This window comes from Arvicola amphibius, chromosome 9 (assembly GCF_903992535.2).
Source record: "Arvicola amphibius chromosome 9, mArvAmp1.2, whole genome shotgun sequence".
Lineage (NCBI taxonomy): Eukaryota > Metazoa > Chordata > Mammalia > Rodentia > Cricetidae > Arvicola > Arvicola amphibius.
The window spans coordinates 95,832,621-95,896,661 of NC_052055.2; the positions used below are offsets into that span (position 1 = coordinate 95,832,621).

At 42.8% G+C, this 64,041-nt stretch overlaps 2 protein-coding genes across 2 annotated transcripts; both read left to right on the forward strand.

Annotated features, from left to right (window-relative positions):
* Window positions 1-8,105: 8,105 nt before the first annotated feature.
* Il1rl1 (interleukin 1 receptor like 1) lies at window positions 8,106-13,929 on the forward strand. The gene is made up of 7 exons (XM_038343620.1): window positions 8,106-8,208; window positions 8,729-8,939; window positions 9,912-10,086; window positions 10,199-10,361; window positions 11,877-11,945; window positions 13,234-13,375; window positions 13,761-13,929. Exons 1-7 carry the CDS (start codon window positions 8,148-8,150, stop codon window positions 13,927-13,929), a joined length of 990 nt encoding a protein of 329 aa, XP_038199548.1. The 5' UTR covers window positions 8,106-8,147.
* Window positions 13,930-24,989: 11,060 nt separating this feature from the next.
* Il18r1 (interleukin 18 receptor 1) lies at window positions 24,990-59,563 on the forward strand. Its single transcript, XM_038342891.1, has 12 exons — window positions 24,990-25,122; window positions 30,535-30,620; window positions 33,421-33,667; window positions 37,556-37,721; window positions 40,581-40,725; window positions 45,813-45,875; window positions 48,574-48,694; window positions 50,244-50,369; window positions 51,873-51,883; window positions 52,395-52,553; window positions 56,341-56,499; window positions 57,462-59,563. The coding sequence occupies exons 2-12, from the start codon at window positions 30,563-30,565 to the stop codon at window positions 57,815-57,817; spliced, it is 1,611 nt and encodes a 536-aa protein (XP_038198819.1). The 5' UTR covers window positions 24,990-25,122; window positions 30,535-30,562; the 3' UTR covers window positions 57,818-59,563.
* The last annotated feature ends 4,478 nt before the right edge of the window (window positions 59,564-64,041 follow it).

The window sequence follows — 64,041 nt, forward strand, 5'->3', positions numbered from 1 at the left end:
ATGCACCGGTTCATCATGTCTTTATACCAGCAATTCCTTCCTCTTCTCACTGCCTACTTATCCTTTTTCTTTACCAATTCTGTCGATAGACTTCTGAGTCATTTTCAGACTTGGCATTATGGATAGGGCTCATTTGTGGACACGTGATTCAATTTTCTAGGAATTCAAATGCTGAGAAACAAGGCAGATTTTTCCCAGCCACATTATCTTGTTCATCTTAGCTCATCTAGTATGCAAAATATATATACTTTACACTTGAAGTCTGATAAGTTTCCACAAATGTGTAAACTAGGAACCTCACATCGATTAAGAAGTCACCCCATGTATTCCCACATCCTCCCCTGTAGATAACTATCCTCTCTTATCTCCTGCACCACCAAATCCTTTGTAGCTTTTGAAACACCGTATCTGTGGGTGACGCAGCATAGGCGTGCTTTCTTTCATTCAGTACAATGCTTCTCGGATTATTTCGTGTTGCACAAATTGGCGATTTATTCTTTCTTATTGCTAAGCAATGTTCTGCGAACACTAATGGTTGTCCGTGTACGTATTGGTGGACGTTGCTGCATGCTCAGTGTTTGTTATATGATCAAGCCACTGTGGACACCAGTGGAGCAGTCCTTTTGTATGTATGCATTTTTATTTCTCTTAGGTTACTACACGAGGGAATTCCTGGACTCTGTAGCCAATGTGTATTCAGAAATGACTGAACTGTGTTGCAGTCACTGTGTGACTCTACAGTAGACATGCCATGCCTGAGAGCTACGGCTGCATATAGCCTTGCCAACACTTGGGACTGCTAATGGTTTTTTAAATATTGCATGTGAAATAGAGTTCTATAGTGTTTTGCTTATATTACATCTGTAACAACGGACAGCTCGGATTTGTCTTCATGAGTTTAATTGTCAAATGATGAGGTTTTTCTTTTGTTAAATTTGCCTTAGACCTTTTTCTCTCTTTTGAATTGACCGCTTCCGTTTCTTCATATTGGTTTAAAAGAGAATTTTATGAATTATAGGGTAGACAAGTCATTCTTCAGATGTGTGGGTTTCATTTATCAGAAACTCTAGGTTAGCATATTTACATTTCTGTCTTTTTTGAAGAACAGACAATCTAACCTTGGTGAAGCCCATGCTACTCATTTTTCTTTCATGATTAATGAAATCATTGTGTGTGTCTGGTTTAAGTTTTTTTTTTCTGTACTAAGTTATGGAGATTTTATGTCTTGAGTCTATTTCGAGGTGATCCCTCTGGTCCCTACGTCACTATGTCTAACTCTAGGCCAACACCACACTGCTACGGTTATTTCAGCTCTGTATAAAATCTTAATGTCAGGTTGTTTATGTTCTCAAACCATGTTCCCTTTCTTTTGAAATAGGGTTTTAGACATTCTAAATACCTAGACTTTTCATGCAAATGAATTCCCCTAAATATGGCAAAAAAAAAAAAAAATCAGTTCGCATGCTGGAAAAAGTCAAAGCCACAGTGACCTTTACACAAAGGGAGAGGCACCTGGACTCAATTAAGGTGTGACAAATTCATATCCCAGTGACCGATGGTGAGGGGTATGTGGGGCATGGGCTATCCTGAGGTCCAAAAGGTTCTTAGTTATGGCTGAGTCACTTCACACATGCAAACACTTAAGGTTGCTAATAGTTTCTCACAGGACTGCCATCCCGACTCTGGCTACAGGGAACTTTTTTTGCTAATGATTCTTCCCTTGGTCAGGATTTCCCAATGGATCTTTCCAGCATGGCTCAGGCCTGACCTAACATGAGAGAGGACAGAAAATACAGTGTTCCAGGAGAGCTGAGATTGCTGGGCAGAGGTACCACTCTCCTGCTGGGATCTGTCTACTACGGCTTGAGTCTTCAGACCCCAGACTCTCCCTCCTTAGCTATCTTGGTTCATTTGACCAACATATTTTTTTGGAGGGGCAAGCCCTTTTCTTTCTTTCTCTCTCTCTCTCTCTCTCTCTCTCTCTCTCACACACACACACACACACCCCATGCAGTAATAAACATACCAAAGTGATTTTGCCTACTAGAGCTTGTCCCGTGGGGAGATGATCAAAAAAATGAATGAATACAGCTCCTAAGTGGGTTTTTAGAAAGTGACAAATACCACAGAGAACCTCTAAAGTGAATCAGGAGATAGGAAATATGAAGGGACTATTACAATTTAAAGTTGATGGGCCAGGTACTCAAAGAGGACACCACGACACTAATTTCAGAGTTTTCACGATGCAGAAGCAGTTCAAATGTCATAACTGGATATATAGGTGATCCAATCATGTTAGACATGCCCCGTTGAATGCCATCTAGCCATGAAAAGAAATGACTACTAATCCATGCTCATCTTGGAGGAATATTGAAACAACCATGTTAAGTGAAAAACGTCAGACACAGGAGGCTACACTATATCACTGTGTTGATATGCAATATTCAGACCGGGCAAATATACACAGGCACCTACAGGGCTAATGCTTGTCTTGGAGGATGAGGAGAGTGGGGCGGAGAACGACAGTGACAGGGCCATGGTTTACTTTGCAGGTGACGAAAGGGCATTGCAGTTAGATGGTATTGATCCTGTGCTACAACACTGCCAAGGCACTGTCGGGCGTGGTGCATTTTCAACTGCTTAGTTTCGTGTTATGCGATCTACCTTAGAATCAGGAGCAACAAAAGAAGGAGAGAAGATCGAAGAGTTGAAAATATCAGGAGGATTGGTGAGGGAGGCTCAGCAGGGAAAGGCTCTTGCTGCCATGCCTGGCAACCTGAGTGTGATCCCAAGGATCCACACATTGGAATGAAAGTACTGACTTCCGGGAGAGGTTCTGTGACTGCCACAAGCATTCATGCTTCCTTGCACATAACAATCACACCGCACACATACTAAATAAATAAACTAAATAACTAAATAAATGCACAAGAAAACCAGAAGCAAAGAAAGGAAGGAAGAGCAGAAAAGAAAAGAGAAGGGAAGACAATGGTGTCTCCAGGTATACTGGTTTGTTTTATTAGCTTGATACACTAGGGTCACCTGGGAAGAAAGAACCTTAATTTATAACGTTGCCTCCATCAGGCTGGTCTGTGGGGGTATTTTAATTGTCGTTTGATGCACGAGGGTCCCTTGTTATCCGGGGCAGGTAGGTCTGGACTGTATGAGAAAGGTAATGGAATCAGCCAGGAAAAGCAAGCCAGTAAGCAGCACCCTTCCACAGCCTCTGCTTCTGTTCCTACTTTCAGGTTCCGGCCTTGAGCTCTTTCTGTGGCTTCCCTCAGTGACGGATGGAAACCTGTGAGTCAGTTTGCTTTTGGTGTGAATGTTTCATCGCAGCAGCAGGAAGCTGTTGACCAGTTCTATCTTAGACGTAGGTTGGAGGAGGAGAGCTAGGCTCTGGGAAGCTGCAATGGGATGCCCAGGGAAAAGAAGTAATGGGGACAGCAGAGTCTGCTTTATACCTTTAATGAATAGTAAGAAGGGTCAAAAGACACCGAGCTTGAGAGGAGACAGGTAGCATCCTATCAATGAGTCTACATGGCCACTGTAGGATAGTGGATTTTCCTCTTTTCAAACTAAAAGGGTACAGAGAGCCTGCATGATTTGACTTGGGTTCTCCATGGTTCTCTGGGATCTGTACATTCAGAATAGACTGAGGAGGTGCCTCCAACTAAGCTACCAATAAAACCCCAGTCCAAGCTGATGCTGTGGAAGGGGATGAGAATGGCCAGAGTGGAGGTTGGGGAGCGTTGCAGGCAGGATAAAGTTCACAGGTGAAATAAATGACTCACTCACAGGAGCTGACTGTCTGCCAGATATGTGGAAAAGGTGGATCACACATGAAGAATTTTGTGTGAGTCAATGATAGTGTGCTCCTTGTTGATAGAGGAAAAGTCATGGAGAAGCCAGCTTTCATGGGGGCAGGAGACAAGATTGGTGGACACAGGGTATTAGGTTCTACAGATAGGAAGACTTTACTCTTCCTGTTTGTTCTTCTGACTATTGAAGCAGAGTGCCAGCTACAGCAGGAAGAAGAATGGCAGAAAGCAATGGAGACTGAGTGGTCCTGGGGTAGGTGAACCAAGGGATCCGGGAGAGAATGATCACTGCCTATGACGACAGTTGACCAAGCCAGCCCAGGCTATATAGGATCCATGGCTGGCTGCTGACAGCGCCACACACAGTTTCATTAGGAAAAGAAAAAAATGAAAAGGTTTAAGTGTGTGTGTTTTGAATGTGACATAAACATCCCCAGCTCCTACAGTGGATTTATAATAATTGAGGGGTACACGGAGCTGGCTCAGGAGGGTGACAACATTTGTACTTTAAGCTGCACTGTGGCCAGGTCAAATGAATAAGCTTTGCATAATATCCCATCATGAAACATGCCCCTGCCACAGTCCGAGTGGAAGGGACTGACTGCTCCTCCAGTAAAGCATGATTAATAAAAACTCAGAGAGAGAAATGGGGGTTCAACTTGAAGATCTGAAAAGCAAAACAGCCAGCCACTGGCTCTGACCTAACTCCAGTCTAAAATGGCGATCCTGCCTCCCGGAATCTCAGAATGAGACTGTGTCTGAGAGCTGTCTTCCCCTGTCTTATATTCCTCTCTAGGGGCTGGGATTAAAGGCAGACACCACCTGATTTCTATGGCAACTAGTATGGCTACTGAAGTGAAGGGTGCATGTCATTTTGGCTAAAGAGATTAAAGGTGTGTGTTACCATAACCTGGTCGGTAAGGCTGAGCAGTGGGACTGTTTTACTCTCAGATCTTCAGGCAGTCTTTATTAAAATACAACAGAAATGCCACGACACCCGCCCCCAAGCAAGATCAGATGATTTGTTTTAGTTTACTTCCTAGAACTTCAGGAAACCAGATGATAAATAGTTTCAAAATAGACGGTTTCAAAACTGTAACCCCCAAATTGAGGCAGTTAGAGCAAAATTACATTAGATTTTTATTAGGTTGAATTTTGAAAGCAAACTAATTTGAAGACTTTGTCAGAGGGATTTTCTAGAAATTTTGGCAGGTGCTGGACTGTTTCTGACGGAGTTGGCTACTTTACCTCTCCTGTTGGGTTTTTCCCTCCGTGCTCACACGTGCCTTACGCTGCTGCGGTTTACGTATTGACAAACAGCTGTCTGCCATATGTGTGAGCTTGAACTGAGCCTGAAATGTCTTGGTGCTTCCTAAAGAGCCTGGTTAAGGAGAATACCTGACTTTAATAACTCAAGTGCTGGTGATAAGAAAAGAGGTTTTGTCCACCACAGTCTATCTGTCCCTGTCTCTGTCTCTGTCTCTGTCTCTGTCTCTGTCTGTCTCTCTTTCTCTCTCTCTAAGTCTCTCTCTGTGCGTCTGTCTCTGTCCGTCTCTCTCTCTCTCCTCTCTCTCTGTCTCTGTCTCTGTCTCTCTCTCTCTCTCTCTCTCTCTCTCGTTGACCTGAGGAAATAGAAAAGTGCCTTTTTTTCTTTTTTGCTTCAACAACGTGGGCTTTAATTCCAGCCACAACTGAGTGAGTTTGGTTAAATCATTGAATCAGTCTAGTCTGTGCTTTTATTTTAATCTGTAAAATTCGAATGATGCTGATGATAGTACCAAATAATACAGTCTTGGATTTTGCCTGGACTCATGATGCGATCCTGATAATAAGAATCATTAGTAGCAAGGAGCAGACGAGACTCAAGGACGATCTTCCAGCCAGCCAAAGACCTGGGATCTATGCCTTGTGGAGTTGTATCTCCCAAGTGTGCCAGCCTAAGAGCTGGCTAAGCCTCTGGGCAGAGATGTTGTGGGCAGTTCCAGCACCATAAGGAGCCACAGGGGACTGGCTCAAGCTACCTTCGTGCTAGCGGCACCTCCATGCTCCGCCCCTGGCTCAGCTTGATTTGGGGGTGAGTCTTAAGAGCCAGCCTGCTTGGGCTCTAATTCTCTTGGCACTGTGTTGTTTGAACCCCTGACTTCCTCTCCGTGCCTCAGTGTCGCCGTCTGTATTGTAGTGAGAATGGCAGTGTGGCCTTGGCTGAGCTGGGGAATGAGGAGCTGATAGAGGCAAGCCACAGAAAGCCGCGTAAAGCATCAAGGAGAGTCTACATAACGACGGGAATTCTTTCTCTGTTGTTGCTGTTGGTCTGGGGATGTTCCTCTAATCTTTCCTCTGTGTGACGACTTCAAAAGAAGCCTCCTAATAGAGCCACGGCAATGATATAGTAAAAATCAAAATCAACTATTAATATTTGCTTTGTGTGAAGCCTCAAAAGGTGATGACCTAGCCCGGCGGTGGTGGCGCACCCCTTTAATCCCAGCACTCAGGAGGCAGAGGCAGGTGGATCTCTGAGTTCGAGGCCAGCCTGGTCTACAAGAGCTAGATCCAGGGAAACCCTGTCTCGAAAAACCAAAAAAAAAAAAAAAAAAAAAAAAAAGGTGATGACCTTCTTGAAGCTTGGTTATTTTCATCCCAGCTGAGAAACATAAACTGAAATCTGAGGTCCTAGACTATGCTTTGGGCTGAGCCGGAGGCACTCTTTCCATTATAGAAAATCTTCCTTCCTTCCTTCCTTCCTTCCTTCCTTCCTTTTATTTTTATTTTTCTTTTTGTTTTTTTAAGACAGGATTTCTCTGTGTTAACAACCTTTGTTGTCCTGGAACTCACTATGTAGACCAGGCTGGCCTCGAACTTACAGAGATCCACTTGCCTCTGCCTCCCAAGTACTGGGTTTAAAGACTTGGCTCTTATAGAACATTTCTGAGCAACGTAGCGTGAAGTCCTCTTGCATCTCAGGGCTCACCTCCCTGACCCCTGCCCTCCTTTACCTACCATCCGTGGTAGTTTGTGAAATTACCCACACCACAAAGGCTGACTGTGCCCCTTGACTGGTGTCAGCCAGATGCCCTGCCAGGGAGTTGCTGAAGGACATTCTGATGTGTGTGTGTGTGTCATTTGGAACCGAATGTTGAGACACCAAGGAAATAAACAGCATTGTTTACCTCAGCCAGAGCGATCCTGCTAAAACAGGGGGAAGTGATTTAAGCAGTTCTCCCGAAATGTCTTTTAACATTGTCCTTATGATTAAATATTTATGTGGTAAGTTTAAAAATTCTTAGTAAGTGATACAGCAGTGTTTTTGAACAAGTCATGGGTTTTGGCTACAACTCAAATTTCATGGTGGGTGGGGTAGAAAAATTCCAAGACGTCTGTGTGTTTAAAATAAAAGAAGGAGCATGTCCACACGGGTAGTTCACAGAAACCTGACAGAGAGCTCCAAGGGCTCGAAGCAGGCTCAGTGCCCTGAGTTTATTCTTTCCAGCCCTTCATTTGGGGTAAGAATCGAGGGCTATCTGAAATTTGTAAAAGAAAAATTATCTGCAATTGGAAGAAATGTCCTCTCTTGAAACGAATGAGGATTTTTGCATTTATTCCTACCTGTGCCCCTTCGCTGGTGGCTGAAGGGAAAGGCCACAGCAATTAATTCTTCTGTCAGAAAGTCAACGTTTCTTGTTTCCAGACCTCCAGCGATCCCCTGTGGCTCCTGAGAACAAGCAGAGGCAGTGGCAATTCTTTGGAAGTTTGGGCAGCAGTGCTGGGTGGCTTTTGGGCTGAAGTTTTAGTTCAAATTTTCCTTCCTTAGTGCTTCTGTGGCGGTTATCTCTGTGTAGCAGAGTGTAAAGCAGCAGACTGTTTGGCATGATACTGTGTTGTCTAGCATCTGCTCGACTTTATGCTTCTGATTTTTTTCAAATATAAAAAAAAATTGTTTTCTTTCCTCTTAATTTAGCTTCTTTATGGGAATGCTCAAGAGACGGGTGAGAAACGACTTTGAAATAATCTAATCATTGTGAGAGCCGCTCTCTAGTTCCAGGTTCAGTTGGAACAAATGCGACACTGGACACCTGAGACCCTACTCTTGAGTGAATTTAATAAATGCGAGTTCAATGACTGATTCTATTTTACAATATTTAGTAAGTAAAAAGCAGGGCAAGATAAATATTTTACTTGTGGTTTTATATGATTTATTTTTCAGTGGCTACAGTGACTTCTCTTCTGGACCCTAAGTCAGACAGCACTCATCAAACACCTAGTGAGCCCATCGTAGCCATTCCGTGTCTCGGATCGATCAATCACCAGCAAGAGATTGACAAACGGAGAATGGGGCTTTGGGTTTTGGCAGTTCTGACAGTCTCCATGTATTCTTCAGTAACCAAGAGCAGTAAGTATTGGTGCTCAGCTAAGTTGTATGTTTTTTTTAACTTAAGTAATTCTGGCAACATTTGTTGCATCTCAGTTGCTTGCTTCCAGTTGCTCTGGGCTGAATTGTGTACAGCAAAATTAATTCCTCTTCACACATTCTTTATCACAAATCTCTCAGGAGGACTTCCCTATTATGAGTGGATCATAATTTTTGAGTTACATATATCAAGTTTGAACACAGTACCTGCATGTGGGAGGCATTATGGGGATTTATTGACTGACAAAGTGTTCGGGTGAATATAGGTGTTTTCCCCTAGGAGCAAAGGAGAACATTACTTCAAATTGATTCCTTAATTTATTGCACCATGTAGCACATTTAGTAAAGGCTTTTAACTGTTGACTTAATATTTTTCAAAGCATCACAATATATGATCTCTTTAAAAATCTAATCAAGAATGGAAACATTGAGTTATATGAAAAGAACTGTGATTTTTTTTTCATATGGTCACTTCAGAGTCATGTTCATACTTTATTTGTAGGTAAAGCAATCTGGGGTCTGGAAGATGAGGCTTTAATTGTGAGATGCCCCCAAGGCGGAGGCCCGCTTGATCATGTGGAATGGTATAACTCAAGAACAAATGAGAGCATTTCTACTCAGAAAAGCAATGGGATCGTTGTCTCCAGAGACCGCCTGAAGTTTCTACCAGCCAGAATGGCTCACTCTGGGATCTATGCTTGTGTGGTCACAAGGTACTGTGCAGGAATCCATTGTAAGCCTTGTGCCTGCTCCCTTCTCATTAATGATTGGTGCTCCAGCTGTCCTTGCTTCCTCTCTGCTCTGCCCCTCAGAGAAATGGTTAAACTTGTGAAGTGATTTGAACCAGAAAGAACTCCTTGGAAGACCAGCAGCCTGACTGGTGACGGGCTATTGAACATACCACAGCAAAGCCATATACATGCATATATATTCTAAATAGAAAAATGCCCAGCTTTTCTAGTGACCCAAGAACAATGAGTTATCACTAACTGTGGTCTGAGAGTAAGAAAAACTAACCAGACATTTGGCATCCCAAAGTTCTGTGTTGGGCGAAAAGGTGTAGATGCCAGAACCTGAGACAAAAAGACTGCAGAGACCCAGGGTCTGTGTCTGTAAATCCTCAGTCTGAACTGCAATGGACTTGTGTTTAAATCTCACAGCATCTCTGGTACTCACAGAGTCTCATGTTAGCCTAAATATAGCTTGATGCCTAGGTTTGGAGATGACCGTTCCAACCCAGCTCTTCAACTAGTTAGGTGTGCAGTGCTACCACGTGACTTCTCTGTCTCTCAGTTCCTCGTGTGTAAAATTCATATGGTAGCATCATGTTCCAAAACAACAACAACAACAACAACAAAAAAAAACCCATCGCTGTGAGAATAACATGATGTCAAAGTGTGCTTAGCTCTGTGTCTGGCTCAACAAACACTAACAGATATTTTAGTTAGGATCCTAGTATGACAGTGGGTGATAAGGACCTGGGGAAGCCATTTTCAAGGATTTGTTTTATCTCCAGCGTAGCAAATGAAGTCTTTAAAAGCTCAAGATTTTGATGATTATTTTGTAATAAGAGAAGAACTGTATACATCGTTTTTGCAAGAGCGATACTGCCCAACGGACGGAGTTGGATTAAGCTATCTTGTGGTAGCAGGTAACACTTTTAAATGCTTGCCTTCTTTCCATAGCCCCGACTTGAATATGACTGAATTCATGAATGTGACCATACATAGAAAGACAACAGGCTGCAACGTTCCCGATCATTTGATGTACAAAACGGTAAATGGATCAGCAAAGAACCCCAAGATAACTTGTCCAACAATCTTCTACTATAATTGGACAGCGCCTGTTCAGTGGTTTAAGGTAAACGTTTGAAATTTGGGGGAGAAACAGACAAAAGTAGCACAAATGATGTAGCAGAAAGTGAAAACCTCAGAGGCAGAGGAATGGGATGTTTTTCTGGTCGTTGCTGCAGAACTGCAAAGCTCTTCAAGGACCAAAGTACAGGGCTCATAGAGCGTACTTGTTCATTAATAACGTGGGGCAAGACGATGAAGGGGATTACACGTGTAAATTCACGCACACTGAGAACGGGACCAGTTACATCGTGACCGCAACCAGGTCATTCGCAGTGGAAGGTAAGCTCCTGGCTTCAGCAAGCTGCGGGAGCCAAACCAAAACGAGAAGGGAGAAGTGAATATTTCCTGTTGAATTTTCTATCCTCTGTCTATGCTCTAGTCTCTTCTGATTCCCATCCACACACTCTACTGTGACAGGAAGTTGCTGTTGTACAACACAAGGTTTAGGCATTTCGGGGGAAAGATATATTATTGAACCAAAGCCATAGATAGCTATTCCCCACCCCACCCCCATTTGGAGATTGATTTTCAAGGATAAGGCAGTCTGAATTTACTTTTTCCCCCCTGTTTTTGACTGATTTCCAAAATGCTCATCCACATCAATCCTGGATGCTCCTGTTTCATATATTTCCTCAGAAGTTCTTGCCTCCTCCCTTAAGTTGGTACCTCACCCCTAGATTGCCTGTAGTAACCAGTGTGAAGTTGTACAGACAAGCGTACTGCCTGCTACGAGTAATGACAGGATGAAAGTTTGTACTACATTTAGCAAAGACGCGACTGATGTCCCTGCATAATGGGTTGAGTTTATGGATGTGGAAACCGCAGATGGAGAGGCCTGAGTGTCACAGGGCACCGTGACCTTTATACACACTGCTGAGTGGTTTTCAGTCATGGGTTATGTGCTTTTGGCATCATCGGCATCTTCAAAGCAGGCTATTTGCTTAGAAAAGAACTTTTTCCAAATACGTTTTCAATATTGTAGAAGCCACTCGAGGGCAAGATTTTCTAATCATATCTGATGACGTTTACAGAATTGAGGTCTTCTGGGCACAGTTGCCTCTGTAGAGGAGACTGAGGGGAGGGTCTCACCATCCAAGTGGCGGTGAACAAGAAAAGGACTAATCAATACTGAAGAAAATGTTTTGTTTAGAGCCTCTTCAGTCCTCCATTGCTGGAGAATAAACGCCATCAGACCACAACTGTGTCTGTGTCTCTCCTTGTCTAATGTCAACTCCTGTAACGTTTCCTAATTGCAACACCCTGAAATTAATGACCACCTAGAAGGGTTCATCTGTGCTCCAAGAGACCTCCTGCTTCCCTGTGCCTCAGCCTCAGAGGCCAAAGGAAGGAGCCCTCTGGAGGATAAGCACGGCGGAGGGGGGTGAGCAGCACCCCTCTGCGCTCATGGCTGCGTCATTTTCACGAGTCTCTTGACTTCCTCTTCTCTGTACCTTTATGCCTATCCTACAGAATTATGCTTTTCAAATAATTGTAGGTCATACAACTAATGGGTTAGACCAGCATTTGTGTTTAATAATATAGAAGAGAATAGAAAAGAAGATGTCACAAAAGGTATCATAGTAGTCAGAAAAAGTGTTGTTTAAAATATTTGTTTCATTTGTGTATGTGGTGTGTGTGTGTGTGTGTGTGTGTGTGTGTGAATTGCCAAAGGTTACTTTCAAAACAGTTGGCACATTACTGTGAAATAAAATAGAAATATGAAAAGATTAGCTTATACTGATGACTAATCAGTGCAGTAATACTTACATTCTATTTCTGTTTTTTAATTTCAAGAAAAAGGCTTTTCTGTGTTTCCAGTAATTAAATTCCCTGCAAACAACACAACCATGGAAGTGGAAATAGGTAAGAAATTTTAAACAACTCCCTGTTAACCTGGAAAACATTTCCTTCTGATTCTGGTCTGGTTTCCTATAGAAGGGTCATGCAATTGGTAGACGGGAACTTGGGGATCATGTGAGGTGGCAGTATGGAAATACCTGTCCCTGTCACAACACTGTATTTCTATAGAGCCTTAGAGTTCATGGCCCTCATTTAAGCATCTCTTTTTGCGGTCACTTCTACCCAATGGGCAGATGTCCTCACTTTACTTTTGAGGAACTTAGGTTCAGAGATGCTCAAAGGCATGCCCCCAGGTCATAGATGAGTGATAGCAGAAGAATAAGAATAGATTTATGAATCTCTACATCTCTTCTCTTGTTGAGTTCCATTAGAAGCTGGATATGATGAAAAAGACTTGGTGTCTGAAACACCATGATGAGTCAGTCACATCTCTCTCCTCTCCCATCTGTAATCTGAGTCCATCCCACTCCTGGCCTTATGTATCTCTCTCTGATGAGCAATGGGTTTTGCATTCTTTCCTATTTTGCCCACACTGATATTCCTGCATTTCTGGAGAGTAAGATCATATATAACTCCCTGTTCGTAATCCTACCTGCCACCCTCTTTCTTGCCAAAGAACAGCATTTGATTTTGTCTCAACTCAAGTCTTGGTCACTACCATTTCTGTCTGTAGTGTGGTAGCCTCTAATCCTTACTTCATAGCGTTGCTATTCCAGAGACTCACCAGTCCCCATGTTAACTATGTGCCTTATTTCAGGGAAGCTCCTGGCGGGAGCCTGTAGTTCTGGAAGCAGGGGCTTGAATGTACAACTGTGGCCAAAATCAGTTCTGATGTTTTCACTTCTGAAAGAAAATCTCGAGTCAAAGGGAGTGGGATGGAGCACCGGAGCCTATTCTTTGTGAATGTTTTACATCCAGAATAATAGTCGGGCTGGGCAAAGCAGTTTTATCTCCAATGACAGTTCATGGAGTGACAAGGGGGATTCTGTGGGAAGGGAAAGATGTGGAAGGAACCAGGGAAAAAGAAACTCACATTTCAGCTATCAGCAACTCCTTCATGATAGTGGAAGCTGTGAGGCTAGGGCAAGTAGTGTTTCTTGAGGCGGGAGGGTGGTGTGTCAGTGAGGGAAAGTGGAGACACTGGCAGGGGTGGGATAGAGAGCAAAGAAGGCACAGGAAGGAGATGAGGAAGGAAAGTGGGCCGGACTGCAGAAGGTTTACTACACTGGGTGAAACTCATGCCACTTGCAGAATTTAATTTTCCTCGTGAATTTCTTCACTTCCTGTCTAGGAAAACCAGTGAATATCACCTGCTTAGCTTGCCTTGGCAAAGGCTCTCAGTTTTTGACTGAAGTCCTGTGGCAGATTAATGAAACGAATGTTGAAAAGTTTGGCAAAGCAAGAATTCAAGAGGAGAAAGAACAAAATCAAAGGTATTTCATCTATCATCTATCTATCTATCTATCATCTATCTATCTATCTATCTATCAATCATCTATCTATCTATCTATCTATCAATCATCTATCTATCTATCTATCTATCTATCTATCTATCTATCTATCTATCTATCTATCTATCTATCATCTATTTATTGAGACAAAGTCTTACTATGTCATCTTGGTTAGCCTGGAGCCTACTTTGTAGACCAGGCTAGGCTCAAACTCACAGAGACCCTCCTGGCTTCTTGAATGTTGGGTTTAGAGGCGTGTATCACCATGCCCAGCTATTTTTATATTAGAGTTGAAACAGCCCCCTCTCCCACCTCCCAGCTGGCACTTGCCAGAAAAACATTATCAGTAACCTGTTGCTTTTTTCAGTTCCAGCAGTGGCATGGATTGTTTAACCTCAGTATTAAGGATAACTAATGTGACAGACAAGGATTTGTCCCAGAAATATGACTGTCTGGCCCTGAACCATCGTGGCGTGATAAGGCACACCTTGCAACTGAGAGAAAAACAGCCAAGTAAGGCATGTCCCTCCCACTAAGCTTGACTAAACTGGCAGAATCAACTGTAAAGTGCAGCCATTTTCTCAGAGGACTATGCGCTGCAGTTTGGTTTCAGGGAATCCATCATGATCATGGGGACTAGTTGGCTAGTCTCATGAAATGGGTTTCTCCTCTTGGGGATGCTCTTTAAATCTGCTCTTCCTCGAATGTTTCCGTTCCCCACGAGGACTCTGTGCTGCTCTATTCCTCCTCTCTGTCTTCCCCTCCCTCCCTTTTCTCCCCACAATATCTTCCCACTCTTCATCTTCTTTTGCCTGTTCTTGCTCCCTCTTTCCTTCCTTTTCATCTGTCCATGGCTTTCTCCTCAGTCATCCGTTGCACAGTCAACAAGGGACTTTGGTGTTTATATTGGGTTCAAAGCAGGACTAGCCCTGTGGTGTCTCTTTGTGTAATCTTGTCACAGAAAACAATTCACAAACTCTCCATTCAGAGCACTTATTAGTGTTCTTGCTTGGTCTTTGAGTTTACAGCTACAGTCACCCTGCTAGGTCAATGACCAGTTTGACTTCATTTCCAAAGAGTGCAGAGGAAAACATTTGTACCCTTATCACCCTCTTTTATGATAACTTATAACTCCCCAGATGGCAATACAATTCATGTAAGCAAAAAGCTTCTTTTAAATATTGAGAGGGTAGAGGAGGGAGAGAGATACTGACTCTAAAAGCTCATAGCAACGTGTGGAGCATTGATTTGGATGAATACACGGATTAAAAGGAGGGTGGGTGTACCAGTTTGGCATAGCCATGCTGTGTCTCTGCCTGGTGTGGTCCTTGGGCTCTTTGTTATTTTTGTTTGTTTTGTTGTTTGTTTTCACTATGGAGACCAATCTGGCCTTGCCGCCTTTGCCTCCCGGGTGCTAGAATTAAAGACAAGTGTCCCCACACCCAGCCAGGAGTTTTCTTGTTTTGGTTTTGGTTTTAGCCTCTGACTTGTAAATTTTTATTTTAAAAAAAAAATGTTGTAATTCGTAGGTGGCCACACTTGTGATGACCAGACTCATAGATGACTCTTAGTGTTGTCATGTTTAGCAAGACATTAGGTATCTGCCCTGATAATGGTGTTACGCAGGATGACTGCGGACCACAGCACTGTGTTCTAGGACAGTGGTGAGCACAGTGATTTGTGAAAGAAGGTGAAAGAAGCCATATCCCTACTCTCACCCAGCATGACCTTGTGTCCTTAGTACTCTCCTCTGCTAACAGTATCTTTTGTCTAAATTTCTGAATATTTTTTTGTTATGTTTGTATTGGAATTATATTTGTGTTACCTGGAATGTTATATTTGTTTTGTGTACGTGTATGTGATTTTTGGTACTCTCTGGCTTATTTTTAATTCACCTGTTATTATTCAAATCAACATGTTTATACTATCTCAACAACTCAGTGTATTGAATAAAAATTGTCTCCATTGCTGTTGAATTATCATAATGAATTCTTTTGTTTCTGAAATTCTGGTATTTCTTACGTTTGAATAACAAAAACTTAAAAAAAAGTCTCCCTCTGTATATTTCTAAATGCTGTTACATGCAAATTTAGTGTGTGATAACCATAATACATACATATTCAAAGCTTCCTATGTATTAGGCTAGATCTAATTACTTTCCCTTAGAATCTCTCATTTCTCTTCTCACCACCACACCTATACTATCCATTAATTTTGTGAGGAAGAAAGGGCAGAGTGAGCCTGAGGGATTAGCAGGTACTGTAACCCTAGACGCAGGACTCAGCACAGATGTCATTTGCCTGTCTATAAACACTGACAAGAAGCATTTGTGTCTAGCCATTGATGAGAAAATTGCTTGTACTTTACAAAATCATAAGCACCTAGGTAGGTGTTGAGTGTCAACTTTCAGGGACCTCTTAAATCAAGGTCTTGCCTCTCGTTGCATGTGCTCAACTGTCCACAAAAGTCCTTACTAGCAGGAGTCCCTGTAAGAACAAGTCGACTTCCCACACGTCCCTAGCCCGTATCTGGCAGGACTTTTAGACAGTTCTTCCAAATGCGCTCCTTGGGAAGGCTCTTATTTAAACCTGAAGAAATAAAGACAGCAACCTCTGGCTTTCATCTTTGGATCACCAGACTTTGGTGTCTTGAGTTTATTGTCCTGCATACACACAGATAGTAAACTGTCAGGGGTGCTAGAACAATCTATAACTACTAGTAGAGATTTTCATGTCAGATCTTGGAGCCTGTGCCTGGGGACTTACGAATAAGATAAAAAAAAAAAAAACACTTACTAGGTTAGACTTATGAGTCTCTTGCTATTCATGTGTAAGCAGTACCACTTGTAATAAGTCTATGAGGATCATAACGTTAAAGCTGCCGAGAATATCATGAATGGTGACAATTTCTACGTTCGACTTGTACATGTGTTTACAAGTTCCCAAAGTTGGAAATGATGTTGTTTTCATGTTTTGTGAAACAAGAAATGTGGGCCTAAGCTCAGAGATAGCTGAAGGGAGATCTCAATAGTGGGAGGCAGCAGCATTACAGAACCCAGTAAACTGACTTCACCCTTACACACACTCAGTGACCTGCAGCCCTCTCTTCGATATCCCCCACCCTCTAGAAGCAATAAGCCCCTGACCTACTACTGAGTCACACTCCTTAGTGTGACCAACACTGACCTTGTCAATCCCTTTCTTACTATTTCATGAGTTCATATCCTTATCTTCCCCTCGATTACTCACCCTATTATATTCATTAGATGTGTCTTCTTCCCATAAAAAAAAGCCTTCTACTACCATCATATTAATCTTGACAAAAGAACTCTCATTTTCAACACTTCATGCCTTCATGTCATGACAAATGCCATAGCAAGAGTTGCTGGGCAAGCATAGCCCCGGACACATCTTCCACTATTTCCCCAAACTGAATTGATAAAGCTCTCAGAACACACACTCCCACCTCTGCATATTGCTCAGCATCCTCTCTGGACAAGGGAGGGGAGGTTTTTTTGAGCTTTTTTGACTCCTCCCCATCCTTTAGTGATCTAATTTTACAGGATTCCTTCTTTACTCCTTCTGGCATAGAGCAGGCTCCCTTCAAAATGTCTCCGTCAGCTGAAATCCCTTTTTATCTCCTCTCTTATGGGTTTACATGTGTCTGTGTGTCTTCTTTATCTTTAAGAACACTGTGCTACCAAGCCTCAAGACTTGCACAGAGAATGGGCTAAAACAATTGATTGGTTGATTTTGGAAGTATTCATGAAAATTCAACATTGGTTTATTGAGTGAGACTGTCTTGTGGTTTCAAGGGATGTCAACATTCATGCATCCTTCCATTCCATCTTATTTTACTGATACTAATGATAGTTTCTCTCGTCTCCCCATCTCTTGATAGCCGATCATAAGAGCACCTACTACATAGTTGCAGGATGTAGTCTTTTGCTCATGCTTATCAATGTCTTGGTGATAGTCTTAAAAGTGTTCTGGATTGAGGTTGCTCTGTTCTGGAGGGACATAGTGACACCGTACAGAATTCAGAATGGTGAGTATCAAGTTCAAGATTCTCTTCACAAGGAAGGGTTCCACAGTGTCTAGTGTTTATTGGTTATTTATCTATTGATGTTATGCTGCTAAACCCTATTTTCATTTTCTTTGTAACCTCCTCAGTGAGATCTTTGAGTCTACACAGACCATTTTTCATGCTTCTCCTGTTACTGCTGTACTCTTGACATTCATCTCAAATCTCCTTCTTGGTGAAATTACTATTCTTAGTGAGTCCCTGATAACAGACTCTGCCCAAGGCCCAGATAGGTTTCAATGTTTTGGAAAATATGTGTTGATAAAACTTTATGAAGGGACAACAATAAAATCATCCCGGCTTTTCAGGTTTAAGCACATGAAGGAGGAACACAGGACACATGCAAATTTTCCTTGAATCCTTACCCAATGAGTACACACTTACACAAACTTTACCAATGCAAAAAGAGTTCTGGTGACATGGGAATATGTGCCTTCATTTGAAAGTGAACACGTTAGGTCTTAGCGCTTGACACTGTCAATTAGCCAGTGGTGGTTTGATCTGTGGGGAGTTCAGACCCCTTATGAAATTTGACTTCTCTCACTACTGACCTTTAGCATATGAACTTCTTCTGAGGGAGTATTATGGTTTCTACATACCCTTGATTTGGCTTTCTGGGATTTCAGTTACCTAGGGTCAGCTGAAGCTTAAAAAGATTAAATGAGGAACTGCTGAAAGAAGCCAGTGTGGGTTTTAGGTTGAGCATGAGATGAGTGATAAAGTCACAGTGTCCTGCTCTGTCTTGCCTGGGACATGAACCATCTGTTTGTTCAATGTACCCATGGCATGTTGTGTATGCTACCCACCCACTAGCCAGTGGCTGTATTAGTTAGCAGGTTTGCTGTTGAAGTCCCACAGTGCTTGAGTCTGAGGAGTAGATGTTTTACTTTGAGATAACGACCATAAAGTTCTAGAGTATTGATGCTGCCAATTTTGTCAGAGTCCATGGCTCCATCTTGATCCCCAGTTATGGCTCTTAAACTCTCACTGTGCCAAGTTTATCAAATAGTCTTAGGTCTGCGTGTCTAGGAGACAATGTAGAATAGAGGGCTAAGTACTATGCATGGCTTTGGGTATCCACTGGACGTCTTGAACCTGTTATGTGCCTAAGTGAGGCAGGCTGTGTGGGGAAAATGAAACAGGCACCAGGCACAGAAGGAGGCTCCATGCATCATGATAAATACTGCAGCTTATGAACAAATTTGAAGTGTCCTGAACAGACTCTTTGTTCTCTACATTCAAGTTCAGATGTTAAAAACCAACCAACTAACCAACCAACCAATAAACAAACCTTAGTTCCGCATCTGTTATTTCCTGGCCACAATTTATATGTGGGTTGTTGGTATCTCTTGAATTTAAGAGTATTTGGGCGGAGGGGATGAAGCATATTCACTAACAGCCATACAACTTGCTAAGAGCGGTCTCTAAACAGACAAAGGAGAATGCTTAGAACCTGTAACAAAGTGGTACTCCTTGGTCTCATTCTCAGATGGCAAGCTCTATGATGCTTACGTCATCTACCCACGGGTCTTCAAGGGGAGCTCAACAGGAACCACCTCCGTGGAGTACTTTGTTCATCACACACTGCCCAACGTTCTTGAAAAAAAATGTGGTTACAAGTTATGCATTTATGGGAGAGACCTGTTGCCTGGACAAGGTAAAGGTGCTATCATGGGCCAGGGGTTGAAATTCATTTGAAAAAAGTCTGGAAAGGAAACCAAGAGAGGGTAATGTTAGGTAATGAGGAGGGATAAGGTGGGGCACATGGAACACGAAAGAGGAAAGGAACCTGGGGCAGCTATAAGGGGGGTAAAGACATCAATGGGTGGGAAAGATGAGAAAAGGAAAGCTGCAGAAACACACTTTCTTAAAAAAAATCACTATGGCATCTACTATATTATGTCAATTTAAAATTTTTTAAATATAAAAGCTTTATATGGATTATATAGTGAGAGCTATGTTTTCATTAGCATTTTAATTTAACAGGTGAGATATATACACCATTTCCTATGCTACATTTTTAAACTTAACATTCTTAACATTATGAAGATCATTTAATAGTAATGAATAGACATAATTCTCATTTTAGTAATGTGTGAACTGTAATAGGAGATTTAGTTTAGAATATTTATTTAATAATAAACATGTATACATGAATAAAGACGAATTCATACAGAGAGATTTGGCTTCTTTGCTGATTAGTGAAGGACTTTCATTGACTGTTCTCTCAGCAAGAACAGAGATTTACTATTGATTTATTATTTTGAGGTAGGGTCTTTCCTGGTTTCCCTGGCTGTCCTTGAACTCACCATGTAGCACAGGCTGGCTTCAAAATTATGAAAATTATGAGTTAGCTTGACTATGACCAGAGATATTTTAAAATTACATTTATTTTGTGTGTGCCACACAAGTATATGACAGCCAGAGGTCAACTTGCAAAGGGTCAATTCTCCCTTTCAACCATATGGGTCTTGGGGATCAAACTCAGGTCCTGAGACTTGGTGTCAAGCACCTTTACCTACTGGGCTATCTTATTGTCCCATGACCAGAGCTTTTAAACCTATTCCTCATCATTTACTCTTCTCATCCCACCCTGGTCCTGACAATGAGATGCTCATAGGAGCTGGCCAGTGCACTGTGCTTATGTTCTTGCTAGCTGTCTTCCCCTGATACCCACTCCACATCTCCTTCCACCCAGGATGGAAAGGCTCAACCGACACAAGGGTCCATCTATCACCACTTCACGTGATTTTCTTATTCCAACTGACTAGAAGTAACCACCGCGCTCCAAGACAATCTTGAGCTGTTCATGGCTTCACTTCTTTTATGTGTGCATTTACTCTCTGCAGTGAGTGCTAACTAGGTGATTCAGAGCTAACTGAATCACCTTGGCCTGGGCAAGGTACAAAGGTTGACTTTGAAAGGAGATATGACTTTTCTTAAGATTACATTTTTAGGATTTTTTTAAAGCATGAATTGAATCAATTCTCTAAACAGAGATCATGTGGGGTAAAGTGACCCAGGACTTCTCTTGTAAGTTTGGTCAGTTGAGAGGATCAATGCTTGCTGAGTTGCACTCTTTGATGTATGATTTAAAATGTTGGCCCTCTTAAAAACATGTCGCTAGCCAGCCTAAGAAGATAGTAGACTTAAAAATAAAATTACAATGAACCTGAATTCTAAGTCCTCCATGAAATGATGGACTAAGAGACCTTCACTTTTCCAGGCAGCTGGGAGGACTCTTCATTAACATTGATTTATCAGGCTAAACCCTTGGATGGATATTCTTGTAGCAAAAATCAATAACGTCATTTCAGATTTCTGAATATGACTCTATCAGCTCAGAATCTCCCAACAGATTACAACAATAAGAACTTTTGAATGTCCAGAACATTCATGATCCAAACATTGAATGTATAAAAGAATGACAGGAGGTCTCTATCCATCTTCTGACTGTAGATGCAGCCACCGTGGTGGAAAGCAGTATCCAGAACAGCAGAAGACACATGTTTGTCCTGGCCCCTCACATGATGCACAGCAAAGAGTTTGCTTACGAACAGGAGGTTGCCCTGCACAGTGCCCTCATCCAGAACAACTCCAAGGTGATTCTTATTGAGATGGAACCTGTGGGCAAGGCCAGTCGACTGCAGGTTGGGGACCTCCAAGATTCTCTCCAGCATCTCGTGAAAATGCAGGGGACCATCAAGTGGAGGGAAGACCGCGTGGCCAACAAGCAATCTCTAAGCTCCAAATTCTGGAAGCATGTGAGGTACCAGATGCCAGTGCCAAACAGACTCCCCAAGATGGCATCTGGTGTGGTTCCTTTGAGCGAAACACAAGGCGTGCTTACCCAAAACACTTTTGAGTTGTGGTCGTGATCACCCACAGCTGGCTGTGCCCTTGCAGCAGGCAGCAGAATGGAGCTGTGAAGACTTGGGATGTCAAGGGTAGCAGCTCCAAGCCCCAGCTAGCAAGCTACTCTAGTAGTTTTCTTACTTGTGGGCGGGGCCATGCCTCCTTTCTCTGTGCTTTCCTTTGCCCATTTCATTCCTTTGAGGCACAAGGTCATCTCTGTGCCTTTTCTTCTCTTTTATTTGTCTTTATTCTTTCTTTTAATCCTCATCAACAATCTGCTTTCTGAATAGCAAGCTGATGGTTCTAGAATAGAATTCTGAGCGTTCTCATGCCCAGAGGTGGAACCCCAGTGGTAAATCACATTCCCAACACACCAGAATTTCTTTCTTTCTTTGGCACTTACGCAATTTTGTCGTGTCAATATGGCCAAATTTGTTAGACTACTTTATCTAAATTGCCATGACCAACAAGCTCTTTTCAGTTCTAGTGTCTTTCATATAGTTTTATTCTCTTTAGAAATATTTTCTCACTGTAAAAGTAATAAAGTTATATTTGAAAAAAAAACAGTGTGAAAAATATTATAAAAGGCAATTATAGCCCTATCATCTTAAGATGAATTTTGGCAAGTAAGACTGTACTTTAAGATATATTTGCCGGGCGATGGTGGCGCACGCCTTTAATCCCAGCACTCGGGAGGCAGAGGCAGGTGGATCTCTGTGAGTTCGAGACCAGCCTGGTCTACCAGAGCTAGTTCCAGGACAGGCTCCAAAGCCACAGAGAAACCCTGTCTCGAAAAACAAAACAAAACAAAACAAAGATTATATTTACAATGTGTACATATAATTTGTATAGCCAGGACTGTTTAGCGCCATATGAAAATCTGAGGCATGTCAATCTTGAAATCCTTTAACATTTACAGATGTTAATGTACATGTTCAGAATTTCAGCTTGCGCTGCAGACTTCTGCTAAAGCGGCCACCATGAGAAACAAGTCCGTCACACCGCAGCCACACCAGCACATCTTTTACCTACCGACTCAAAGACGTCTTGTCACCGTGAGACAACTTACTTTCTGTGACATTTCTGTGAAATGTATAGTGAATTTCGGCAGAACAAGCACTCTGTAGCCAAAGGTCCTCTGGACAGTCTTCTTCAGGAGAACTCAATACTTTGGTGCCATAGACACCTAGGAGTGGATCCGGAGCCAAGGCAGGTATCTTACTGGGACCTTGAGTTTTGCTGGTGGATATGAGTCCTGCCTCAGTTGGGTTACTCACTAAATGGTGGGATGCATGCCAAAATGACAATGGACACAAAGTAGATAGACTCTTGAAATGAAGAGCAATCTTGAACTCATGGTCAACATAGATTTCGGAGTCCTGACTGCAGATAAATTATATACCCAGAAGTCTGTGTAAAGGGTATAGAGTAACCCATCTTTCTAGGGACCTCGTGCTTTTAATCTATATCCTTAAGTTGGTGTGTCAAGTAAACCTTCAAAGTTCAGTTTAAAGGCTGATGCTTTAGCTGAAGAAGCTATGGAATTCAAACTTACCTGTGCATCCATCCTCTGGTTGTCCTTGTTAAATCCCTTTGCCCCACTGTAGTGGATTGTTGTGTTCTTCAGTAATGTTATCTACTCTTATTAAATTGCCAAAAACTGACCTGGGAAAAGCATGCTGTGTGTATAACTGTTCACACAGGAGAATATGGGATCAGGAAGGAATTCTTGCTTTGGATAACTAGGTCTGTGGTTATGAGTAGGTTCTTTAATGTCCTCAAATAAAAGTTTTCTTAGGAAATGTAATACCACCTTAGATTCTTTGGCTAATAGAAAATAGAAGAATTTGGACTTCAGAAACAATTCAGTAAGTACTAATGTTTGGAATTATGAAATCTCATTGTGCACCACGTGAAACTGACTGTATTCTGTGATTTACCTTAATGAAGACCTCTTAAAAATAAAATTCTCTCCAGTTGGATGATTTATTATCCCTGCTCCCTCACCCACCAAAAATGTCCCAAGAAAATTACTATTGGTTCCTTTTCAAGATTATCCTGACAATTTAAAACAATTTGCATTTGTAGATATATTAGAGAAATATTCTTAGTTTCTTAGAAAATTACACCTAAAATTTGGATAATAATGTATATGGAGCCCATAACAGAGATTCTAAAGTAGGTTCTCTACCAATTCAACTATAGGCAGAGTTTTCAGTAGTGAACCTGCATCTGATGGTTTTGCTAAACTCAAGATAGTAGTTTCATTTTATTGTTTTGGTGGGTTCAAAGGGTGACTCATCTTCTGTGGAAGACAGTGCTTCCACTTTATCCCGACCTGCCCTTAGACTTCTAAATATTTTCTTCAAAGTTCCTGTGCAGCCGAGAGCAGACAGCATTATCCCGTTACTAGTCACGGAAACCAAAACATTTCTCCATGCTGCTGCTTGTAAACATTCTTTCTTAGACGAGGAAGGAAATAATGGTCCTCTCTATGTATGAGTCCTGTGTCGTAGGAGTGTTGAAGTTTGCGAAACACTTATTTTCCACCTATCCCAGAAAAGTTATACTTTTCCTATTTATTATATGGTGAATTATTTTTGATTGGGCCAAAAGAATTGTATCATTGACTCTATGAGCATTCTGTTCGTGGGGCTTTGAAGAGTTCTAGCTTATTATAAAAAAATACAGAAATACTGTTTGTCTTCCTTTTCTGTTGGACAATTTAAAATTTGACCATTACTTTCCAATTGTGAATTCCGTCCCATCCGGGCTGGTACTGGTTCTCGGTTGGCTCTGGGAGCCTGGAAGTCTTAAGGACTCTTCTCCATGGTCTGCCTCCCTCTTTCTCTCCAGAGCTTGCTCTCCTTTGGTGCAGGATTCTTAGCGCCCTCTGCCAGAAGGGTGCGGTGTGGGTGGCGGCGGTTCTTCTTCTTCTTCTTCTTCTTCTTCTTCTTCTTCTTCTTCTTCTTCTTCTTCTTCTTCTTCTTCTTCTTCTTCTTCTTCTTCTTCTTCTTCTTCTTCTTCTTCTTCTTCTTCTTCTTCTTTTTTTGGTTTTGCGAGACAGGGTTTCTCTCTATGATATAGCTCAGGCTGTCCTATAACGCCACCTGCCTCTACCTCCCGAGTGCTGGATTAAAAGCATGCGCAGCCTTGCTACCAGCTCTACCCCTGGTAGAGCATAGAGAGAGCAGCTCAGGTCCGGAAAGCTGGTAGCGGTGCCCTCCCTAGTGGTCTGGAGCGGCTTAGAGTCCGCAGAAATGAGGACGCTCCATTGGCTTTCCCACGGCAAGGTCTATTGCCTCGAGGGCTTTAGCTCCGATAACTGGGGTGCTCATAGGTGAGCGGGGGCGAGAGGAAAAATCAGCACAGGTTTGGGCAGGAGCTTAGGACATCCCCAGATCTTGAGCAGCCTGCTTTTGGGAGCAGCCTAGACTTCAGTGTCCCAGCTCACAACTCCGGACCTGGAACCTCTTCCACTCTGGGCGGAGCCCACCTACAGCCTTAACTTTTCTTTCCTTCTTACTAGTCTGTTTTCCCCACCCCCGCGTCTTTGCTCCCGCCCCCCGCCCCCTCCCCCGCCCCCCCCCATAGCCTTCCTGCTTGTCTGATCTCTTTAATCACATTCTCCTGGCCCGGCCTCACAGCACCCTCCCCCCAACTCTTTCTGGTTTTACAGTTGTGGACTGGGAGAGATCACTTTTTCTTACCTGTTGTGTGAATTCTGCTTCTCAAATGTAAGTGAAGGAAAGACCACCGTCCCACCCTACCTGTGAAAGACCTCTTTGAAGGTAAGGACAGGCTCTGATGCCCCCTCCTCACTGTTTGCTGCTACCTGGAGCAAGGGGAAGGAGCCTCCCACTCCCAGGGTGCAAGGATCCTGGAAATAAGATCAATGTACCTGGTGTGTGTGTGGAGGGTGGGGGTAGGGGGTGAGCGTGTGTGTGTGTGTGTGTGTGTGTGTGTGTGTGTGTATGTGTGTGTGTCTGTGTGTGTGTGCGCTGATAATTAGACTACAGGTTTATAGTTCCTTTGCAGAGAGATGCGAAGAACTGAATGAAAAACAGCAGCAGTTGATTTTATTTGGCGCTCAGCCCCTGCTGGCAGTGTACTAAGCCTGTCTCCATCTGTGTTCCAGTTGCTTAATCCTCGTAGGAAACAAATAAATAGGCAGTATCACCAGGCTTAATGAATGAGGGGGATAGAGAGATTCAGGAATTTGTCTCAGGACATCCGTCTAGAAATAGGTCTGAGATTTATATTATATTTTCCTAATTCCAAAATCTTTGTGTTTAATTCAAGGGGCTTCCAAAGGTAAGAAGCCCCCAGCAGGTAGTATCACAGTCAATCACTTAATGATGAAGCGGGGTGCTGATAGTGTGATCCTCCTCCCATAAGCACACGAATGCACTCATTGCGCGCGTGCATGCGCACGCGCACACATACACACACAAACTCTCTCTCTCTCTCTCTCTCTCACACACACACACACACATACACACACACAGGACTGAACACCTGCTTTAGCACACAAGATGAAAAGGCACAGAGCCTTCTCCCAGGGACCTCTGCAGAAAGTGAAGGCTGGTCCAGAAGGGATAGATGGGCCATGAGGTAGGGTAGTCTTAACAAGTTTCCTGGGAAAGTCAAACATTGAGTCATATTGCCAGGTCCTGGCTGGGGTGGGGTGGGGGTGGTGGTAGGGAACTCGTGGTCTGTGTATCTGGATCCACACTTGCGAATAGTGCCTGGAGATTATAGCAGCGGATACTTTTATGTCAAGCACTGTGAGGTGGCGGTGATTTTTCTGGGTCTCACAGATGAAAAATCAGATTCCACACATCTTTTGTTTTAGCGCAGAAGTGCAGCCTAGCTCAGTGTTGGAGTGCTTGCCTAGCCTGTCTTCAGGTCTCCGCGTGGAGAAGAAAGCTCATGGGGCATTGCAACCTTCATCACAGCATTTTGTGCTAGGGATCCTTCAGTATTGTGTTTTGCTAATGAGTGTGCGACACCGAGGCAATGTGTTTACTTGTGAGTCAGTGAAACTCCCTGTCGTGGGCTGGGCTGTTTCCCACTCTCAGCCCCAGGTTCCTCACTGGGAAGCCTTGCAGGAGCTTAATTAGCATCCTTGTGTTTGGATGAGCTGTTTTTTCTATGGTCTGTTCCCTTGTGGTGAGGCCCCCAAAGGGGACAGGACCAAACCAGGAACTCAGGGGATGGCCACTTTGATACTCTGAAAGGATATCCTGAAAGTGCACCCTTGCGTGGGAGGACAAGATACTGGGTACCTTGCTTCTGGTCTTCATTCTGTGCCACCTGGTCACATAACTTTTGAAAGAGAACTTCTTTAGTCTAGAGAAAATTTTATATCATTGGGTAATTGAGTTTGTAACTATTCTTTGTACTCATGGGCACACACATACATGCTAGTACTTGTATTTTATATTTTCATATTGTATTAACTTTGAAGTAAATGTATCTACTATGAAATTTACTTTTCCAAGTGAACAGGTAAGTCATAGATTGGTGGTTTTCTATTTGTTTGCGCACTGGAATCAGTGGGGAGTTTAGAAGATTCAGGAGTTCAGGTTGTCTCCTGCCAGCTGTGTGGAGCCCAGGCTGTTCCCTGCCAGTTGTGTGAGCCCAGGTTGTCTCCTGCCAGCCATGTGGAGCCCAGGCTGTCCCATGCCAGCTGTGTGGAGTCCAGGCTGTCCCATGCCAGCTGTGTGGAGCCCAGGCTCTCCCCTGCCAACTGTGTGGAGCCCAGGCTGTCCCATGCCAGCTGTGTGGAGCCCAGGCTGTGCCCTGACAGCTGTGTGGAGTCCAGGCTGTCCCCTGCCAGCTGTGTGAAGCCCAGGCTGTGCCCTGACAGCTGTGTGAAGCCCAGGCTGTGCCCTGACAGCTGTGTGGAGCCCAGGCTGTCCCCTGACAGCTGTGTGGAGTCCAGGCTGTCCCCTGCCAGCTGTGTGAAGCCCAGGCTGTGCCCTGACAGCTGTGTGGAGCCCAGGCTGTGCCCTGACAGCTGTGTGGAGCCCAGGCTGTCCCCTGTCAGCTGTGTGGAGCCCAGGCTGTCCCCTGCCAGCTGTGTGGAGCCCAGGCTGTGCCCTGACAGCTGTGTGAAGCCCAGGCTTCCTTATCTTTTCAAAAGCTCCACGTTATGTTTACTGAGCATCGTGTTTGTCAAAACAAACTTTTGAAGATGTCATTCTTTATAAAATAGGAGATGGTTCAGGTATGCAATGAATTGAATGATCGCTCAAGACTCCCATCTGTCTTTATTTTATGGATTTGGTCATTCATCAATTCCAAAAATAAAACATCACACAGACATAAAGTGTGACATGCCAGTTAGTATCAGTTGCTGTAAATAGGTAAGCAAATTGAGAACAGAGAGAAAGTGGGTGTGTGCACACTTGCATACATTTGCCCTTGGGCAGGCATTCTGTGCTGGATTTTCCTAAAATGCTCTGGGAGAGCCTGCACATTATAAGTAGATATCAGCAAACCCGAAAGGGAGGGTGGGACTACTTGATTAGGCAGAGAAATCATTCATAGTTGTTTTGGAAGTGAAAATTTATTTAGGTTCTATTTCCATGGCAAACACAATTAATATTTGCAAATTTAAAATTCAGTCAAATGTAAAAATAATAATGAAGCCATAAAAGTGACAAAAAGTATTAGTAACAGTTTTACCACTGAGGAAAAAAAAAAAGGAATGATCTACAGTTAAAAGTAATGGAAAATACATACATACATACATACATACATACACACACACATGCACACTTGCGTTCATCGATATAAAAACTTCCATATGCTAACGGACCAAAAGAGAAATTAAAAGTAAGCTAAATAAGTTGGATAATAAAATTCCAAACATTGGCGAATGGGGAAAGAATCATTTGCTAGGAAAATGTTCATAAGCATGAAAGAAAACAGCTTAGTCTTATGTGATAGTGTTTGCTTTGTTTCTAATAGAAGGAAAACACGGACTCAAATAAACAAGAGGCCATGTTCCACTTAAACAGCCTGGTTCGACCTGATGAATCAAGGCGAGGTGTGCTGTCCTGGGTGTGGTAGAAAGTGTCCGCACCTGTGCGGGAGACGATGGGAAGCTGCTGGGAGGTTTCTGGAATGTAGCTGGGCAGCTTGCATTCTTGCCTTGGACTCTTTGACTGTTCGACCATATCATAAGACCAGTAAAACGATAAGAAATAAGAAAACAATGGTAATAGACAAGATTTAGACGACACTTACTACTCCTTTGACATTCTGAATAGGAACCCTTGGAGCCACCATATCAGCTCTGGGAGGTAGAACTGTCATTCCCTTCTGTGGCTAAAGGACTCAGAGTACAGCTAGGCTATGTGACTTGCCCATGACTGTTAAGCTGATAACAGAAAGAATTAAGTTCAAGACCCCTCCTGGTTGGGGCCAGCAGCTGTGCTCCATAAATCTGAGCTACACTGTCTTATATGAACGCGGAAGTATGGTAGAACATTAAAATGTTGTATACTCCCCACTCACACAACTGTGTGGATAGCATCTATCTTTTACATACTGAGATCTTAACATGTCTCACATTGAAAACTCTGCTTCTCAGAATGCTGAATGATTATGTAATTTTATTTCTTGTTAGCGCTTAGAATTGAAAAGGAAAATGAAAACCTAGTTCCTCTTGCCAGTCTGCAACCGCCCTCGCCAGAAACAGCAAGAGAGGAAATCACACTTCACATTCCATCCGAGACAGAACTATCAGATAGTAAGAGAAGGTGTGAGAGGGGGTGGCTGGAGGTTTCGGGTTGTGCATTGTTCTCGTCTGACTCTGAACGGTTGGTACTTTCCATGAACAAATATCCTTTTTGCTTTTATTCTATTCAGCATCCTCTCTTACGAATGGGTAGATGGTTTGGGTAGCTTTATCCTGAGAGCCTTCTCCCGTGATTGACTAGTTAGGATGGGAGGTGAGTGGCAGTTGGGGTATGGTTCTACGTTGTGAGGCTCTCGTGCATGCAGAAGTCTTCATTAGCGTTAGGTACTGTGATTCCCCAATGATTCTTCAGGAATCCGGTTCACCGTCTGTGTTCCGGCAATGAGCCATCAGACCTTGAACTAATTATTTCATTTGCCCAAGCTCTTCAACTCCCTGTGGTTTATCAGACTGGGATTCTTGTCAGTTTTGTGTGCGTCTGAAAGAAACCAACCTCTTCAGGCCCTGCCGTGTTCTGCGTGGCCAGTGCTCTTTTGAGGCAGTGGGGTGGAGGCGGTGGGCTTTTCAGTAAGCAGGAAATGTGGGATCGTCTGTGAAATAGTTAGACTTATGCGGACTCCACCAAGGAGGAGCTTTTCCCCACTCTAGTCTGTCACTCATAATTAGCAAGGTCAAGGTTGAACTGTTCCAGGATCAAAGTTCAAAGCAGTAGGTCTGTGACCTGGGGTCACAGTCAGTGTAAGGGGGATCAGTGTCATGACTGGGACCCCTGCGACTTATTTCCTCAGTTTCCCTAAAGGAAACACACTGGGGCAGCCAGGGCTGACTCATGCCCCAGGCACACACACCTCTTTTTCAGTGATAGTGGTTACTGTGTGCCAGGCATTACACAAGCTTTGCTGATAGACAAGACAACATAATTCTTAGACTTGTGAAACTTGTGAGAAATTTTAGAAACTGAGAGTCAAAATGAGGATTTTCTTTTTATGAGATGATTAGCTTACATACTTAGCATGGTTTTGGAATCTCTCTCTCTCTCTCTCTCTCTCTCTCTCTCTCTCTCACACACACACACACACATACATGCACACACACACACACAAGCACACATGAACAAACATATATGCAGGCTGTTTGGTGGACCTGGATTCTTCAATATGCTATGGATTTTCAGTCTGTAGAATCATAGATTTCTCTAGACTTTTACTTTGACCCTAAAAGCAAGATGTGGTATGTGAAGCTAAAAGTCAAGGGCTCTATTCTACTAAAAATGCTAAACAATTATGTTTTATAGGACCTAAAATCTATTGCCTTGAAATTTATTCATTCTATGTCACCAAAAGTTTGGCAGATTTGGTGACTATTTTAAAAGATATGAAACATTGCTGGGCTGCCTTTTGTTTATGTGTCAGAAGAGTTTTAAAACTCCCTTTTTAAGGTGGAATTGGTTGCTTGCGGGCTTAAGTTTAAATTTATGCTATTCTTTGTCTAGAGACACCAGTTGCTGCGGAAACCCAACCATGCATCACGGAGAATTATTTTTGCTGCTCTGTGTTTTCACTGTTAGAAGTGCCTCAAGTAAGTGATTTACAAACATTCACAAAGAGATGTTGCTAGGCAACTAGAGGGAAATTATGGAGGCTTTTTTTCCTTTATAGCTAATATGGTTACTGAAGATGCTGAATTTATTTAATATTTAGTGACTGCAAATTTTACTTTAGAAAGTGGGGAAATATTCCTGGGATAGAGAGTGGAAGAGAGGCAGGGATGGGCCAAATAAAGGACTAGAGAGCACTTACTATAGGGAGGCAGGGGCATAGAAACTTCACTTTAGAAGAAAACAGCTTCATTTGATTTGAAATAGGAAAAGAAAAAATTGTCTTTTTTATTGGCTTTAGGCAATTTTATGTTTTCTTTTGACTGGGAGGATACCAAGAATTCATTCACTTTAAAAGGGAAATTCAAAAGAAAGCAAATAGAAAATCCTTTTCAAATCTTAAAAATTACCCAACTGCTAGGAAATAGAAGAAAGAGACAGGCTGGACTAGAAGCTAAAGCAGGCATCAGGGCAGGCCAAACACCAACTTTAATTTCTTAGCTGTGGGCATTTGGTGCTCTTCTCCCCCTGGGCAATGATTTGAAGGTCCTGTTCTTCGGAGAGAAGTTACACAAGACTCGGAGGAGAAAGGGAGCAAGACAGTTATTTTTATTCAGAATGTCTCCTGTCAAAGGGAACACTGGGGACCATCTCCCTTACTTTGGGAATGGCTGTGAAGGGAGAACAGAGATTAGCTCTTAAAGTTCTCACAATGCATGTCCAGTCCCGAGGCGTGCTTGTGAAGGGACCCGTGCAGTGGTGGAATGCTACCTATCACACAGTGCAGCACTGTCCAGATGTTGAAGACTGCTCATTCTCCTCCCCTCTGTATTGATGATTTGTCAGGGTCTGCTGAGAAAAACAGCACAGTACAGGAAGATGTGTGCCTGCGCCAGACTCCATAGACAAACATCACCTGATCCTGATAGCCATGCATGGAGTACAGTCTTGACACAAATCCAGCTCTACAGCCTGTGGGGTCTGGGGCTCCGGTTCTGGCTCCCTGTTCCTCTGGGGGCTTAGAGAACAACCTTTCAGGAATTGTAGTCGTATGCAGCAATATTCTGTATGTAAAATTCATCTGACTTGCTGGGGCTGGCCACTCACACTTGTCTACTTAAGACACTTTCAACTATTGACTTTGTCCATGAGAGAATTAAACTCTCTGTTCACAGTACACTCGCCTTGACCTCTGTTCACTTATATAACTAAAGACCTTTTTTGTTTTGTTTTGTTTTGTTTTGTTTTTCAAGACACGGTTTCTCCGTGTAGCTTTGGGGCCTGTCTTGAAGCTAGCTCTGTAGACCAGGCTGGCCTCCTACTCACAGAGATCCATCTGCCTCTGCCTCCTCCTGGGATTAAAGACATACAACAGCATTACCCGGCAGACGCTCCCCCACCCCTTAATGAATCAACACTTGGAAACCTAAAATAACTTCAAATGCCCAATAGACTCTTTTACAATAATCCAGTCCCCAATATACACTACATGATAACGAGGAAAGAACACACTCCAGGCTGCATGGAGGAAATTGAACAGCAGTCACAGACTTGATGATGTGCAAAAGGATCAAGACACAGGAGCGCAAGGAGTGTATGAGCTGTATACTTTATTACATATGACTCTGTAAGGCAGGAGCGTTATGAAAATGTTAAAAAGCTTACTCTTGTTTTGACTGTCAAGGAGAAACTGTGTTGAGGAATTGAAATGTAAAATAGAGATTATCTTAGAGCCGCCAGCAAGAAGCTGGCGCTCACTGTCATTCTTGCACCTTGCAGTAGATCTGACATTTGAGCCACTTCCTCCTCCAGCTGTGGTTAGCCTTAAGTTAAAGCCAGAATGTCGCCCTGAGCAAGAAGCCCTAACGACAGACACGGCGTTTTGTATGTAGTCGCAAGGAAATACTCCATTTACTTAAGAGATTGCAATTTTTTAAATAAAGATTAGGGGCATTTGAGACCAAGAGGGCAGGGGGTGGGAGAAGGGTTCGATAATTCCAATTGAGAATGGAGATCCACTCTGTGAAGATGGGGAAAAAAAGTAGGTAAATCTTTGAAGAGCAGATCTGAGCTGAGAAATGGAGATGGAAGGAGAAAGAGACCCTGTAATGGGACTGGTCCGTCTCCGTCAGTTCTTTGGTTACATATGGAAGCTTGCTGCAGGGGCTTAGCTACCCAAGAGCTCTAATGTATCTCCCAAACCTTCCTAGAAGTAAGTAGGTAGACTGCTTGGGCACAGGGGACACGAGGCTGGTTGTGATATAGATGAAGGATGCACATACAGACTTGTCTTTTCCACGGAGCATCCACAGTGGTGACATTTTGGGGGCAATGTGGCGACACTATGACTTCTGTGTCTTTCCTTAACAGAACGTTGTTTGGAGCCTGTCCTGGAACTCGCTCTTGTAGACCAAGCTGGCCTCGAACTCACAGAGACCTACCTGTTTCTGCCTCCCAAGTGCTGGGATTAAAGGCATGTGCCACCACCGCCAGGCTAGTGTCGTAACTTTTAAGATGTGGCCACGGTGCATTGTCTTGAGTGAGGGCCCGTTACGCTCTTGCAGCTAGCTTTCTGTCCTGGAGAGGCCATCGGTTTCGTCTTCATCTTTGTTCCAAAAATGTCTTATCGCCGGTAGGTCTGTTTTCAGACAAAAGCCAGTACAGGAATGTGATGCTGAGATTTCCTGTAGCCTGGTCACCGATCTTACTTTTATACTGAAGGGGTGAAAAAGATCATCTTTGTCCTGTTTCATCTCCCTTCCCTTGGTTAATCTGCTGTAGGAATTTGCATCTACCGCCAGCATATTCACACGCTAGAAGGAGAGCCTTTCTATCTGAAGCACTGTGACACAGCTTCATCTGTGCACAAGAACGAAACAGCCGCCGTAAGATGGTTCCGAGCCCATGCTTCCCGTGGATATGTAGAGCTGAACACTGAAAGCTCACCCAGAATTATTTTGCATAGTCACTATTTGGAGTTCTGGCCAGTGGAGCTGGAAGACAATGGAACATACTTTTCCCGAGTGGGGTGAGTAAGCTATTTTGTTTCAGCATATTTCCCAGGACTCTTGGCTTTTGGCTCAGCAACCCAAATCTACATCTGGAAGCTCAGATAACCCATGCATTTTTTTCCCCCTTCCCTGCTTTCTCTTCAACAGAAAACAAACATTTCATTGCAGAAAAATTGAGCTGGTCACTCTATATTCACCTATATTTATCTTCTTAGTGACCTCAAAGAATATGAATGAGATTTCCTCTTAGGGGGTTCCTTGTTAATGATAAGGTGGAATTCCGGTGGGTTTTAAAGTTCTTTCTAAGAATAATATGCACTTGAGAAAGGAGCTACAAGGGCAGCTTCCTACAAGGCCTCCTCAGGCTTCAGAGAAAGGGTAGGGTTTATTAAATAATCCAAGTCTAGCTTTCAGTGGTTACTGGGAAACAAGAAGCAGGATTATTGGGGGAAAAGGCGTAGTTGTCACCCAGCACAAGCTAGTAGCCAAAGCCAGCGAGACTTTTCACACAGAGGTACATGCGCACAAGGGTAGGGAAATACCTCTTATTTAGAAAGAGTTGCCACTGACCTGTGAAAACTCACTTGGGCTCGCTGGGCGGTGCCCACTGTGCGGTGAGAAGTAGCAGATTTCTTTTAGAAATCTCTCTTTTTTCTAAGAGTGACTCCTGATCGTTATCAGTGAGCCTTTGAGAGAGAAGTGAGATTTCTCAGCAAAGCCTCTTTCTCGCTCCTGTGGTTTTTCACAAAATGAGGTCATAGCTGTTTATTAGACACAGAAACTTCTGAGCCTCAGAAATAAGTCATAGGACTGTTGTTTTTTGAAACAGTGCAGTTCTTACGACATTTTAAGAGAGATAATTATAATAAATCGGTTGCAACTGGATCTTTCTTAGAGCAAGTTAAAGATGGAGAAGAGAAACAACCTGCGTCCCCACTGTCCAAGCTGTATAGACGTAACTTAAAGACATGAATATTCTAGATACGGTGGACAGAGTCATTTGAGGGAAAGGGGCACCTGTGGCCATCCTGGGGAGTAGATGGAGACAGAGGGTATTTGCTCTTGATTTTTCTGATGTCGAGGGCAGAGAAGCCTTACTGGGTTAGGAAGCAACAGAAGGGCAATCAGAATGAGGGAGGATGAGGGCACAGCAGGGAGACCCAAGGAGGCTCCGAAGGGTTCAGAGACAATGCCTGAAGGATGCTGGAAGGTGGGATTGGACAAACATGACCTGATGACAAGGAAGGAGCTTTGCCAATGGTGTTGACTGTAAGTGAGCTTTCACGTGGAAGCAGGTACCTTGAACATCTTCAGATACAGTACAGGTAGAATAAGAACTCCTTGTCTGCGTCATATTTCAGGAAAGAAATCAGTGTGGAGGAAATGGCCTGGTGTTTTTGAGAGCACTGGAGGAGAGAGAGAGAGAGAGAGAGAGAGAGAGAGAGAGAGAGAGAGAGAGAGAGAGAGAGAGAGAGAGAGTTTAGTGGTTAAGAAAATGTACTGCTCTTGCGGAAGGCCTGAGTTCAGTTTCCAGCACCCATGTTGGGTGACTCATAACCTCCTGTCACTCAAGCTCTAGGTACCAATGCCCTCTTCTGGGCTGTGCAGACCCCTGTGCTTGCCTATGCACAGGCACACACATTTGCACACACATGGGATTTAAAACTTGAGAAATAAAAATAAAATAAAAATAAAAACTTTTTAAAGGGGGTAGAAAATCAGCTAAGAAGGAAAGTCAAACAGAAGAGAGATGTTTCCGTGGTGGAGGTGGAGAAATGGGGGAAGGAGCCTGAGGCTGATGCACAGAAAGCTTATCTTGGAGCCAGAAAGAAGAAAATAGCAGTCTTTCCTCTTTTAGTCCCTCCTTCCCTCCCCCCTCTCTTCTCTCCCTCTCTTCTTCTCTCATCTTGTTTTAGCTTGCTGCTGTTGGTACCCAAGATTGTATACATGTGAAGCAAGTGTTCTACAACTAAGGAGTCAGCCTTTAAGCTGTTTTATTCTTTTTTAAACCCACACAGCTCTCAGCTAGAGGGGCCACTGTAATCAGAGTGACATTGAGCATTGATCTGTGGCCATAGGTTGTAAGGAAGTGGGGATCCTAGATGCTGGCTCCCTTGGTCTCAACTTCACATCAGTCCTTGAGTTCTCTCTTTAGCAGCAAGGGCAGAGTGTTGCTTGGTTCAGCATTTCTAAGGAGTTCCCACACGTGGCAGGCACTGTCAAGAACTGCTGAGTGTTAGCAATTGAGAATTAAGTGTGAGCTGCCAAGAGGAATCTTAAGAAGAGGATTCTGCCAATGAGAATCTGACCACCCCCTTGAAGATCAGTTGGTTACCCTCTCCAGCCCTGGCTTGTTTTCTCTATATTCAACCAAATGTAAAGAGCAGGGCTGAATAGAATGTGAAAATGTAGTATTATGTCAACCACTCCTGCCCCAATGTGCATTTATATCCTGGTCCCATCCAGTACAACAACCACAACAATAACAACAACACACACACACACATGCACAAACATGATGTGGAATTCCCCTCTGTAGGCTACGAATATGTTTTATTACCCTTGGTTATTAAAGAAGCTGTTTCCACCAAGGCTTAGTAGAGTAAAGCCAGGCGGGAAATCCAAGCAGAGATATAGAGAGAAAGTAGGCAGAGTCAAGGCGACACCATGTAGCTGCCGCCTAAGGAGACAGACATGGGGGGAACTTTACTGGTAAACCACAAACCTCGTGGTGATGCACAGATTAATAGAAATGGGTAAATTTAAGATATAAGAGCTAGCTAGAAAGACACTCAAGCTATTGGCAATGCAGTGATATACAGTTTTCTGTGTAATTAGTTTGGGTCTGGATTGCTGGGAATGAACAAGCAGCTTCCTCCAACACACACACGCACGCGCACACCACACACACACACGCGCACACCACACACACACACACACACACACACACACAACCACGGAACAAGTTTTCTGGTTGTTTGAATCCTTGGCTTTCGTATGTGAACTTGAGGGAAATGGTCAGGCTCTCCTGGATCCACACATTGTAAAGTATCTGGGAGTCAGTGAGCAACAGAACACTTCATTCTCTTCTATCCAGCTCTTCATAGATGTAAAGGGGACCTGGGGAAGCCCAGGTGTAAATACATTTCCCAGGTCACAGGACAATTTAGCAACATGCTTACTATTTTTAGGATGTGGACAGATATGTCCCTAGTATGGTGTAAACAAATACACAATTGCAAATGGTTTTACTTTAAAAAAAAAAACACTGTTGTTTAAAGACATGCCATTTATCCATCTTCAAGATGGCTGATTTTCTGAGAAGAGAAATCATAGACAAAAGAGATACTGAATGAAGTTCAATTCACCCTTGTTCAGTTGTGCAAGGGCTGGGCCAAACTCCGGTTTATTCAACAGCGAGGAGAAAGATCACAGAATAAACCACCTTGAGAAATAGAAGACACGGTGCATATGCACACATGTTCAGGAGTCAAGGTCGGCAGTTCTCTTGAAACTAAAACCACCCTTCTCTCCTGGCCTGTGAGTCTCTGAATCTGTCCAGCACTAAAGATAAAGTTTAAACAATTATTCTTCTACTATCCATGCCATATGGATGACTGTATGTGGTATATTTGGTAGGTATGTGTGGTGTGTGTTTGTGGTGTGCACATGTGCAGTGTGTATTGTGATGGTGTGTGTGTTTGTTCCTAGACTGCTCTGGAGTGTAATCTTTCACCCCATGACAGTTGTAAACTCTCTGGTCTGAGCTAAGGGGTGGCAGAGAAACGTTTGCATCTCAGTGAATAAATCTCTTCATATAGAAATTAGGGTAAAACTGGAAGATTGGAGGTAGTTGCGGAATCTCGCTAGTAACCACAAAATCCCTCTATACCTGTGTTTCATAGAAACGATAGTCAAAATTGGACCCTAACTGTCATCAAAAGAAACGAACACAGCTGCTTTTCTGAAAAACTTGTGATAAACAGAATCGTGGAAGTCAAGAAATCTTTTCTTATAAGATGTGAAAATCCTAACTACAAAGAAATGATCAATGACACTTCATTGTATAAGGTAACAAGTTGAAAGAATTTCTACTTCAAACTCGAAAGGAAAGAAAAAAAAGCCACATGGAGGATAGGAAGACAACTGAACGCTTTGCCCTCGTCAAAAACAAGTGGTCTACCTCCCCATGGCTTACTTGGCCTGTGTGAGAAACTGTCCCATATGGCTAATTGTCAAGCGCCAGTTTAAGCAATGTTTGTAGCATGGTTGCCGCCCTGTATTATAGTAGGTATTCAGGACATGATGGCGGCTTCTTCTTATTCTTCTACCCCTCCTTCTTTTCCCTTCTACTAAAAAAAAAAAAAATAAAGTTCTGGGAATGCTAGTTTAGAGTTTTTCATTTTCTTTTGCCACACCCATTCAAAGTGCTGAAAGACAATTGCATGTGTGTTTTCTGAATACATACATTTGTTTATAAAGCAGGAAGACAGGAAATGACAAAAAGTGAAGTGAAAACTCACTCCTATTCCCACAGCTGTGTTTGTTCCTTTACCTAGAGAAACATCTGTCCTTAAAAGTTGCTCCTTCGCTGGTCTTTTCCTTCCTAATTAAAACGATGTGGTTATTCACCCATACCTGTGAACAGCTTTCTTTCAAACAGGGAATGCATTTTCTTGGGGCAGCTGGCCCAATCCCTGCGTTCAGGGGCGTGGCTGCCCCAGCGTAGTAGAAGGTAACGCAGGGGATAGCAAACGGGGCTCCTTCCGGCGCCCCGATCCTATTTAAGGGGTATCCTACTCCGCTGGGGCAGCCACGCCCCTGAACGCAGGGATTGGGCCAGCTGCCCCAACAATTTTCTATGGATTTGGTTTAAAACCCCTGATCTCCTTGTTATTAGACGTGTTTGAGTGTCCTGTGTCCTGCTGTTATTCACAGACTTTAATGAATGATATATATTCACATAAATCTTTGGGTGCTTATATGATTAACCCTTCAGGGAAATCCCTAGATGTGGGATTACTGAGCCAGCGGGAGGTTAATTGATCAGCTTTTGATACACATTAGCCAATTCTGCCCCCCACCCCACCCTTTACACCTTCCCAACACGGGAAACAATACTTTCAGAAAGTTAAAAATCTGACAGCAAACATTTCAGAAAACGGGGCATTTCTTCCTATTGTTCTCTTAGGAATGGTAAGAGAAATGTGTAAATTGTAGCCTTTCTTTGTGGATCACCTGTGCCTTTTCTGTTTGCTTCATCGGTGAGCCTTTTTCTTACCGGGTTGTAAGAGTTCCTTTCAAAGATGCTGTGGAGAAGCTAGTCACACTTCTGTCTCATATTTATCGCGTAGAAAATGGTGTTTGCATTCACATGCATGCACACGTGTGACATAACCTATCATGTCTGCAGAAGAACAGACCTGAGCTGCTGACCCCGTCAAAAAACTGGACAGGGGAACTCGGGGAAGCTGAGCCATTAACAAGTTCCCTGAAGTATGCGGGTCCTTCTTGTTGTCACTCCGTGTGAGCTTTCCAGGAGATTTCTTACCTGAAATACTTTCTAAACATATAACTCAGTCTTGGGCTGACTTGCCTTCCCTTACTGTCTAGTATACACACTTTGTAGTACATGAAAATTAGGGAGGTTTGGTTAGTGGTTTTAGGAAGCCCCAATATACAGATAACTAAATTTAGAAGATGTATGATCTGGCTCTGTTTATGGCTGAACAGCTGTAACATGAGACTCACATGAAAAATCTTGTGGATGGTCCATGACCTTCCTGAGGGGAATGGTACTAGACAGGTTGGTTAGAAAAGGTCTAATTGGAACAGAAAATGAAGGCCTTCTGTCATTTTGTCTACCATGGAAAAAGTTTGCTTCAGTTTATACAATTCTCCTATACTCAGAAACACTTTCCTGGCATGAGGTACACATGGGAACTTTGCAAGACATTTGGGTAACTGCTTGGTCCTTGCCCCAGAGGCCACCAGCAGTGGCCAACATGAGGTGCAGTCTGTGGGCATTCGATTCCCCTTGTCAGGCACGTGGAGGAACTGTGTCACATGACCAGAGTTAGTCGGTCAGCTTCCTTTCCTCACAGTCCCTACACTTGACAGAACCTGTCAGTGGGTGACGGAGGGCTAGTTTGCAGACAGTGGCTTTATTATTGGTATTATTGACTTCTATGATATTTGTGGGAGAAAGACAAAGATTGAATTATGTCCACGAATTTGGCCATCTATGCCCTTTGGTACAGGACATTAAGGATCCAGAGTCGGGGGCTGAGGGCTGGAGAGATGGCTCAGAGGTTAAGAGCACCGACTGCTCTTCCAAAGGTCCTGAGTTCAATTCCCAACAACCACGTGGTGACTCACAGCCATCTGTAATGAGATCTGGGGCCCTCTTCTGGTGCTGCAAGCAGACTACTGTACACATGATAAATACATAAATATTAAAAAAAAAAGAATCCAGAGTGGGCAACATCTACTCAGTTTTCTGGGTCATTCTCTCCACATTCCCATGGCCCATACCCTTAAATACAGAATTGGACCCAAAAGTGTCATGCAGTAGAGTTGTGCTTCAGAGACGTTCTTCACCTAAGCAGGATTTTTTTGTTATTCAAGTATTTCGTCTCTGTTTCTGTTTGTCTGTCTCTCTCTCTTTGTGTGTGTGAACAATAGATTAAAATAAAATGGTAATAGCGGTGATGCCAGTACTTTTCAAGTAGTGGCAATGATGATAACAGGGCGCTTCACTGCTCCAGTAGAGGGGGGGTGAGTTGCTGGGACACGCACTTGTGGGTTGCTGGTTTTCTGTTCCGGTTCCCTTTATCGCTAAAGATCATAAGCTTTAGAAAAGTGAAGGGCTGCAAGGAGAATACTGCCTTTACTGACTTCAAGTGTTTTAACTTGCCTTTAAACACCCAGAACTGTAAGGAAATAGTCAAGCCCCCAAAGATCCAGAAGGATGCTGAGTTTGAAGATGAGGGTTATTACTCTTGCGTGCTTTCTGTCCACCATAATGGGAAACAGTACAACATCACCAAGACCTACAATATAACCGTTATCGAAGGTAAGAGAAAGTTTTGGGAAGAAGTGAATGCATATGAGAAAAGCAGTCGCTATCTTTCTTTGTGAAGTTACTCGGGGCTAGAGAGGGTACCTTGAGGTTAAGAATACTGTTGTTTTAACTTTGGCGCAGTGGTTGTACTTTAATCTAATGCTACTTCAGGCATAAACTCATAATTTTCCAGCTTGCTTTTCTAGCAGCGCCTGGGCTGCTCATGGGACAGCCAGTGAGAATTTTGCCCCTGCAGGCACCAGCCCAGTCGCTGCCACTCAAAGTAGCTTTAACTAAATCTCTATCATTCTAATTATGAATAGGACTCGAGAGTCAAAGGCTCGGGTAAAAACCTGAGAGCTCAGAGAGGCTGGGGAGCAATTATCTTGCCGTCTCTCCTGTTGGTGCCCAATGAAGACCCCTCCTTCCACTTAGCCAAACCAGAAAAACCTATACCATCATCTCAAACCCTATCCTACTACTTTCTCTCTCTCTCTCTCTCTCTCTCTCTCTCTCTCTCTCTCTCTCTCTCTCTCTCTCTCTCTCTCTCTCTCTCTCTCTGTCCCAGATGCCCCTCTAAGGCTCTTTAATGACTTGCTGTCAACCAGTTGCTAATGCAGCCTCCTGTTCCAAAGTTAATTTTATTTAATTAACTCAAATGCAAATTCGGGCTCACAGTGTGATCGGATATCCCCCAACGGAATATATACCTACTTTAAATCTTAGGCTTAGAATCTTTATCTTGGGCTCCCATCAAACTGACTAAAACCATATATTCTTAGCCGCAGATGAAAGTTCACGGGTGAACCTTTTAAGTCAGCCTGTTCTTGTTTAGACTTTGCGTAAATTGTAGAATCTTGTTAGGCTTTCATTTTTGCTTTTAGCAAATATTTATTGGGGTCACAAATATTTATCAGTGGCTCTATTCGGTAAGCTGTACTGAGTGTTGAGAGGCAGAGGACACGAGAGGACGCGCTACAGCGAGGGATACAGAGTACTCAGGGCATTTTGCAACTAGCACGAACGCTGCAGCTGTGTGAGAGGTTGTCAGAAAGCCTGGAGGATGTGACGTGTAGTGGAAGAAAAGACAAATGTTAAAGACTTTGCCAGATGTGGGTCTTGGAGGGACAGCATCACAAAGGGGCAGAGCACACAGAGAGAGCAGCAGCCTGAGTGGCAAAGCCATGTCACAGAGTGCCAGTTGGAGGGGAATCTGTGCTTGCACGAATTGACCTGAGCCCCAAGGCCAAACAAAGGCATAGAGTTTTATTGTAACAGTGGGTAACCTGGGAAGTAATTTAATTGAACCACACCCCATGGAGATATCCTTCAGAAGGCACAGCCAATAACTCTCTACATCAGTACCTTCTTGGGAACTTAGGGAAATTACCAAATCACAACACAGCCAAGTACAGATTTCAATACCTGAGAGGCCATTTTGCCTTCATTAGCTTTTACTGACTGCTCTTCTTCATCTGCTTTCAAAAACTTCACAGAATGCCTGTCCCCCTCCTATATGAAAGTGCCTCCCTCCAGTTGTTTGAAGATCTGTGGTATGTCCATGATCATAATTATGACTTTCTCCACCATCACTCCAGTAAACCAGAACGCCTATGTGGATGACATTTGACCCGATTGCTCCAACACATCTGCTCTAGTGACATCTTTCTTCAGCACTTCACCTGATGCTTAAATTGCTGCCTGTGTGCATTGCTGCCTGTGTGCTGTGTTTGCAGCACATCCCAAGACTTAGTATCCTGAGCAATCTAGACTTAGAGAACATTCACTGGGCTGAAGTCAAGAGTTCAGCGCATTGTATGGTTTTGGAGAGCATGGGGGATAAGATATTTCTCTGTCATTTGCCAATATCGGGAGACTGTCTATATTATACTTCATCGTTAAAACAAAAAATACCACGTCTGCCAGTCTTTTCCTTTTATTCCTTCTTCTCATTATTCCTCTTCTCCTCCTCCTCCTTCTGTTCCTCCTCCCTTTTCTCTTCTTTTCTTACCATCCCATCATTTACATGAATTTCCTGGAGTCTGACTTGTCTGACCTTTCTGACGTTCTTATGGGGACACATTACGAGCTCACTGGGATAGGGCAAGACAACTTCTCTTTCTCCAAGTCCTTAAGCAACCACAGCTACAAAATTCTTTGGCCATATTCTTCTGCTAAAACAGAGTGCCAGAGACCGAGCAAATTATAAACCACAGAAATTTATTTGGCTCTCAGTTCTGGAAAATCCCAGACCAAGGGGCCACCTGTGAGTGTGTATTTATTATGTGTTGTGTGGTTCAGAACATTGGATGTCTTTCTCGTATCACCGTGCCCATTGTCTTGAGACAGGATCTTTAGCCAAATAAGGACAGTACTAATATGGGTAGCCTAATTGGCCAGGGAGCTTTCGAGGTCTGCTGGTTTCTTTTCTAAGTGTTGTGGTTACAGACACATACAGTCATGCTTTTAGAGATTCAAAGCCGGGTCCCACTTTAATGCATTAAGTACTTCCACCCACTGAGCAGCCTCCCCACCCCTAAGAAGACCTCCATGCTGCATCATCATTTAACTTGAGTGTAAGTGATTGTGTGAGAGACAAAAAACCTGGGCTGGGCTTACCCTTTTAATCAGGAACCCACTCCCGTAACAACTAACCCATTTTGGCAATATTGACATTAACTGGCTAATGAGGGAGGAACTTTCATGACTTAACCACCTGTAATCTGACGCTCTGTTAACACCATTACTAGGGCAACTACATTTTCATTTGAATTTTATAGGGTTCCAATGAGATCTGAGCACTAGGATGCCTTAACTTTGCTGAGGATGGTTGTGCCTGCCAAAACTACAACCTAGGAATCCCATACCTGAATTTTTCAGCTCCAAAAACCCTGCAATCTATTTGTGATCACTTGCCTTAATTTCTTCAACCACAGTTTGCATGCATATACTTATACATCATATACTACATAAACATATATAATTTGTGTACCTTCTAGTTCTTTGGTATTCTCCCCTATTCTTTTTCTTATCCATCTTTGCCACTCTTCCTTTTCTTCCTTGAAGAAGTGATAAGAAGCTTCAGCATTAACACATGGCACCTTTTGCTCTAGTTGGAACCTCTCATTCATTCTTCCTAATGGTTTCTGTGATGTTGTGACCTTGGACAAATGATTATCTAGCGTCTTTCTGCCTTGGGTTCCCTCAGCCCATGGGCCAATGGTGGCTTTTGGGGCTCTCTGGTTATCAGATGCTATAGGACAGGCACAGTAACACAGTGTATCAGGGGTACCTGCAGGTGTCATACAGGGAAGTGAACCTCACGAAAAGATAATGATGAAAACCTTCATCAAGCTGGGTCAGACTTCTTTGGGGGAGTTTAATTACAGGCTCCCCTCCCCAATGTATTTAAGCCCAGTATGATTTGGGGGAAAGTTTCCTGGTGTAATACAATCTGCTTTGCACAAGGAAGTGTAATTACATTGAAACTCAACTCATGTCATTTTTTTTTCCAAGAAGTTGATTTCAAGAGCTGTGTACTGGTACTAGCTTAAGGGCCAAAGGTCTGGTCTCATCTGGTCTTGGTCATACAGATAGAGGTCATTTGGACTATTAGCCATACTCTGGTCCTGTTTGTGAGAGCCTGGGGACCTCTGACTGTCAGGGTCATTTAGACTAGTAGCCGCCTCCGGTCTTGGTTCTAAGAACTTGATCTGGCCTGGCCCAACAGATAACACAGACCACCAGGCTGTTCATCATTTCTAAGTGTTGACTTTCTAGATGGAAGAACAGGTTTTTCATCTTCCCCATTGGAAAGATAATCCTGTGTGCTTAACATTCCTGGTTTCTCTGGAGATCAGTAGGCATAAGGATCTTCATGCTATGTCCCCAATAAATTTGTACATTTCTGAGCAAAACGTTCCTTCCTAAGTAAGGGAGCTAAGGAGATGCTTATGTACTTTTGGCTAGAACCAGAAATCAGTAGGAAGGGCAGTAGTTCTGGATCTACAGGTTTGAAAAGCAGGGTCAGACAGAGTCAGGTAAGGCATCCAGGGCATGGTTATGACTGGAGACTCTACATCCTCAAGGGTAGGACTGATATCTGGGAGAGGTGCCTCACACGGCTCCTCCTAGTCTTATTATATCCTGTTAAATAAGTCAGTGAGAGAATGGGGAAGGCAGACAGAGGGAAGTGACACAGAGCAGGAAGGTATTTCCTAATGACTGTCTACCTTCTATGTCCTAAACATTTGGTCCTCTCAGTACCTGGCAGTAGTCTCCCTGAACGAGCATGTTTCTCTGACTTCAGCTTCACTGGGCAGAAGCCAATGCTTGACTTCAAAGGATGCTAGATGGAAGGGGCTTTCAATAGCACTGTGAATGTATAGGTCCAAGAAAATGAAGCTTCAGTAATTTGAGCTGGGTTAATAAAACAGTTAATAAAAGCATGGCACAAGTAAATATATAGCAATGACTGCCGTTGCCCAAGGATTAAAGTCAAGACTTAGCGGGTGCCTGACACCATGAGAGGACCAGACCTGATATATGCTCTGTTTCTGTATACATACATGCCTGTAGGAAAATTTAGTTTATAGATTAGACACAATAAGAGATTAACAACCATAATTAATAATAAAACATAAACTACGCTAAGGAAATTTGTCACTACTTGTCACAAATTGTCAGTGTCACCGCTTTTATGCTTTGTGGTCATGATGAAATACAGTAACCGCTACTGGAACACAAGTTACCATGATGTCATGATGACTGGGCTCGTAGTACGTAATGCATGAGTACCACGAACAAGGGGACAATTCAGGTCCTAGTTTGGATGGAGTGGGATGGACAACTGACAGTGGCATACAACTTAAAAATTACAAGTTGATTACTCTAAGTTTTGTTTTTTTCTATTTAACATTTTTGGACCACAGTTGACTTGCAGTAAATTATACTAGAGAAAATATAATCACGGAGCAGGGAGAGATGCTGTGTTGGAGTCTTTATTACATGGGATGACCGTGTTAGAATAGATGTATGTGTACCCTAGGTAAGCTCAAGGTAATTCCAATGTCTGTTTTTGCTTTTTGCTTTGCTTTCAGGGAACAATAAGATCACTCCAGCTATTTTGGGACGAAAGTTTGACACTGTTGAAGTAGACCTAGGTATGTTTTACAATGTGTGTTTTCTGAATTGATAAGGGGGGCCATTGTTGAGAATATTACACAATGAGGGAAAACATGTCATTGTTTGACTCTTGCCACTTTTAGACCAGTTGGATGACACCTCTGTTTAAAAGCCAGTGAACCTATCTATGGTTTGTAGACTAGGGTCTCTGCCATGCCGTTTGTGGCTGGTTTTTTTTGTTGTTTGTTTGTTTTGTTTTGTTTTTTAATTTTCTCTCTTGACCTTTCAAAATATGAAAATTTGGTGATAATACTCTGGAGATAAGATTTAAAATTGTTCTGTAGTTTGAATATTTGGCCATGGATAGAACTGGCTATACTTTTAGGATTTGTCTAGGCAATTGGTTCTCAACCTTTTTAATGCCATGACCCTTCAATACAGTTCCTCATGTTGTGGTGAGTCCACCAACCATAAAACTATTTTCTTTTTTTTTTTTTTTTTTTTTTTTTTTTTTTTTTTTTTTTTTGGTTTTTCGAGACAGGGTTTCTCTGAGGCTTTGGAGCCTGTCCTGGAACTAGCTCTTGTAGACCAGGCTGGTCTCGAACTCACAGAGATCCGCCTGCCTCTGCCTCCCGAGTGCTGGGATTAAAGGCGTGCGCCACCACCGCCTGGCTCATAAAACTATTTTCAATGCTACTTTATAACTATAATTTTGCTTCTGTCATGAATCGTAATGTAAATATTTGATATGTAGGATGGCCTGAAGGAGTTACAACCCATAGGTTGAGAACCACTGGTCTGGAGAGATTTTAAGAATTAGTGTGCACAATTAGGTAACTTCTTCCAAAAATAAAAGCAAAGAAGGAATGGAATAAATTTGCCTATGCCAAACCAGATACTGAGCTAAGTGATTTGGGACTTTTGAGATACATTCTCCAACCAAGGTAGAGGGATATTGTCTCCACGGTATGGATTGAATACTGACACACAGGCCAAGGAACTCATAATTATCTCCGTCTGTTCAGACCTCAGCTGGGGTGGCTGGGAGCAGATGGGCTGTATTTGATCCACCTTGCATTGAAATAGCTGGGGCTGGAAAGAATACCGCAGTCATGTTGGATGTAGACCTTTGCTGCTAGAACACAATTTCTTAAGGTGTTGGGACCGCGTAGGGGACTATATAAGAGAGCTTGGGGGCCATGACAAATCTGGCAAAAGTGAAAGGTTTTTGAATACACAACGCCAGAAAATTCCAAGTTCAGTGTCTCCATCATGACGCCATGATGTCTCCAGAGGCAGTCACCAGAGCTGTCCCGCACCACCTCACTGCCGCCTCAGTTCTGAACACACACGCGCACGCACACTTCACACTGGCCATACCTTCTTCCCATGTATCACTGTGGGAGAAGATTTACTCGCTTCATTCCAGGTTTGAGACTTGGGTGTGCTAGTTAGGAGGTGCACGCTCTACTGTGCATATGAAGCTTTCTGGTCTATAGAAGAACAATGGTTTAACGACAGAAGACAAAAACCCTTTAGTTTTTATATCAACTTGTGTCAAATCACCGAACCCTTAGACTGTATGGTGTCAGCGTTTTGTTTTAAAATTGGCTGTTCGGAGTTGCAGACTTCAATTTTATTTTTTTAAAAAAAAAACAGTTAGGGGAATTTTATTTTGGGATCAGGATAGAAATTCTGAAATGACCTTACATATACTTGTGCCATTTTGTTTTACCTACTTATATAAAGTGGTCTCAGCTTTGATGGTTATGAAATCATAACTTGAACATGTCTAAATAACATTGAAAATGTTCCACATCGTGAATCACTAATCATTCAGTCAGTAGGTAATTCCTCTCATAAAATCCAAGCAACCACCCCATTCACTGGCATGCAGGTTTGCTTTTGTCTATAATAAGTGATAAAATTATGTGTATAACAAAAAATTGCTAAAACACATTTTCTCATGTCTTATTTTCAGTCAATGTCTAATTTACTATATATTTAGTAGGCCCATATGCTAAAGTCACTGCAAAAATGTCTTGACTATAAGGCAACGGTGCATGGAGAAAGTTGAAAACATCCTGGTAGAGCACTGCTTGCTCTCCTGTGGTCCATGAGCCCGTGGGAGACATCACCAAGTTCTGTAGCCTCATGCTCTCCAAGCTCTTACTGATACTCTCGTGAGCTGTGCAGCTTCCCGCAGACCCAATGGACTGGACTCTCTGCTTCATGAGACTCCTGCTCATTGCAGCTTCAAGATGCTATTTCTAGATGAGATGGCGGCTCGTGGTTACTGACCTGCACGGGGCCTTTCCTAACCACGTTTTCAATTTCTCCATTTCTCTCTCATTCTTTCCTCTGCCCTTCAACGCCTTCCTTTTTTTTTTTAATTGCTTCATTTGGTAAAACTATTTTGTTTTCCGAGTAGTTCAAGAGAGACACTGGCTTGACACTGTCTACCAAATTGAAGATTGAAAAAATTGCACTGACCCCCTTAAATTTTAATAATTGATTTAAAAGTGGGTATTTAAATAGAAGTCAGTTCATTACTTGGTGATGACTAGTCATTACTATATAATTCTTCCCCTTTATTGTATTTTTTAAATGAAGCATCTCTTCCACTTTTTTTTCTGGATGCAGTATGATTTTACATTCAATTATTACACACTGATTGTATTTGAAACTTCTACCGAGTTTCTAAATTCAAAACTGAGACTGTCAATTTCTACCTAGGAGAAGAGGTGGAACTTAACTGCACCGCTTTACTGAATAAAAACGACCTGTTTTATTGGAGCATCAGGAAAGAAGACAGGTCAAACCCTAATGTGCACGAAGACACGAACATGACTACCTGGTATGCATATGTGACATGTAAGAGATGCCGTGTGCATGCTATAGAAATTCACATGTGCACAACAGAAAAGAGGCTGGGCTTCTGGGTGGCTGATGGGATGTTTAAGCCTTAACTGTAATTATAATTTGTTTATCATTATCATTACCATGGTGACAGATCACGCATACTTTTACTGTACAGATCTAAGCTTGAAAAAGAAGATTCATGGGAATGTTGGTGAGGAATTTTAGCAACCCGTTACCAAGGTACTACTTAGTCAGGCTCTAAGTCGCCAAGCTCCTTCTAAAAGAGCAATCAAATGGAACCATAGTTTCTTGAAGTTTGAAAACTATGTCAAGTGCCTTGATCTTATTAATGTGTCACAAAAGCACAGATGGCATCCGTAATCAAACTCAGGCCTTCTGTAAGAGCAGTCCTTTCTCGTAACCACTGAGCAATGAGCAGTTGATGTAGTTCAGATATGATATGTCATATCCCGAACTCCTATAGGAGTCTGACCCCCAGTGTATTGAGAATGGAAAATTAAACCAAATGAGTCATTAAGAGGGTGGGTCTTTCAAAACAAAGGTAAACTGCATTAGATATTTGTCTTGGTCAGTGTTCTACTGCTGTGAAGAGACACCATGGTCACGGCAACTCTTATATATTAAAAAAAACATTTATTTGAGGCTTCCTTACAGTTTCAAAGGTTTAGTCCATTGTCCTCATGACAGGGAGCATGGGGACACACATGGAGACATGGTGCTGGAGAAGTAGTTGGAAGTTCTACATCAGGATCTACAGGCAGCAGGAAGAGAGAGACTCTGGATTTGAAATGAATTCTCTTTGAAACTTAAAAGCCCACCCCCAATAACATGCTTCCTTCCACAAGGCCACGCCTCCTTTCAAGTAGTGCCACTCCCAGGTGACCTACTAACTATTCAAATCTATGAGCCCATTATGCATGCATTAGGGCTGTTCTTATTTAAATCACCACAGCAGGGAAGTTCTTGTGATTGCATTCTGAATTGATGGTTTTATAGCATGGGAGAGAGACCATCCATAAGTACATAGATGCTGCTGCCATGATATGATTTAGCTCAGTGGCCCTGCCAAAGCCTTGGTTATGCCTTTTGACTGTGAGCTAAACAAACTTCTTCATCGAGTCCAGCTGCCAAAGAATTAATTTATAGCAATGAAAGATTCAGAATATAAAACTGAATGGTCATAGGTGGAGGAGGTGGCAGTGTAGGATGAAGTCCAAGTAGTTTGGAGGGAGAAACAGAAGAGAGAGAGAGAGAGAAGAGAGAGAGAGAGAAGAGAGAGAGAGAGAGAGAGGAGGATGAGAGAGAGAGAGAGAGAGAGAGAGAGGAGAGAGAGAGATGGAGATCCTGTATTTCTGTTGCTCCTCGGAAGAGTGGGGGAGGCAATTTTAATTCACACCAGAAGTGGAAGACACAGCAAACACAGCTGAAGCTTCCTTTAAATAGTTTTAGACTTAAAAATTCTCCTGAGTAGATCTGCTGATCATGAACAAAGCCTGTTGATCAACTATTTGCTTACATTACAGGACTTCTGAGGGCAAACTACATGCCTTTAAAAAACTGAGAATTCGGAATGTTGCTGAAACGAATCTTAATGTTTTATACAATTGCACAGTGACCAACGAGGAAGCCACAGACACCAAAAGCTTCATGTGGTGAGAAGAAAGGTAATAAAGATTGCAGTGCTCTTCTGGACTTGACAGCCTTTGCTAGCTCTCTGGGATTTCACCCAGTCTCCGTAACAAGCTTTCCTGGGTGAAGAAACAAATCCAGTGCCTCAAGGAGGTGACAGGACAGACTTTAATGACTTCCCAGGGGAGGCCTCACCCTCTCTGAGGAGAAGATGGAGGGGTAGGGAGAGTGGGAGGAGAGGAGGGAGGGGGGACTGAGATTGAAAGAAAGAAAAAAGAAAGGAAGGAAGGGAAAAAGGAAGGAAGGAAGGAAGGAAGGAAGAAAGAAAGGAAGGAAGGAACCCATCTAAGGTCACAGAGCCAAGAAGGTGACACGTCCTCCAGCTTGTAGGTCTAGATCCACGCGCTTCCGCTTCATGGGGATTGCCTCCATTGTCCCCTCTTGTCACGTCAGCACCAGTTATGTGGTCTGTGTGTTTATAAAATAGAGTCACTCCAACCTACAGCTTTGGTTATCTGAGCCTATGTTTGTATTTCCTGGGCACTGCTCAACCCCAGACACCTCTCACATCCTTGGGACCAGTCTGTCCCTGCCCCAGAAGCGGCTGCCTCTCATTGCTCCTCTCAATTTACAAATGTCACCTGGAGAGTAGGATCTTCCTGTGACTGGTGCATCAGGAATCCATAGATCTTTCAATGTTGTAGGAACCCCCCGGGTATGACTTCTAAGAGTTAGCTTCTGAAACACACCTAATATCGTACCTAATGGAATGGCTGGTATTACTGGAATAACTATCTCTAAAAGTATGTTACATAAGAGGGCAAAAGTGTTAGTCATGCTTATACTATCTGATGTGGAAATCCCCACACCATTAGTATCTCTTCTTGGGAAAGAAGCTAAAGAGGAAAATGAAATAAAGAAAGAGAAAGAAAGAAAAAAGAAGAAAGGGAATAAGGTGATGTATATGTAAATAATCACTACAGCATAGTGTAAACATAAAACATTAGAATCATTATAAAGGCATATATTGTAAACCAGTAAAATGATGTTGGTCTCACGAGGAAATAAAGTGATTGCATTACCATCTAATAAAAATTTCAGGGTCAAAGAAGATTTATTTATTTTTGTTTATGTGTATGAACAGTAAACATGTATGCCATACGTGAGCCTAGTGCCCACAGAAGCCAGAAAGGGGAGTCAGATCCCTCCTGGAACTAGAGTTATATATGGTTGTTAACCTCCAGGTCTTCTGCCAGGGTACCAAGTACCCTTAACCACTGAATCATCTCTCCAGCCCCACCCCCACCCCCCATCACCCCAGAAGGCTTTGATGCTGTGTGGCCATCATCGCCTCCTTGGATGGCTATTCAGAATTATTTGATTCTTTTTACTCTTTTGTGGTCTTTCATGTTTATCTATGGTGAATACTAACTGAATCAATCCAAGGGGTATGACTTGTCTTGAGGGGCATATTGTTTAGAATTTTTCTGAAGCTTCAGTGCTCTGTACCAGGCACTGTGAAGCACTCTGAGGAGTGTCTCATTCATCAGCAACTAGGTTCATTCATGAATGTATTAGGAATGAGAAGCCGCAAGAATCTGTTGGAGTCAGACTGGAAACCCAGGCTTCTCGGTCCAGTGTTCCCCAGATGAAGACCATGCACTGTTTGCTCATCCCACCAACTGCGGTCGTGCTGGAGACCCTAGCATATTATTGCCTCAGAAATGTAAATACCACAGATACAGATGGGCTGAGTGGCCTGCTTTTATGTCCCATCTCTGAGTATCTCTGCCCACATTTCTAAGTTGGAGTAGAAAGATCCCCACTGCAGGCTACCAGAAGGAGCGTGGGGAACTAGGGGCCTATGGAAGCACTCCGGGAGACAGATATCCAAATCAGAGGCAAGGGCAAAACTGGCAACCACAATGTGATGATGGAAAATTCTGGCCACGTTTCTGTTTACTTATGATGCTCTCTCTCTCTCTCTCTCTCTCTCTCTCTCTCTCTCTCTCTCTCTCTCTCTCTCTCTCTCTCTCTCTCTGCAGAAATGGCTGACATCCCGAGCCATGTCTTTATGAGAGGAATCATTGTGGCAGTGTTCATCTCTGCGGCAGTAGTGTGTGTGGTGATTTTGTGTGTCATTTATAAAGTCGACTTGGTTCTGTTCTATAGACGCTTGGTGGAAAGAGACGAGACGTTAACAGGTAACATACTGTGAAACCGGGGGATCATTATAAAGGCATATATTGTAAACCAGTTAAATGCTTAGGGTCTATGTTTTTGTGCCTAAAACCAAAACGGTAATCTTCATCTAATTTTGATGACACCACTTGTATTCTGTAAGAGAGGTTCCCAGTTTGGGGTCAGGGGTTACTCTGTATGTAGCACCATGATGCATGATGGGTGCTGTGCAGTCTTGAGCTTGTTTGTGACTTTCCAGATGTTTTTCTCTTGGTGCTTCATGTCTGTACGCTGTCTCCCCCTAAACATCCTGTGCTGTTGATGTGTTTGTGTTCACACACACTCCACTGAATACTTTATACACGCAATAAAGTTTTTTTTCATTGAATTTTCTGTCATCCTTGCTCATTATTTTCACTGGGAAAAGGAGACTGTTTAATCTACCTGGAAGAACTCTGGGTTAGAAGCCAAATAATCTCAAGTTTAGTCTGCTAGACCCACCAGCTGTTAGCTGCTACTGGGCCTACTGGGGTATGCGTCTCAATATTTTCAAAACTGATGAGAAATCTCCAGATTTCAAGATAATTATGTCCTTAAAAAGTTAACCTAAATCATTGCTTTTGTTTGTGTGTGTATGTGTTGTGAGTGTTTATAGAAAAAAAAAACAACCTTTTAAAGGTTAAACTCAAACTTTGTAAATATACAGCAAGAGACCTTTTCCTGTCCTGCCCATGTCTCTGCATCCCACAAGGTCCCCATCTGCTACTGCATCCAATAAACTGTTGACATGGATTCTTACTTCATGTTACCTTTAGAAAAACAATCTTGGTTTAGTCACCCACACTTTTGGATTTCTGCCAGTTTGATAGATGAGGGTTTGAGGCTGGGTAATTTTAATTTGTATTTCATTTTATGATGTTATAAAATACAAGCAACCATTCCATTTATTTAAAATTTATTTCTTTCTCCTTTTTCAGCATATCCACTCTTGGCCCATTCTGTCACTGTGCTTTCTTCTTGTTTGCAGACACTACCCTATTTATATTTAGTATCTGTAATGGAAAAGATAAATATCCCCATGTTGTTACCTTTCTTTGTTTGTTGTGTTGTGCTTATATGGGAGACCCAAATATATCTTTATTTTTTCAGTATCAGGTCTGGGGATTGTACATACAAAGCGCCCCTTAGCCTCATGATACAAAATGATTCTCATATCTGCTTCTCTGGGATTTAAAAAACTTATTTATTTTATATTTTAGATGATAGTAGAATGACATCATCATTTTTCACACTTATAATGTTTAGTATTAGCAATTAGCAGGCACAGGGAAGTTGGCTCTCAGCTTGGGTGTCTGATCCTGCTTTGGAAAGATACGAGGTAGCCATGTGGACAGTCCGTATGTGGTCTTTTCTGCATGGTCTCTGCTCAGAGAGATGAACATTTGGACTTGAATGGGCCTTGGGTTACCTTTTTCCTTCTGATTTTTCATACTATTTTCCCTGTGTCAAATTTTTAGGCCTAACTTGGACATTCTTTTTTGGTTTTTTGAAAATTGCTTAAGTGCATTGGTTTTGTTTGATGTGCAAGTCCCCAAATGTCTGAACACACACCTCATGTGTGCAAGCACCCGCAGAAGTCAGAAGAGGGCATCAGATTTCTTGGAACTGGAACTCCAGATGGTTGTCAACCACCATGGGAGCACTGGGAATTGAACCCAGGTTTTCAGTAAAAAAGCAACAAGAGCTCACAGACCCTATGCCATCTTTTCAACCCCAATCATTTTCCCCAAGTCATGCTTTTAACTATTAGTATGGCAGAACACAGAAGTATTCAGGAGCACACCCTAAGCAACTCCACTCAACATGAAGTGCACAAACAGGTACAGTCTGTGGCAATGGCAGAAATGAAGATGTATCTAGAAAATAAAACTTTTTAACAGTTATAGCACTGCACTAGCCAAGTGTATGCTTGGTGTTGGTTTATAAAGAAGCAGAGATGTAAAGGACCAATCAGCCAAAGAGAATTAAAACACATCAGGTAATGCAATACATATATTGGTCCAACTGACTCATTATTCTAAATAGCCATTTATATAATGATAGCTTCATTAATTAGGGATCAAAGATATGATTTAATCATTCGTGTTTTCCAGGCATAACAGGAATGATCTATATACACACATAAGCTCACAGAGACTGCCATAGCACACATAAGACCTACACAGGTTCAAACCACGCAACACTGGGAAGGAGAAGTGGACATGAACTCCCATCCTTAACCAAGAAGCTACTTGCAATGGATATCTGCTAGGAAAGAGGAAATTTTCAAAACATCTATCTTAAGCATCCGCTTTAAGACTCTCACCATGGAGAGGGTTGGGAGCTCATAATCAGGACACCGAGGCATATAAAGACAATAAGATACCTTTGATGAGCATATGATTCTGTAATCTTTATCAGAGTTTTCTCTTCCATGCAATCCATGCAATTCTGCACAAACATTTGCTTTAGATCAGCAATAGGTCTTGACTTAAGTTGGCGGAGCAGAATACTTGAGAAGAATTGAGCAAGCTTGTACCAGGAAGAAAAAGCATAGTCTTGTGAACGTGAACATAAAGAAGTAGGGCAGGGCCATTGGGCGTGGCTTATAAAAGCATAGACCCAGATCTGTTTCATCCCATCTTATTTCAGTAAAAAGAACTGAATATGTCTACCTTTCAAGTCAGTCAGTGCAGATCCAACTCCTTGGCCATCTACTAAATTTTCCCGCGAGAGATAAAACCATGGCACATCCACACCCTGCTTCCCCATCTACACCAGCTGCATTAGTGAAGACATCACTCAAAACGTGCCTTGTTCAGAAAGCATGGCCGCTGGTGTCCCTCCTCTTTCATAGTCTGCTCCGTACGATTTTTCATCTATTACTCTGCTGCTTTTATTCATCTCAAGTTGTCTTTGTTTCCTCTGTCTCCTCAATAGAGTGCATGAAACCAAAAGGATATCACATGCATTTTTAGTTACCCAGTGGGGAGAAGGAATTGTCTCTATTAGCTAGGCGACATGTTTTCTTCTTCATTGGTCTCCCAGCCATCTAAATTCTTCTCTGTCATAAAGAATTCAATGGGAGCACACCTGAGGATCACTGTTAAGCTTTCAATGGATTATAAGGTTTCCCTTTTGACATTTGACACCCTAGAGGTGTGTGTGTGTGTGTGTGTGTGTGTGCGCATGCGTGTGTGCATGTGTGTGTGTGCTTGTGTGTGTGTGTGTGTTAGACTATGATTGAATTACAATTCCAGACTCTTCCGTATACTTCACAATCCTCTCTTTTAAATCTCTTTTTCCATTGTTAGCATCTTGTTCTAAGCATCCTTATGATTTTTTTTTTCACTTTCTGGCATATGATCTCAGTTTCACTTGTGTGTCTTGCTTTATTTTCCTTTGTTTTGATTTTACTCTTTAAGGGTCTTTAGAAAGTAAAACTTGAGGTTGTGGTGTGATGGAGTTGAAGGAAATGAATGAGCCAAAGTGTGACTTACTCCCCAGTCCTGGAACAAGGGTTTTCTGGGGGTCCCTAGCATCTTATTGTCTTCATATGCCTCAATGTCCTGCTTACTGTCCCCCACCCCTCTCCATGATGGGAGTCTCAAAGCAAATGCTTAAATAGATGTTCAGAACATTTTTTGCTTGGGATGCAGCTGAGATTTGCCAACCAATAATTTTATCCTCTTTATATATGGCATTCACACAAGTTTTTACTTAAAATTTTTTTCTTAGTCATGAATTAAAAGAGTCTACCTTGTCCCCTAGATGGCAAAACATATGACGCCTTTGTGTCCTATCTGAAAGAGTGTCAGCCTGAGAATGGAGAAGAGCACACTTTTGCTGTGGAGACATTACCTGGGGTCCTGGAGAAACAATTTGGGTATAAGCTGTGCATATTTGAAAGAGATGTGGTACCCGGTGGAGGTAAGAAAGGAATCCCAGTCAGGCAGTTAATGGAGATCGTTTTCTACGAGATGGTTGATTATCTTTTTACCTTAAAAATGTACAAATGGGCCGGGCGGTGGTGGCACACGCCTTTAATCCCAGCACTCGGGAGGCAGAGGCAGGCGGATCTCTGTGAGTTCGAGACCAGCCTAGTCTACAAGAGCTAGTTCCAGGACAGGCTCTAAAGCTGCAGAGAAACCCTGTCTCGAAAAAACAAAAACAAACAAAAAAAAATGTACAAATGGCCAAAGTCCTTTAGGGCAGCAGAGGCCAGTCGGTCGGCAGCTAGTTATTAGTTATTCACGTCAGTCTTCTTAACCGATTTCTTTTTTACTGTCACAGTAATAGATGTTGAGAAAATAACTCCAGCTTTTTCTCTGGGACCCTTTCATTCTGCATCATAAATCTGACCCCTGAGGAAAGGCGCGGGCATTTCTCTTTCTGAAGCCTTGTGTCAATAAGTAAAGTGGAAGGCGACTGAGCAGGGTACTCAGTGTCAAACTCTGACCTCCGTGTGCACATACACACATGCCGGTGTGGCACATACACGTGCTAAAACGTTAACTAATGAAGTGGAGGAGAGAGGGGAATGTGAGGAAGAAGGAGGAGGAAAAGGAGGAGAAGGAGGGGAATGAGGAGGAGAAGGTGGGGGACGAAGAGGAGGAGGAAGAGGAGAGAAGAACACAAATGTCTTTTTTTTCACAAAATTTTAAAGAGTATAGCGTCCGTTGGTACAGCATCAGTAAGGGCTAAAGTGGATGCCTACGATTCTTGCAATTTAGATGGTTATTTTGCCTGCAACAGACAAAACTGGCTTATTTTAAAGAAAACCTTGTTAGTGCAGCTGAAAGCTAAACGCTATAAAACGAGAGTGTGGTGGTAGCTTTTCCTCTGTGCCCACCCTGTAGTTTGCTGAACTGACGTGAATCTTGCCTTTCCAGCTGTTGTTGATGAGATCCAGTCACTGATAGAGAAGAGCCGGAGGCTAATCATCGTCCTCAGCAAAAGTTACCTGACCAATGAAACCAGGCTTGAACTGGAGAGCGGACTCCACGAAGCACTGGTAGAGAGGAAGATTAAGATAATCTTAATCGAGTTTACTCCAGCCGGCAGCTTCACGTTTCTGCCCCCGTCCCTGAAGCTCCTGAAGCCCTGCAGGGTTCTGAAATGGCAGGCTGACAAATCCCTTCCTTACAACTCGAGGTTCTGGAAGAATCTTCTTTACCTGATGCCCGCAAAGGCCATCAAGCCATGGAGAGACGAATCCGAAGCTTTGCCCGTTCTTTCAACACCTTGATCTTCAGCGAGGCTCAGTGTTAGAAGGAAGTGAAGCCCTGCTGAGGGCTGTGTGTGTGCCTAATCACAGCAGGGGCTGTGGTTCAAAATAAGTCCTTGATAATCCCTCCCACTCCCAGTTAGAAGATAAGATTTCTCATTGGGTTGTCATAGAGGAAACAGGAGACCTTGGGACACACAAGAAATCAGTCTGTTACTCTTTCTTTCCCCTAGAGCAGTGGTTCTCAACCTGTGGGTCGCGAACCCTTTAGCAAACCTCTATGTTCAAAAATATTTACATTATGGTCCATAACAGTGGCAAAATGAGAGTCACAAAGTGGCATCGAGAATAATGTTATGGTTGGAAGTCACCACAAGATGAGGAACTGCATTAAAGGGTTGCAGCTTTGGGAAGGTTGAGAACCACGGCCCTACAGTTATCTGTACTCTAACCCCACATTCAGCAAGGGGGTGACAAGACACACAAACTGAATGATGCCCCGGAACAAGTTTTGACTACCTCTCAGGGGTACTTAGTTCTCCACCAGGCTTGGGATGTGGAAGGAGTAGTTGGAAGACCTGTGTGTGGCGCAGGGAGACAAGGTGAGGGGAGGCCGCAGGGACTTGGCTTCAGAATGAGATTATTGCTGCAAGCTGGCATTTCTTGGAAGCTCAGTGAGATGTTAGGCAAGATGTCTTACCTCTTATTTAGGCCTTTCATAAGACCTTTGAAAGGGAACCCTAAGCACCTTTGTTTCTTCCATGTCAGATAAAAACTCTGTAGGTCTCTCAGGGTTAGTGACCTAAGGCTTTTGTTGGCTTTATATAGATATTTATATGTAGAGTCATAAAAGCTAACAACGATAAACAAACAATGGTTGCTTGTTTTTATTAGCTGTTTCAAAGGGGAGGGAGTTCAGCACGGAGGGCCGTTGAGTGTATGGCCTGGCCTGTTAGGCCAAATTTGAGTGATGGTCTTGGGTTTTTTGCTTCCTTTGTGAGCTCTGGAATTTTACCCAACTTCTCATACCTGAGTTTTCTCATCTCTAAAATCGAGTTCAAAGTAAGCACTCCTGCTTCACAAGAGGACTGAAGGCCTCTCTGCAAATGTGCCTCTTGCTGTTGATGGCAGTAAGTGCCCTCAATGATTTCACAGTGGAGCAAATGGGAGGCAGAGATCAGGTGGGAAAACAGGTCTGAGGAGAGAGAAGCTGCTTTGGCTTGAGTAGCAGATCGAGAGGACACAGTAGAGGCACAGCAAAACAAAACAAAAGAAAAAACAAAGTAAAAAGCCCAAAACACATATAAACACGCACACACACACACACACACACACACACACACACACACACACCACCTCTTTGTTGGAATATGAATCTTTTGGGCACTGGGAGACACTTCTGTCTCTCTAAAGGGGGCCATCACCCTGGGGCCTTCTCCATGGATCAAAACAATGGCTGTCTGTAGGAATTCCTTGTGTATGTGTGTGTGTTTACATGTGTCTGCATGTGTTTATATGTGTATGTATATGTGTGAATGTGTGTGGATGCTGACCTTACATAGGAAGATCCAGAGAAGATTCAGGGAAGCCCAAAGTCCTCTGTTTGCAAGCTTGCAAATGCCTGAGTGCAGCAGGAATGTTCCAGAAAAGTGTAAAGCAGAGATTGTTTAGAATAGAACATAGGAGATTTTGAAAGAAAGAAACAAGAATGGGGGGTTCTCCAGTAAGTTTTGTAGCTCAAGCCTTCATGTACTAATTGGCTGAGAAAAAAAAATAAAAAGTAAATTCAACAAAAGCTTTATGTCTTATGCATGAAACTATAAAGTCAGAAGTTTTATTACTTTGAGAATTCTGGTAAATAAAATGACTTTGTTTATTTTTTTATTGCTCATGCTATGACACATGAAGTTTATTTCATATGAAGTATATTTTACATTAAATCTGCTAAATGCATTCATTAAACTTGAAATGTCTCCTGACTTCCTTTTCATTTAAGACCCTACTCCCTCATTCTCAACATAGATTCCCACCTGTTTTAAGAAGATAAGGTGAACTCAACATGGCCCTCCTACAGCCATCTCTTTTTCCAACCCAGGGTTTTTCTGTGCAACACCGGCTTGCTTGCTTTTGGAACTTGCTCTGTAGACCAGTCTGGCCTTGAATTCAGAACTCACAGACATCAGCCTGCCTTTGCCTCATGAATGCTGGGTGTTGGGTCCAGGGGGGTCGTGCAAAGATGAAAACACCACCAAGTCTAATAAACCAGAAGCAAACTTTATTCCAGAAACCAGATCCTAGGAAAACCAGAAGCAAACTTAAAAATAAAAAATAAAAATTAAAATAAAAAAAACACCACAGGGCACAGAAGCTTATCAGCTAGCTGAGACCACAGCCAGAGATGGTGTTTGTTAGGCTGTGGCCAAAAAGGCTGGTTTCTGAACCCACTTTTTGTAGTGGGGGCACCAAGTATTAGCTCTGAACAAATGAATTTTTATGATCTTGCCCTGACCCGTGGGTCATTCAACATAGGAGGGGAATGGGTTCTAACTTCAATGGGTAACTAGGCAGCTATCATGAAATATGTTTCAGAGAAGATTACATTAAAAGTCACTAATTGCAAGACAACAGGTGTCTTTAGCAATAGTCAGAAAAGGGACTGCTAGTAATACCGGAAGGTTGATAAATTAGAATGAATTGGTTCTTAGGTTGAGAACTTAGAAGATAGAAAGTTCTTCCACTATCTCAAGGTAAAACTTAGATACTGACCTCCATACTTTACAACCTTCATTATCAGAGCTCATTAATTAAACCATTGTATTTGTCCACTGTTTCCTGGTACCTCCAGGTGTGTACTGGAGTCCCATGCATCCCCTTTGGTGGCACCAGTTTTCCATAACGGAGACAGTGTCTAACCCAGAGGTCACATATCTCTGTCTTCTAAAGGTTAACTCAGTTCACATCTGTCGTTTATCAGTGGTGGCTAGGACACTACTCTCAATTTGTAGGGAGAAGCTCTGGCCTTGTAAATAAAACAGCCAGTTGTAAAATGAAATGACCTAAGCTGATGGTGGCTTCCCAAGCAAAAAGACAAAGCCAGACCAAAGTACACCCTCAGCTGAGGCATGACCATATATAGAAAGCATCGCCAAGATACAGGGAGGGAAGAACAGAGAAGCACCAATGCTCCGTGGTTAGCTAGGTGGGCTGACCAAGGTGCTGAGAAAAAAGGTGAGAAGGGGCAGGGCACTGACGCCATTGTCAGAACGGGAACATTAACAAAGCCAAGCTGAACTGTGCTTTTAAATGTTCCAGTGCAGAGAGTGGCAAGGAGGACTCTTTGTTGTCTCCTGAATTGTGGTTCTGCAGAAGAGACCAAAGCTGGGAAAAGTCATATTTTCCAGGAGAAACGGCCCTGAGTGTGAGATCTTTTGTGCAGCAGAGCAGAGTGGGGGAGGGGGACTCTTCAGAGTGACCAAGCCACAGAACTAACAGGAAATGGTATATGTGTGTTCTGTGTGGGAAGGACAAGGGTCCTTCCTGCTGTGTCTGCATGCCACAGTGATAGCAATCAGAGCCTGGGCTGGGAACTTTCAGACAACAGCTATGATTCTTTGTAATATATTTCTGGTGTCTCTTGTGACTGATGTGTACTCAGAGAACACAATTCCTTGCTTATAAAATTGCCACAACTTGGTATGTGTGCACAGTATTGGATCATGACCATGTTAATAAACTTTTATTGAAAAAGACACCTAATGTTAACCACATATACACACACATATATCTATATACACACACATACACAAACATACACTTATACACACTCACCCATGCAAGCACATTACACACTAGTTAAACCATTGTTCCATGATGAAAGGCAACCAGACTCCTCCTTAAGTCAAACAGGTACATCATTTAAAGTGACCTCAAATGCACCTTATGGCATTATACTGATTTTTCATTTTGTTACTCCAAGGGAAAAGCATCGTAAAAAAAGACACAGACCTTAATTTCTTAGTCTTGTAGCCAGGTACTAAGTGCTTTGCATGCTGAAGAAAGCAAAGGGATCTTAGACAGTGACAGTTAAGCCTATTAACACTAGTTTGAAGATTGACAGGAAAGAGCTTATGCTGCTATACAATGGATGAGGGAGGTATCCCTTTTTTTCAAAGTGGATATCGAAATAACACTGACCGGGAAGCAGGACAAACTCCTAAAACACTGCCCAAGTCCTCAGGATTTGAAAGCTGAGTGGTAGCCCTGTGGTGGTCTGCATCTTTAATCTCTTGCTGGGTATGCCAGCAGGCTGGCAGAGTCCTCCCTATGAACCAGCCTGAATACCACCACCAGGAAAAGCTGAAGTTCCTTGTTAAGGCAGCTGCACCAGCCACCTTCACGTGGACATTCTAAGCTCTGGCTTTGACAAACACACAAGATTGGGCAAGGGCTGATGTCTTGTCCGAAATACTTGCCTAGGCAGATTAGTTGTTTCTTGTCATGGAATGTAATTGGGCAAAGATGTGTTACATTTGTTTCTGGTGCCTTTGTTAATGATGTAAAGATGTGTTACATTTGTTTATGCTGTAGACTATTTAACTATGTGAGTCACCCTCACATTTGTTTCTGTTGCCTTTGCTGATGATATAAAGATGTGTTACATTTGCTTATGCTGCCTTTGTTTAATTATGTAAAGATGTCCTGCGTTTGTCGCACCTTGCCTGCTTAAGGCATCTGATTGGTCTAATAAGCAGCTGAGCGGCCAATAGCTGGGCAGGAGAGAGACTGGCCGAGCTGGTGGGCAGAGAAAACAAATAGGAAAGAATGAGAGGAGGAGGAGGAGACAGAGAGGGAGAAAGAGAGGGACATGCTCGGGGCCAGAAGTCAGGAAACTACCAGCCAGACAGACACAAGAAGCGGTGAAAGAAAGACATATATAGAAGGAAAGAAAGGTAAAAAGCCCTGAGACAAAATGTAAATGAAGAGAAACACTTTAATAAGAGCCAGTAGTACAAACATAAGATAAAGCCAAACATTCATAACTAACAAGTCTCTGTGTCATGATTTGAGAACTGGTTGGTGGCCCAAAGAAGAAAACGCCTGTTATAGTTTCTAAATTGTTTCTCTTTGTATTCACCAAGTACCGCAATTCACTCAAATCATGTAATTAGCAAAGTAAAATATAACAAAGAGGGAAACCACACTAAGGCTAAAGAAGAGCATCAGAAGGCAAAACCGTTCAAGTCGGGAGGTGCTGCACACGCCTTTAACCCCAGCACTTGGGAGGCAGAGGCAGGTGGATCTCTGTTAGTTCAAGGCCAGCCTGGTCTACAGAGTGAGTTCCAGGACAGACTCCAAAGATATACACAGAAACCCTGCCTTGAAACATCAAAAATAGGTAAACAAATAAACAAAACGGTTCAAATATATAGCAACAAATATTCGGATATCTAAAACCGAGATTCTAAATGTAAATAGTTTCCTGTGCTTACCCTGTCCCCCACTGTATCTTGGGCTCAGTTTTGCTCTTTTTATATTAGGGTTTATCACTGTGCACACTACAGCATATCTCATAAGAAATGAGTGCTTTTTTTACACACGGCATTTTACAAATGAACAATAATGTACTGACACTCCAGTTGTCCACCTCTGGCCATTTTCCAGTTTGTCCTTTGGTATTGCTGCTGAGTTTTGATCACTTGCTGTTATGGGATGGCACAGGAGCTGGGAACTAGGTTGGAGATTTAAAAGCATACACACACAGATGGAGACACGGGTCATCCTTGAAAACAAGAATGCCAACTTGCGTGTGCTCCAGGGAAGCTTATATAGGGATCCTTAACTGACAGCCACGCCCCAGCTCTTGGGAATTCCAGCTGTAAAACCCACCAGAATCCACTCTCCTGCCATCAGAAGCTGATGAGGATCTCGTGCTCAGAGCAGCTGCAGGCACAGGTAAACAAGTTGTTTTGCTCAGTTCACTCCAGCAGGCAAAGGGTCTGAGGCAGGCAAAGAAAGCCAGGGGTCTGCAGCCCCCAACAACTTGCTTTTTCTGTTACTGTGGTTTTCTGACATAAGAAGATGCTCCAGAGCTAAGTGGCTTTAGCCTTTTTCTTAGACAGCTCTCTATGAAGCCATTATCTCTTTCCAGGGCAGAATTATATTTAGAGTCCACTAACCTGCCTAAGATTTAGTGAGGCTTAGTTCATCAAGTTTTTCTAAAGTAGTCAGAACAAGGACACACACAC

Bases quoted from the DNA above. Each gene is read 5' to 3' on its own strand.
- Il18r1 (XM_038342891.1), top strand. From the start codon at position 30,563: ATGCATCACGGAGAATTATTTTTGCTGCTCTGTGTTTTCACTGTTAGA. The intron at 52,554-56,340 runs GTAACATACTGT...CTTGTCCCCTAG, and splicing joins AAGAGACGAGACGTTAACAG to ATGGCAAAACATATGACGCC. The intron at 56,500-57,461 runs GTAAGAAAGGAA...TTGCCTTTCCAG, and splicing joins AGATGTGGTACCCGGTGGAG to CTGTTGTTGATGAGATCCAG.
- Il1rl1 (XM_038343620.1), top strand. From the start codon at position 8,148: ATGGGGCTTTGGGTTTTGGCAGTTCTGACAGTCTCCATGTATTCTTCA. The intron at 10,362-11,876 runs GTAAGCTCCTGG...TTTAATTTCAAG, and splicing joins CAGGTCATTCGCAGTGGAAG to AAAAAGGCTTTTCTGTGTTT. The intron at 13,376-13,760 runs GTATTTCATCTA...TGCTTTTTTCAG, and splicing joins GAGAAAGAACAAAATCAAAG to TTCCAGCAGTGGCATGGATT.